The following is a 71,014-nucleotide window of genomic DNA, read 5'->3' as shown; positions in this document are numbered from 1 at the left end:
CTCTTCACGTGACTCTAAAGGTGAGACACCTGTTGCCCATCTCTTTAACTCCGTAGTTAATGGCTGTTTTTGACTGGTCTCCCCTGCTGGCGGAAACTTGGGAATTTGGGATATCCTAGGTATAAGGGAGACTGAGAGAAACATTATGGACATAACCCCGATGTTGAGAACTCCTTAACTGCCTCCCCATGTCTGCTAAAGGTGTACCTTTGCCTCTCCCATCGCGAGCCACAGGCCACCTTCTGATTGTTAAAGAGATTTCATTACATCTGCAACCCAGGGTTAGGCCCTGACCTGGACAGTAGACAGGTTGATTCTTTAGGTTTAAGCTAATCCAGTGGGAGCTGCCATGCTCGAGGTTGGTATCCTGTTGGGTGTAATTCTTGGAGTAAGTGGTCCAAAGTAAGATGAGTGACTATGAGCCATGAGGTTTTCTAGTCTTCTCAGTTGTGCATCAGACCTTCATAAGCCTTTACATAAGCAGGCTGGCAGTGGCACATAAAATGCTTCTGTGTAAATTATACAGAGACACTCCATCCTCAAGACTGTATATTCAGCTGCTGATGAGAAGTAAGAGGATGAGGTATAGATGGGCACCATCCCCAGGGGAAGCAGCTCTGTCTGCAGGCAGGTTTATAACTCAAAACCAAGCAAGGGGTCTGCATATCCTTTGTGTAGGAGGCTTCTAAAGATCCTCTCTTCTTTCAGTGCTCTCCTTTAAAAAAAAAAAAAAAAAAAAAAAAATCTGCAAGCTCTCCAAGTGATGCCTGGGGTCACCAATCAAATAGTCCCCCGTGTGGTTTCCCTAGGCATGGCTGTGTCCTAGTTTAGATCATGGAGCCACACTTCCTGGGCCTGAATCCTGGCGGCTCCCCCCAGCTGTGGCGTTTTAGGCAGTTTACTTAATGCCTCAGGTTCTTTATCTGTTAAAATGAGTTAAGGAATAAATGAAAATGTACTTAAAACACTTAGCACAGGGCCTGGTACAGAGTAAAAGCTCAAGAATGCCCAGTGGGACCGGCCTGAGTGGGTTTTAGCCTTCACAGAATGGGGGTGGGGGTGGGGGGTGGGGAGACGACTAATTCATGCTTTACCTGATCCCGGGAAGTGACGACTCCGCCCCTGATTTACTCATCCCTCAGACTGAGCAATAACCACTTGGCCTGCTGAGACTGAACTTCATGCACTGGTCACTGTGAGGCCAGTAAGGGACTGGTGTTCAATAGAAGATAACTGGTATGGATTTGCATTTTACTTCTGCCCAAGGTCACATGGCTGGCAAGATGGCCAAATAAGTGTCTTCTCTGAGGTTGTTTCAGCTATTAAATGGGTGTGCTCCCTGCTGAGGGTTAAGTGAAGCCCTGTGCAGGAAAGCTCTGAGGACCCCCAGGCTGTGGTGGCCCGGCTGCCAGCAGTAACCATGACCCTGGGTGCTGTGAGGGGGTCTGCCGGTCATGCTGCCCAGGGCTGGCCGTGGCTGCAGTGACACTTTCTCCTGCAGGTGAACGTGGGCTTCTGCATCTTAGGCATTATTGTGATGGCTACCACCAATTCTCTGATGTGGACGTTCTTTAGCCGGGGCCTCAGTTTCTCCATGTCTTCAGCCATTGCATCTGTCACAGTGACTTTTTCAAATATCCTCAGCTCGGTGAGTAGCCTGAGCGTACAGTTCCTCTGTCCCAAACCTGGGTTCTGGGAGGGTTCTGGGTGGGTTGTCCTTGGGCAACCCCTGCTTTCCACATAGGAGAAGGGCCAGGAACTGAAGCAGAGGTTGGGCTGTGTCTTGACTCCCAGTGGCTGCTCCTCTAATCTCTAACTTGGAGGAATTCTCAAGTTAGACGGGGATGAAGTCCAACTGTCAAAAGCCTACTTGCTGCTCCTCAGGGGTCTGTGAACTCAGGCAGGAGATGTGGAGGGTCGAGGTTCTTCTCTCCCAGGTGGGGCTGAGCCAGTCAGCCCTGCAGTCCAGGCAGGGAGGACTTGGTGGACCAGCTGTGTGCTGGGCCTGGCTGCCGGCCCCTGCTGGGCTTTCTTGAGCACTTTGCTGAGTCCGATGCTGTGAGGAGGTACCCTCCCCACTTCTCCAGGTGAGATATGCTGAAGGTAACAGATGGGTTTCAGGCCCAAGACTTCCAGCTCCAGACCTTTCCTCCCGCCCTAGGAGGGCACTCAGCCACAGGGGAGTCAGGTGGTGCCCACCCACCGTGGTCGCATCCTGCGGGCACGTGCCTGCCCAGCCTCACAGCTGTCTCTGTCCTGCAGGCCTTCCTGGGTTTTGTGTTGTATGGAGAGTGCCAGGAGGTTTTGTGGTGGGGAGGAGTCTTCCTCATCCTCTGCGGACTCACCCTGATCCACAGGGAGCTCCCACCACCCAGGAAGCCTCTTCCACACAAACAGCAGTAGCACCAGCGGGCTGGGCGGACCCGCTGGAAAGACAGTGATGGCGGCTCAGGCTCAGGTTGGCGTGTGGGGACTGCTTCTCAGGGCGATCTGGGTGTGCAGCCTTCTGACCCTCGACCAAAGAGAGATGCTTCCCAGGGAACCAGGCCTGTGACCAAGCAGCCTTGCTGGTGGACAGCTCCGGCTTCTGTCAGGGGAAGTACACCGCAGCAGTGTTCTGCCCGAAGCCTTCTCGGTCCGTCTGCTCGGTGCTGTTGATTCTCACGCTCCACAACCCACCCAGTGAGCCATGGCAGGTGTGGGAGACCCTGGGGTTGGTGAGCTTCCTGTATGGACTTGAAACCATGCTGTAACTGTAGTCCTGTTGCCTAACAAAGGCCAGTCATGGAATTTTGGAATCAGTGACTGGTGGGGCTTTTGACAACTTCACACTGATATGTCAGGCCGTCAGCTTCATGCTTCTGGATTATGGCAAGAGAAGGAAAATTAGATTAATAAATACTTTTTTTTGTAAGTTAAAACTGCCAGGTGTGGAATCTTAATTCTTTCCTACTTTTTTTCCTTTCCTAATTTTTTGGAGTAAGAGCAACCAGGGTGAGCTGCAATTCCTGGAGTGGGAGTTGAAACTCCTCCCCCTGCTTCCAGGCCTGGGGCTTGACTGCTGTCTGCCTGCCTGCGTGGTTCCTTCCTGACTTCACCCAGGCTGGCGCTCTTCAAATTCAGGAGCATCGTCCATTCTCTTGGTCCCAAGGAGAAAAGCTTGACCTTACTTTGGGGGCCTAGTTTTATTTTACTTATTAGGAAAGGAAACTGGCCCAGAGGTTGCTCCCACCCCCTCATGTTACCTCTTCTGCCTTTTGGTCCCGTGACTTTTTTGTATCTTACGCCACGTGAATCTAATTCCTAGTTCAAAACAGTCTGTTTGCTGCCTGCACCCTGTCCCCGTGCATAGCTTCAAGTGCGATGCTCACCTGCCCCAGTTCCCCGGGGCTCACCTGCCCCAGTTCCCCGGGGCTCCCCTGGCTGGCTGAGAGCCCTCTCAGCTCTCCTGAGCCTGACTGCTGGCCCCAGGAGGTCTACTTTCACATCCCCTGCAGGAGAGAAGGCCTTCTTAGCCACGAGGCTGGGGGAGAGAAGGGTCGTGTCCAGCTGGCCCCTTCTCCCCACGCACACAGCACCTTCATTGCTCTCCTCCATTACTCGTGGCAGTGGCCGGATGCTCTCCAGAGCTGTTCTGTGACTCCCAGTGACTTTGCTGTGGCCCAGCCCCCTCTCCAGCTGCTCCCTTGCTGCCTCCTTCCCTCCCCTACTCACCGTGCCTGAGTCACCCACACGTCTGCATCTCAGCAGTTCTCGAGGCCACCACAGCCAGTCGTGCCTCCATGCTTTTGTGCCTGCTTTTCCCTTTGCCTTGGATTCCCTCCTCCTTCCCCTGTCCCTGGAAAACTCCTCCTTCATATCCAACAGGGCACAATTCGCTGCTCTTTCTGAGCTCCCACAGGGGCCAAGGCCAAGCTGTGATTCACAGAATGGTAATTGACTAGCCCCACTTTGACACATTGAAGCCTCCCAGCCCCACTGGGAGGGAGTTTTCTTTTTTTTTTTTATTTACTTTTGGCTGCATTGGGTCTTCGTTGCTACGCGCGGGCTTTCTCTAGTTGTGGCGAGCGGGGGCTACTCTTCATTGCGGTGCGCGGGCTTCTCATTGCGATGGCTTCTCTTGTTGTAGAGCACAGACTCTAGGCGTGCGGGCTTCAGTAGTTGTGGCATGCGGGCTCAGTAGTTGTGGCACACTGGTTTAGTTGCTCCACGGCGTGTGGGATCTTCCCGGACCAGGGCTCGAACCCGTGTCCCCTGCATTGGCAGCTGGATTCTTAACCACTGCGCCATGAAGGAAGAAGCCCAAAGGAGGTACTCTTGTTACTCTCATTTTAGAGGTGAGGAAACTAAGGCTCAGAGAGGTTGGGTCATTTGCCCAAGGTCACACAGCTAATGAATGCCACATCACTGTGTGACTCCAGGGTTTGCCTCTTAATCCGTATAAACATCCTGCCTCCCACTTCAGCATGTTAAAGCCCTGGAGAGGTCCTGTGGACGAGAAGCCTGTTTTACAGTGTCTAATAGCACTCCCCAAGTCTCACCTCCTACCCCTCTGAAGGTGATGCTCCCTGGAACACTCTTCACATCTCCCTGGTCAAATCTGACCCCATTATTCTACCAGTGAGGAAGATGAAGGCCATTCAAGGCTCTGCAGGGTGTGTTCACATATGTGAGTCAGGCGCCCATCCAAGGCCAGCCGTGAAGGCTACTGAGAGCTGGTGGCCTGGCCTCCCTGAGCAGTTCATGAAAAGGGCAGGAAGAAGTCCATCTCAGAGCAGACGTTGCCACGAGGGGACCCAGCCTCCCATCAAGATGCCTGCCGGATACATAAAGATGCTTGAGGAGGAGGAGGCGGCTCCAGGAGATGGAGCAGCGAGCTGGAGCACGGAGCGTGAGTGAGAGAGCTGAGCCGCCTGCCCGCCCGCCATCGCCTCCCCTCCATAAGCAGGAGCCCGGGCTGGGCCCAGCATGCTGCCCCAGCCCCTCCCGCGTCGTCAGGCTGTGAGGGCAGCGCGCGAGCCAGGGGGAGGGGAAAGCGAGCCAGCGAGCACCAGGAGGAGGCGGCTGACGAGACCTCAGAAAAAGAACAGCAAGAAGCAATTGAACGTATTGATGAAGTACAAAATGAAATAGACTTAACGAACAAGCCAGTGAGGAGATTTTGAAAGTAGAACAGAAATATAACAAACTCCGTCAACCATTTTTTCAGAAGAGGTCGGAATTGATCGCCAAAATCCCAGATTTTGAGGTAACAACGTTTGTTAACCATCCACAAGTGTCTGCACTGCTTGGGCAGGAGGATGAAGAGGTGCTGCATTATTTGACAAGAGTCGAAGTGACAGAATTTGAAGATACTAAATCAGGTTACAGAATAGATTTTTATTTAGATGAAAACCCTTACTTCAAAAATAAAGTTCTCTCCAAAGAATTTCACCTGAATGAGAGTGGTGATCCATCTTCAAAGTCCACTGAAATCAAATGGAAATCCAGAAAGGAACTGACAAAACGTTCAAGTCAAACGCAGAATAAAGCCAGCAGGAAGAGACAGCATGAGGAACCAGAAAGCTTCTTCACCTCGTTTACTGATCATTCTGATGCAGGTGCAGATGAGTTAGGAGAGGTCATCAAAGATTATATTTGGCCAAATACATTACAGTACTACTTGGTCCCGGACATGCATGATGAGGAAGGAGAAGAAGATGATGATGATGATGAGAGGAAGAAGGATTGGAAGATATTGATGAAGAAGGGGATGAGGCTGAAGGTGAAGAAGATGAAGATGATGATGGGGAGTAAGGAGAGGAAGGTGAAGGAGAAGATAACTAGTGGAACACTGATGGATTCTGACCCTCCTTTTTAAATTTTCTCCAGTCCCTGAGAGCATGTTGCAGTCTTTTTTTTTTTTTCTCCTCCTCCTCCTCCTGTGTTCAGTCGCCCTGTTTTTGAGGTCCCTTTTCTTCTTTTTACCATGGCTCACAGCTTATTTGGGGGGAAATACCTTGAGCAGAATTCAGTGGGAAAAGAATCTCTACCCCTTTCTGTTCCAAGTTCACTTTTATCCCTTCCTGTCTCAACAAAAACTGTATGGAATCAATACCACCATGCTCTGTGGGAAAAAAGAAAAACCTTCTGCTCCCTTAGCTCTGCTGGAAGCTGGAGGGTGCTAGGCCCCTCTGTAGTAATGCATAGAATTCTAGCTTTTTTCCTCCTTTCTCTGTATATTGATTGGGCTCAGAGATTACACTGTGTCTCTATGTGAATATGGACAGTTAGCATTTACCAACATGTATCCGTCTACTTTCTCTTGTTTAAAGAAAGAAAAAAAAACTTTAAAAAATGGGGTTATAGAAGGTCAGCAAAGGGTGGGTTTGAGATGTTTGGGTGGGTTAAGTGGGCATTTTGACATCATGGTTTCTCCTTTGACATGTTTAATTGTGATGTTTAACGGACATCCTTGCAGTTTAAGATGACACTTTTAAAATAAAATTCTCTCCTAATGATGACTTGAGCCCTGCCACTCAATGGGAGAATCAGCAGAACCTGTAGGATCTTATTTGCAATTGACATTCTGTATTGTAATTTTGTTCCTGTTTATTTAAAAATTTTTTCTTTTTGTTTCACTGGAAAGAAGAGATGATGCTCAGTTTTAAACGTTAAAAGTGTACAAGTTGCTTTGTTACAATAAAACTAAATGTGTATACACACACACACACACACACAAAGCGCTTGTTGCTGACCCAGACCCTCTCACTCTCAACTCAACAGATGTGCCTGCAGGAGACTACGGGACACAATGAGATGTTTGTCTAAGAGGAAGGTTTGTCATTTTTCAAAAAGCAGAGAGATATGTGTCTCCATCTAAGAAGATGGGGAAGTGTTCACTGTGTCTCTTTACTCATTTCAGAGGTATCAAATCTTGATAAGAGAATGAACTGTGTATCTGAATTTGTCTTTCTGGTGTGCACCCTGGATGATGGGTTGGAGTTTGTTTGCTCTGGAGCTGGCAATTTGACATCCATGTTAACAGCCAATGGCCTGATAGGTCAGTGTTAGTAATTTTTTTTTCTGGTTTTAGAATTTTACTTATTTCTTTTTAATGTGTATAATTCAATAGTTTGTTATTATATTCACAAAGTTCTGAACCATCACTACTGTCTAATTCCAGAACATCTTATCACCACAAAAAGAAACCCACACTATTAGCAGTCACTCTCTATCCACCTTCCCCCCAACCCTCTGGCAATCACTAATCTGCTTTCTGTCTCTATGGATTTGCCTATTCTGGACATTTCATATAAATAAAATCACACAACATATGGCCTTTTGTGTCTGGCTTCTTTCATTTAGCATAGTATCAATATTTTAAAGGCGCATCCATGTTGTAACATGTATCCGTACTTTATTCCTTTTTATGACTGAATAATATTCCATTGTGTGGATGTACCACATTTTGTTTATCAGTATATCTTGTGATGGACATATGGATTGTTTCCACTTTGGCTGTTGGATAATTCTGTTAAGAATATTTGTGGGGACTTCCCTGGTGGCACAATGGATAAGACTCCGCGCTCCCAATGTATGGGGCCTGTGTTTGATACCTGGTCAGGGAACTAGATCCCACATGCATGCCACAACTAAGAGTTCTCATGCCACAACTAAGGAGCCTGTGTGCTGCAACTAAGGAGCTGGCGAGCCACAACTAAGAAACCCTGGAGCTGCAATTAAGGAGTCTGCCTGCCGCAATTAAGGAGCCCACCTGCTGCAACTAAGACCTGGTGCAACCAAATAAATAAATATTTTTTTAAAAAAGAATATTTGTGTATAAGTTTTTGTGTGGATTTGTGTTTTCAGTTCTGTTGGGTATATACCTCAGAGTGGAATTGCTAGGTCATATATAACTGTATTTAATTTTTTGAGAAACTGACTGCTTTCCAAAGCAGCCACGCCATTTTACATTCCAACCATCAAAATACGAGTGTTCTAATTTCTCCACCTTGTTGCTGACAATTTTTATTGTCCCTAATTTTATTGTAGTCATCTTAGTGGCACCTCATTGTGGTTTTGATTTGCGTTTCCATAATGACTAATGATGTCAAGCGTCTTTTCTGTGCTTGCTGGTCATTTGTGTATCTTCTTTAGAGAAATGTCTTTTTAGAGCCTTTGCCTATTTTAAAACTGGATTTCTTATACTTTTATTATTGAGTAGTAAAAGTTCTGTAAATAAAAGAAAAAGTTATTTAAATAGTCTAAATACAAGTGTATCTTGTCAGGTATACGATTTGCAAATATTTTCTTTCATTCTGTGGATTGTCTCTTTCACTTTCTTGATACTGTCCTTTAAAGCATGTAAGTTTTTATTTTGATGAAGTCCAGTTTATCCATTCCTTTTTTGCTTGTGCATTTGGTGTTATATCCGTTGCCACATCAGAATATGACCCCAGATAATGCAGGGCCTGTCTTAGATCATTGAAAGGACTTTGACTCTGAGTGAGTGTGCAGAAGAGAGAGCTGGTCAGCCATATATTAAAGGAGTCCCTCTCATTGAGAGCAAACTACAGAGGGCAAGGGCAGCAGCAGAAAGACCTGTCAGGAAGCTGCTGCCACTGCAGATGAGGGAGAGGAGCCTTTGGTGGCAGTGGGGGTGATAAGAAGTGATCAGACTCTAATGCACTTTGAGGGCAGAGCCAAAAGGATGTGCTGATGGGTTGGATGTGCCTATGAGAGGAAGAAGTCAGTGATGCCTCCATGGTTTGGGCCCTACTGTGTGCCAGGTGCTGGCGGCACTGAGAGATTCGTGGTGCAGAGCCTTTCCTCACACATCTCAATTAAACAGCAGCTCTGTTAGTCCAGCTCTTCTAGAGTTGATCTTGATGGTAACTGGAATGGCCAGCCACATATGGGTGAGGTCACGGGGCCTCAAGAGTCAAGCAAGACAAAATAATAATAGTTGAGATGTAAAAGAAAGTCAAGGGCCTTTAGTTCCTCCTTAAGCTTTGCAGATACTAAAACCCCCACCAGGTGGAAGAAGTTAACTGTGTGCTGACCACCAGCACGTAGCCCCCAGACCAGCTGGAGCTGAGTATTGATAATACTGACCCCGTGATACCACCTTCTTGCTTCCCCATCAACCAATCAGAGAATTGTGCACAAGCCCATTGCACACCTCACAACCCTCTCCCTCACCTTGCCCTTTTTTTGGGGGGTCGCGCCACACCACTTGCGGGATTAGTTCTTAGTTCCCAACTAGGGATTGAACTTGTGCCCTCAGCAGTGAAAGCGTGGAGTCCTAACCACTGGACCACCAGGGAATTCCCTCACCTTGCCTTTAAAAACCCTTCCCCCAAAAGCCATCGGGGGGGTTGGGTCTTTTGAGTATGAGCTGCCTATTCTCCTTGCTTGACCCAGGTTGGGCTCATTGGCAAGAAATGCTGTACTTACCTTCACCACAACCTGGGGTCAGTAGCTTGGCTTTACTGCATTTGGGCTAGTGGACCTGGTTCAGTAACATAGAGGTGGCACCTGACGGGCTACAACAGAAGTGCTGAGCTGAGCACTTAATGCCCATTTGTCTCAGCTCATCTGTGTAACCCCACAAGGTAGGTATGTTCACCCCCATCTTACAGGTGAGGAAACTGAGTCTCAGAGAGGCCCACGCCTGACTGGAAACCCAGCTCTGCCCGGCTCTACCTCACCGCAACATCAGATTCTGGAGCCAAAAAGAGACAATGGGGAAATGAACATTCTCTTTCCTTTTTCTTTCTTTCTTTTTTTTTTTTTGGCTGCGCTGTGTGGCTTGTGGGATCTTAGTTTCCTGACCAGGGATTGAACCCGGCCCCTTGGCAGTGAAAGCGCAGAGTCCTAACCACCGAACTGCCTGGAATTTCCTCTCTTTTCTTTCTTTATTCCACACGGTGTGTTGCTGACAGGTCTGAAGGTTCTCCATGCTGACTTCCTGAAAAAGGAGATGCCATTCCTCACCACACGTTGCAGTTCCAGATGTGCAAACTCTGCTCTGGTGAGGCCTGGTGTTTACCTGTGGCTGGCGCTCTGCAGGCCCTGCAGGCCTGGGACAGCACACCTGCAGCTCACCTGCGCACGGGGTTCAGGGACCGGACCATGCAGATTCTGATCCTCAAGTCTGAGCCAGGAGTGTCTTCGCCTCTCTGGCCCTCAGTTTCCCCATCTGTAAAGTGGGAATGATATGGGGTGCAATGAGGATGCAGTGGGAGATGGGAGAGACCTGGCCCGTGGTGAGTCCTCCCCCCTCAGATGCTCTTGTTCCTTGGCTAGGAGCTGGGGGATGGCTGGGGAGGGGCAGAGAAAAGAGAAGGGACTCAGCTGGGCAGCTGCTTTAGAAGGGTCTGGGATGTTTCTAGAGATGAATCATAGGACTGAGGTTTGCTGACACCATGGAAGTGTGGGCTGGAGGCAAGTGGGCAATAGTGATTAAAACACCACACCTGGGGTAATAGATAATGGAAATGGCTCAGCTGCTGGTTATGATTGGCTATATCTATGGGCATATGTGCAATTAGGGGAACAGATCTACAGATCTGGTGACAGGGAATGGGATAAGGGGGAGGGTCTTGCGTCTTTAATGCCATTTTTTAAGTTTTATAAATAGATTTAGTAGATCAGCTTTACAAGAGGGTATATGACACCACTTCCTGGGTGAGAGCTTTCATTCCTTCTCCAAGGGCAGAGGGTCTCCTCAGATGTGCTGATGGAACTTACAGTCAGAACGGTCTCCTTTCTCTTCAGTCAAGACGAGATAAGTACCTACTATGTTTTGGGCTGAGGGCCCCCTGCTCAGCATGGACGACAGGACATCACGGTCCCCAACATCAGGGAATATATAGTGCCCCCGAGTTCACGTGCATCCCTCTCACAAACATTTACCTTGTATCACTCACCCACTCACTCAGCAAATAATGTCGAGTACCTACTGTGTGCCAGGAAACATCCCAGGCTCCAGGAATCCACAAGTAAAGCAGTGCCTGGCCTCCCAGACCTGCCCGTTCTAGTGGAGGGAGTCAGACAGGAAGCCAACAAGAGCACAAGGTCATTTCAGACAGGGATACATGGGCCCAAGAAACCAAACCAAGAGGGTCAGGGCAAGGCAGGAGGGTTCTCCTGGGAGGTGGCCTCCCTGATGGGACCCACACCCCATGCAGGAGCCACCACTAAAGACCTGAGAGCAGGGTTCCCAGCAGGGGCACAGTGTGTGACCCCCAGGGAGGCCACACTGGCCATCAGCATTGTCATGAACTGTCTGTCTGAGGACCAGAGGCTGGCCATTGCAGGGAGGAGAGGGAGGGGACTGGGCGGGATGGAGAAGCTGCACGGAAACCATGTGCAGGCTATAAGGAGGGGGTGGGTTTGATCCCAAGAGCAGTAGGGAGTTCCCGGAGGTCATGACATAACCTGACCAATGTTTTCTTAAGTCCTTAAGCTGGCATGGTGGGCAGTGGCATCTGCCTCTTCCAGGTGAGAGAAACAGGGGTTAAGCTGCTGGCACTGGCTGCCCAAAGCAAATGAGCCTGTGCATCTGAGCAGAGCCCAGTGAGGGCTAAACAGGCAGGGAAAAGAAGCAGGTGGGGGACACGTATGTGGCAGAGGCACCGGAAAGTGCCACACGCAAAGACAAGAGGGAGGCCTGGGTTCCATTGTGGTGAACAGGGAGGCCGTGGAGAACAGGAGGCAGAGGAGGCTCATCCAAGTTGAGCAGAAAATGAAAACTGGACACTCGGGGCAGAGGGAGGCCTTGCGGCCCTGGCGGGCGAGGGCAGTTGGATGGGGAAAGGCTGCAGCTTGTAGAGCTGGACGCAGGGCTCCAAGAGGCAGAGGACACAAGTGAGGAGGCTCGAAGGGGGCTGGGAGCTGAGGCTTGGGCTGAGGGGGCAGCACGTGTCTTGAAGCGAGGGAACCTCTCTGGGGGCCACCATCAAGACTCTGTGCCCCTCGGGTGTTTCCAGGGCTGAATCTTGGTGTTTCCAACAACATCGTGATGGAGCTGGACCCGAGATCATCAGACAGACGTCCCTGGCAGGCAGCCATTCACAATGAGTCCAGTGTGGCGGTGAGGGCCCCCAGGCTGTTGCGTAAGTGGCTGACTGGCTTCTGGCAGGTTCCTGCCTAATCTGTGGAGCCCTTTCCTTGCCGTGCTGAATATTGACTCCCATGATGCCTTCAACACCTGAGCCCAGACCCAGTGGGCCATCTGCTTTTAGGGGGAGGCCGCCCACCCACGGTGACACCTTCACTTCCTGTCCAAGAGGCCTAAACCTCTCAGGGATGTTCTAGGACATTCAGTCAATAACGGTGCTGAAGACCAACCCCCAGCAGAGTGTAGCAGGGGCTGCGTCTCCAAACGTCTCAGCGTTTGCTCCCTCACCCTCCCCGAGGCTCTTAGCAGCTCTGACTGTGGTCAAACCTCCTACATCTCACCTCCTCCCCTTTTCATTTCAGAAGGGACAATGTTCATTGGAGTGAACAAGCAAGAAGTAAATAAAAATATCCCATCATCCCACCAATGAACAGTTGTCAATCCTTGCTTCCAGGCTTTTCTCTATGACTCTATAATGGTTAGATACAGAAGTAGAAGTGTTTTGCCTCTCACTTCATTCACGTCATGAGATACTGTGAATGCTCCTGTTCGTTCAGTGGTTCCCCTACAAGAGAACTGTTCGTGGCAGCTTCCTGCTCTGGTATGTGGGTTCGTGGTGGCCGATCGGCCCATCTCCTCTTAGGGGCTCTGAGGATTTACAGTTGTCCAGCCTTCCCAGGGTTGTCATAAACCCTCTCTCAGCCAGATCTTTGGACTAATCTGTGAATATTTCCTTAGGATAAATCCCCAGAAATTTAATTGTGAGGTTAATTCCAGGATTTTTTCTTCAGAAGCAGAATTTGCAGCTGGAAATGAGGAGGTAAGTGGGACAGCTGCTGGCCTGTGTGTTCTTCCTTCCTTGGCCTCCAGTCCAGATCCCAGACTCCCAACCCTGATTTTTGCAGCATCTGAGTGTTTTTCAGGGATTCATGAAAATCTTCCCAGGAAAAGGCCGTTGATTTAATTTTCCTTTCATTTGGAAGTCTCTGTTTTTGTAAGAAGTCTGGTGTGAAAGTTGACTTCATGGTTATGCTTGAGAGGTGGAAGTGGGGTGGGGGAGGGAGCTGCATTTCTTCATTCAACAAAGTATTATTTTAAAAAAATTTATTGCTGTACAACACATATAAAGGATGCATATCTTAAGTGTCCCTACGATGAGTTTTTACATATAAATACACCCATGGAACCACCACCCAGGTCAAGGTGAATAACATTTCCCACATCCTGGAGGGTCACCTGCACTCCTTTGTAACATCAAGGAGGGCCTACTGTGGGTGGTGATGGGGATGCAGCCGGGAAGGCAAAATTAAGGTCTGCCCTGTGGCTTAGCGGAATAGGGACACTGTCACAGCTCTGCTGGTGCCAGGACATGCCCCTCACGGAGTCCAGGCCCCGCATGGATCAGTCGTGTGGGTCAGCTGCCTGGTGGGTTGGGGGCAGGGGCTCAGCGCCTTCCTTTTGCTGCAGGTGAGGGGGTGCGGGGAGCCAGAGTGGTACAGGCGGAGTTGTGTCAGGGGAGTCCTGTCCCCACTTCACCTCCTGTGTCACCTCTCTGAGCCTGCTTCCCCACCAGCAAAATACTAACAATAGTTCATTTAATGAGCGAATAAATGTTTATCTCATAGTCCTATTGGGGCGGGGGGAGCACTATGGTCATTCCAAGTGTCTAAATGAGAAACCTGAGGCACAGAAGAGATTAAGTAACCAGCCAAGGTTCTACAGCTGGTAAGAGGGAGAGCTGGGATTGCAACCGAGAGCCCACTGCTCCTATAAGATATCTTATAAAAACAAGCATCTCACAGGTTTTGGTGGGGGGGAGATCCTGGGTCACAAACAGAACTGTTTTGTGACAACAACAAGCCACTGTGGCTATAACAACTTCTACCTATCCATCCAGTCATTATCTACCCTCAAAGGCTGGGTGAAAGCCTGGGGTACCCTGGGACCAATGCCCCTCTGGGGCTCAGGCTGCTCGTATTCCAACAACAGAGAGAGAGGGGTTTTTTTGCTGCAAAAGACAGCTGACATTTAACTTGCCCCCTGAAGTGCCAGGTGGTGGGCCAGACCCCTTAGGCCAGGCCCCTTATGTTTATATTATCTATGGAATCGTCCCAACCACCTGGGAGGCTTCCCCTCCATGCTGTAGTGAAGGGAGTAAAGGTCAAAGGGGAAAGGTGAAAACACCTGCCAGGTTTCAAACCAAGTCTGTCTAGGCCCGTTGGCAGGATTCGCAGAAGCTGCCTGCTTTGCGTGGCTGCTTTTCTGTCTCGGGCATCTGCTTTGCCAGTCCATCCTGGCCAGTCCTGGTCTCTGGGGGAGACAGACTTGCTCCAGATGGGGTGATGTGTTAGGGCTGATGGATTCTTCTGGGAGGCTTTTGTAGAGTTCAGGGTGTGGCCAAAGGGGGATATGTCCACCATGTCACGTGTCTTTGCTTAGGTCAAGGTGGTGGTCAGCAGCCCCCGCAAGCTGTCGTAGGCAAGTACCACCTGCTAGTGAAAAGTGGAAACAAACATATCTTCAAGTCTGAAGAAAACATGTTGTACCCAGGTTTCTTTTCAACCCATGGTGTGAGGGTAACGCAAAACTCAGGTCAGCTGGGGAAATGTGTCAGGTGAGACTCACGGGAGGAGGCGAGAAGCAGCGCCTACTGTATGCCTCGCGTGGTCCGTGAGCTTTGCTTACCGTCCAGGTACTTTCAAACTAGGTGAAGGGACCAGACCCAGGGACAGATCATGGGTGGCTTTGGAGCAGCCCCTCTGTGGCTGAGCTCCTTGGCCGCTTCACTTCTCCCCTGCCTGACCCCCGCCATCTGGCTTTGGCCTCCACCACTGTACGGAGGCTGCCCTTGTTGGGGGCGTCACCCCAGCTTCTTACTTGCCTTCTCCGGGGGCGGGGCCTGAATCCTGACAGGTGTTTCCTTCCTCCTGAAAACTCTCTGCTCTTTTGGGTCTCCCCTCTCCCCTCCACGTTTTCATTGGCCCAACCCCTTCCTACCTGCGGCTCCATGGGAGCCTTCGCGCAAACGCACTGGAGGGCATTCCTCCGCCACCAGCACCAGCCCTCTCTCCCGTGGCTGCTGGGCAGGGCATCTCGCCACAGCTTCACATGCGCTCGATGGTTACCAGACCTTCTCCACATGCGCTCGATGGTTACCAGACCTTCTCCACACCCGCACTGCTACAGCCACCTTGAAGTTAAAAACTCAGGTGTACAAGCTAGAAACCAGGGAGCTGGTTTTTTATTTATTTATTTAGTGTTTGGAAATGATTTCAAGCTGCAGAAAAGTAGGCAAAAATGGTATAAAGAACAACCATATGCCCTTTATCCAGATCCACTGTGAACATTTTGCCCTATTTTCTTCATCATTTTCTCTCTCTTCCTTTCTCTCCACACACACACACACACCCACACCCACACTTTATTTTTGAACCATGTGAGAGTAAGTTATACATTGTTGCTCTTTACCCAAAAATATTTCAGTGTGTACTTCCTAATAGGAAGATTCTCTTGCTACACAGCTCTTATCAACTTCAGTAATTCAGTGTTGACGTAACACTGTATCTAATCTACTTACTGGAATTCCAACTTAGTCAGTTGATGCAATCATGTTCTTTATAACATTTTTTACCCTCCAGTACAGGATCCAGTCCAGGGTCACATGCTGTGTTCAGCTGTCCTGTCTCTTTACCTCCTTTAATCTGGAACTGTTCCTCAGCCTTAGTCTTTTTTGACATGGACATTTTTGACTAATAGACCCCCTTGGCCCCCCTTTTGTTTCACTAGAACATTCCTCATTTGGGGTTTACCTGATGATTCGTGATCTTTATTTTTTTGTTTTCATTTAATTAATTTGTTTGTTTAATTAATATTTATTTTTGGCCACGCTGCACGGCTTGCAGGATCTTAGTTCCATGACCAGGGATCGAACCTGTGCCCCCTGAAGTGGAAGCGAGGAGTCCTAACCACCAGACCACCAGGGAAGTCCCGATGATTCATGATCTTTAGATTCGGGTTATGCCTCCCTGCCTGGAATATTACATAAGTGAAGCTGTGTCCTCAGGACATCACATCTGGTGGCACACAGCGTCCACCTGCCCCTCATTGGGGATGTTAAATTTGATCATTTGGTCAAAGTGTTGTGCAATTTCCCTGCTGTATAATTACTATTGTTTCCTTTGTTACTAATAAGTAGACCTTGTCTTATGGCAACACTTTCAAGCCATGCAAATATCCTGGTCCTCATGAAAATGCTCCCCCCCAGATTTACCAACCACTGACAGTTCATGCCTGAACCAACCTTCTCTATGATGGTTGCACAGTGATTTTCCAACTCCAGCTCTCCCTCCACACTTACCTGCTGGGCCCTGGTATTCTCCTGTAAGCAAAGGCCTCCCTTCACCAATCTGTCTATCATCTGTCTATCTGTCTGTCTGTCTAATCAATCATCTATCCATCTATGAAACAATCTATCTGTATGGACTCAGGGATCTCATTTGTTCCCAGTGGTTTACAATCATTCCTGTTCTTAATTATGTTTATGCTCAGACTGTCCCACGTTTGCCCAGTGGAAGTCCCGCACAGCTGGTCAGGAAGCGAGCATCTTTTTGGTACCTGTCTTAGCTCTTGCCTCCCATGTCTTACCCCCCAACACACACTGTTTCAAACCCCTCGTGTAGACTTTGCGGGACCTCCCACCCCACCTCTCCCCCAGGCCAGGCAGCTTCCTCCTGTGACAGGTCTGCCTGTGTCCAGGGCGTGGATGATAACCCCATGTGTATGTGTGCCCTTGCTTCAGAGGATGTGGTTTTCACAGCTGATGAGACAGAGTGAAATGAGAGCGTCCACCACAGCACTGGCTACCGTTACATCTGTTGTGTCAACTCTGTCAAAGAAAAGTCCTGGAACTTTGGTCGGGTGATGAATTGGTCATCCTATGGCTGGGCCAGGCCCCACCTTTTTAGTTAGGTAGTAGCCAGTAAAGGTTATGCAGAAACGTTTCTGAGCCTCCTGCCAAACCCCAACTCTATACATGTGATACTTGCCTAGAGAGGGGTAACCCCCCCCCCCCGAGAACATGCAGACAGGTGGCAGAATCAGAGCTGGGCCTAGGGCCTTTCCCATCCCCCTCTACTCTCTGCCACCCCCCACCCCCACTTCTCAGTGTATTTATCAAAGAACAAACCACCTAACAATTCACAAGGAAGCTCCATTACAAGTGAAATATTGACAAAGATAAAGAAATTCTAGAACTTTTTTTTTTTTTTGGCTACCCCTCACGGCTTGCGGGATCTTAGTTCCCTAACCAGGACTGAACTCGGGCCTGTGGCAGTGAAAGCACAAAGTCCTAACTACTGGACCAGAAGGGAATTCCAAGAACTTCTAAAACTTGAGGGAGATTTTCTAGAAGACTTTGGTCTGGAGGCCTCTGCTCAGTGGAAGAATGAATGTCTCTGTGCAGCCACGAGTCAGAGCAACAATGTGGAAGGAGGAAGGGCTCCATGGCTCTAAATGCACAAATCCAGTGGCGAGGACTTATGGCACCAGAAACTTCCAGCCTTTCATCTCACCACCTTTTGCAACAAAAAAACTTCTGGAAAATGCCATACTCTACACAACTGCTTGGCTGCCCCTCCCCTCCCTGGGTCTGGATGCCTAGGATAGGATGGAAATGGGGACAACAGGGGGGACTCCCATGAGTGAGGCCTGCTGTGTGCACTCTGCAAGGTGCTTCACAAGCATCCTCTTGTGAATCCATCCCTGGGGGGCGGTTACCATCACTACTTACAGGTGAGGGGGTGGAGGGAAACAAAATGGGAGGAAGTGGTTAGCACAGGAAGTGGGGAGCAGGTAGCGAGTTGATGGGGGAGCAGTCACCAGAGGAAGGAAACAGACAGAATGAGGGACACAGCAGGGTGGGGAAGAAGGGATCACCTGAATCCTAGGTAATTGTCCCTCTGAGAAAATCAAGGGGTAACTTTAACAACCTCAAAGAATTATGACCATGGAACTTTCCCAGACTCTTTCTGAAGAATGAAGATTATTAGCTATTCCTTTTATTTTGGTAGTTTCCCTCTCAGATTACAAAAAGTAACACAGGTATTTCAACTCTGTAAATATACTAAAACCATTGAATCATCCAGCTTAAAGGGTGGATTTTATGGGCTGTAAACTATATCTCGATAAAGTGGTTTAAAATAAATATATCAATAGAATTCAAAAGGTAACACATATGTTTATCAGAGAAGACCTAGAAGGCTTAGAAGATACAGAGACATGGAAAGAAATGAAATCATAATCTCCTCCCTCAGTGATAAATACTTCATGTTCTAGTGTGCGTCATTCTTTTTCTATTACTAATTCATGCTTACAGAGTTGAAATAATGTTATATGTGCACAACTTTGTAGTCTATTTTGTTTATCTTGATCACAAAGGGATTTTCTCCGTGGTATTAAAAACTCTGCTGGTACGTCTTTATGATGGCTGTGTAATATTCCACCCCATGGCTCTGTGGGTTTACTTAACGGCTGCCTTGGGTATAGACCGTTAAGTGGTTTCTGGTTTTCCATGCTGTGGGAGACTTCTTTGTGAGCCTGTGGGTAGAGTTCCTTGCCGGGAGATGGGTGGTCCCACAGGGTCGTTGTGAAGTGCAAATTAGGGAGCATGTGGGAACTCCCCCGTGGTCCAGTGGTTAGGACTCCACGCTTTCCCAGGGCGTGGGGTCAATCCCTGGTCAGGGAACTAAGATCCTGCAAGCCTGGCGGTGCAGCAAAAATATATATATATATATTAGGGAGTATGTGTTAAGTTTCTGACATGGAACAAACACTTGTTAATGGCCTCTTTCCTCATTTCCCAAAACAACTGCTGCATTTGTCTGTCAAGCCAGAGCCTCCTGGAGACCATGGAGCTGAAGCACCCCACTGCCAGGGTCCAGGACCCTGTGTGCTCTGGTAGGTGTGGGAGGCCTAGTCATGGCCTCCATCTCCCCTGCGTGGACGTGCCGTTCGGTGCCCTGCCCTTTCTCTCCTAAAGCCTGCTCTGGGGAAAGCAGTGGCAGGGGGGCCCCTTGATTCCTAGAGACATCCCCTCATCTTGCCCATCAAGTACACATAGGGATGGACACGACCCCTAGTTCCAGCCTCTCCTCCTCCAGGAAGATCTCTGGCTGTGAAGTCAAGGCTTGGTCACCACTGTTGGTCACACAGGTCTCAGATCAGAAGCCTCCTCTTCAGGGAGATTTTTCCTGGCTCCCCGGCCAAAGGAGCCTGCTGCTGTCACATCCACCTGCTGTCTTTTCTTCATAGCACTTGTCATTCCTGAAAGTGTTCGTGTATTCTGTGTTTACTGTCTGACCCCCAGTACCCACCCCCAGTACCACTTCCCAGACCAGAACATGAGCACCTGTTCCTGTGGGACCAGGATCCCCAGCTCTTACAGGGATCCCACTTGTTTGAACTATAGCAGCTCTGAGAGTCCTTCATAAGTTTTTTATCCAAATAATAATAAATCATAAATAATGTTACAAAGAATACATACATTGAATCCCAGTATAAAAAATTCTGATAATACAGAAGCCTGTAGAGTAATTTTGCCCCAAATTTGATGCTGTCTTATACTGTTTACCAATTGCTCAGCAGTTATTAGGTTTTTTCCCCCGGGCTGGACTGTAAGCTCTTTAAACTACACCTCAGTGCTAGGCCTGATTGACTATTCAAAGCTATCAAGAGATCTACATCTGCTGAAGTCTATTTTGAGTGCAGGTTTTCCTCAGACCTGAGTGCAGAACCCCAGCCCTGCAGCTTGGAGGCTGACCCCAAGGCTTGACCTCTCCAAGCCTCAGCTTCCGCATCTGCAAATGGTATTCACATGGAATTCACTCTTCCTGCCTGCAGGCTGGGCTCCAGTTGGGTAAGCAACTTATTCCAGTTCCTTTGGGAGGTTCCTGGGTTTAGGACTGAGAGTCCGTGTCCCAGGAAACTCCTCAGTCCTGGGCCAGCAGGATGACTGTCACCCCTGTCCACCTTGCCCAGAGCAGCTGTTCTCAGATGGTTTGGTCTCAGGTCCCTTTTACAATCTTACAAATTATTGAGACCCCAAATCACTTGTGTTTATGACTTCTTTTTTTTAAGGGAATTTTATTTTATTTTACTTTTTTTTGGCTGTGTGGGGTCTTCGTTGCTGCACCTGGGCTTTCTCTAGTTGCGGTGAGCGGAGTGGGGTACTCTTCGTTGTAGTGCACGGGCTTCTCATTGCAGTGGCTTCTTGTTGCAGAGCATGGGCTCTAGGTGCGTGGGCTTCAGTAGTTGTGGCTCATGGGCTCTAGAGCACAGGCTCAGTAGTTGTGGCGCACAGGCTTAGTTGCTCTGCAGCATGTGGGATCTTCCTGGACCAGGACTCAAACCCATGTCCCCTGCATTGGTAGGCGGATTCTTAACCACTGCGCCACCAGGGAAGTCTCACGACGTTTCTTTCTGCAAATATTTACCATTTTAGAAATTTAAACTGGGAAGTTTAAAATATATTTATTTAACTGATTCTAAAAGAATAATAATAAATTCAACACGTTAACATAAATAACACATTTTTGTGAAAAATAACTATTTTTGGAAGCCTAAAATATGTCAGGAAAGTGGCATTGTTTTACATTGTTCTAAATCTCTTTAATGTCTGGCTTAATAGAAATCAGCTGGATTTCCCTACCTGCTTCTGTATTCAGTCTGTCCAGGGGCATTGTTTTAGTTGCAGTATAGGAAGAAAATCTGACTTCCCCCAGATACGTAGATGGAAAAGGCAGACATATCTCCATAGCCTTTTCAGATGATGGTGGATAGTATTCTTTGATTCTACACCCATGTGTAACAACTGGTGGTTTTGTAAGGTTGATCACTGTGTGGAATCTGAAACCATGTCAATCAACTTTTCATCTTCGGTCCGTGTGGGAGAGAATGAGAGGGAGAAACACAAATAACGCCTGGGGTTTATCGTGCAAATCGTTTTGGTCACAGACCTCGGGACAACCCGGCAAGCAACCCGGGGACACTCTCCAAGGCCCAGAGAGAGAGACAGGAGCCATGGGGCTGCTCTTGCCACCTGGGTGGTGGGCAGCTGCGTTCATCTCTAGGTGAGTCTTAAATGCCCCCTTTGTGGGGTGGCTGTGACTGTGTACCTGACCCAGGGGGATGCCCCCTCCATGGTCGGGGCTCCCACTCCCTCCTGGCCTGCCTGGTAGTTCCAAGTAAGTGACTGGTATTGTACCCATGGGGCCCTCTCGCTGGCCCTCAGGGGCCCAGGCACAGAGTGCACGGTGCCCATGGAAGGATACGCCTGCTCCTCTCCCTTTCCCACCAGGCAGAGTTCTCCAGCCCAGGCCGGTGGGATGGAATGTGAGGAAGGACAGGAAAGGGGACTGGGCCGCCAGCAGGCGAAGCTTGTACTGGTCTTGCTCTAGTTCTCAGGGGTGCGGGTGGACTTGCACCCTCTTTCCAAGCTCTGTGACCCCGGCGAGGCTCTGAGCTTCTCTGGGTTTCTGTCGGCTCATCCTTGGGTTAACATGAGGACTCAGTAACATGTAACAAGTATGTGTTATGCCTGACACGTGTGGGCCTGTTTGTACCTATTCCCAGGTGGTTTTTTTTGTTTGTTTGTTTGTTTGTTTTTCGGTACGCAGGCCTCTCACTGTTGTGGCCTCTCCCGTCGCGGAGCACAGGCTCCGGACACGCAAGCTCAGCGGCCATGGCTCACGGACCCAGCCGCTCCGCGGCATGCAGGATCCTCCCAGACCGGGGCACGAACCTGTGTCCCCTGCATCGGCAGGCGGACTCTCAACCACTGCGCCACCAGGGAAGCCCCCCAGGTGATTCTTACGTGTTGGAGTTTGGGAAGCAGTGGGCTAAGCCACTGCTTATTTTGAGGACACCAGCCCAGAGACATGGGGCAGGCGGCCCAAGGTTGCACAGCAAGGTGGTGATTGAGTCAGCAACACTGACTCCCAGGGCAGTGCTCCCTCCCGACATCCGGGCACCTCTTTAGCCTGTGACCCAAGCTTGAGCACCCAGACCTCCCAGGTGTTGCGGCAGTCACTTCTGAGGTTAGGTTAGAAAAGATTCCATTGCATGTGAGGGAATCTCAGGACCCAAGCTGACTTTGGAGGCCTCCGCTGTAGGCCTGACAACTTTTCCCCTCCCGGGTCCCTGGTTAATATTGCTCCTTCACCCCTAGAAATATGTTGCTGTCTGTGGGCCTGCAGGAGCTACTGTGAATCTGTGGCCACAAGGCAGGGCTTCTGGTCAGGGCTGCCTGACTAGCACTCCCACCCTGAGCAGGGGAACTGGATGGGCAGTTAGCGCATTGGTTATCTGCTGCCATGTAACACGTTACCCCCAAATGTAGGGCCGTAACACAACAAATGCTTATCATCTTGCAGCGTCTGCAGGTCAGGAATCCAGGCATGGTGCTCTAGCTCAGGGTCCTTCAAAGACTGCAGGCCTCTTGGGGCTCTTGACTGGGTTGTGGGCAGGTGCTCACACTTGGCTGCTGGCAGTCTCAGGGCAGGGACATCAGTTCCTCACCATGTGGGCCCCTCCACAGGGCTGCTCACACCAGGTAGCTGACTACTGTCAGAGCCAGTGAGTGAGAGAGGGAGACCCTAGGATGGAAGCTGCAGCCTCTTTGTAACCTCATCTCAGAAGTGATGTCCCCTCACTTTGCCGTGCTCTGTTGTCTAGAAGTGAGTCACTGGGTCCAGTCCACATTCTGGGAGAGGGGCTTCTGCAGGGAGGAGGAGGGCATTACTGGGGGCCCTCTTAGAAGCTGCCTACCACATCTGGGAAGAGGAATTCACTTTGTTCCATAGGAAATATAACACCACCCATTAGGATTTTTGAAAGAATGAACATCTTTGGAGCCCAGCATCACTCCCCATCCCTCCCCGCCACCCATTGCTCTGTGGATGCGTGGGTCCAGGAGGCGATGACAGGCCGGGGCCACTAGTTGGGACAGGAGGAAAACATAAACATGTCATCTGCAGAACAACCCTAAAGGTAGGTGTTCTAATGATTACCATTTTACAGAGGAGGAAACTGAGGCACAGAGAGGTCAGCATGTGCCTCAGGTCAGCTGGGTGGTATCCTCCTTGGCCCTTTGTCCTGGTCCAACTGCACCCTCCCTATGTTCTGAGATGCTCTGTGGGGCCACACTGGGGGCTGTGTGGCCAGGCTGGGCTAGGCTGCCAACACCTTGTTCCGCTGGGGGTGGGCACTGACCATCCCCCCTCGGGAAACCAGGGGCCAAAGGGAGAAGTACCAAGGGTGGGGCTGATCACCCCTGCCTGGTGTCATCTCAGAGCTGAGAGCATTGGGCATCCCAGCACGCAGCATGACCGCCTACGATTCAGCCCATGACACTGAAAACAGCCTCACGGTAGACACCTACCTGAATGAGACAGGCGAGCCATCTCTAGCATGACTGAGATTCCATCTGACATGTCTCTGCCCGTCAGAGTGTATTCTTGTTGGGTTTGTGTCAGTCTTTCTTTAAGTAGGGCTTTTAGGCCTGGGGAGAGACAGGCAGGCCTTGCACCTCTTTTTAAAAATGTCCTCATTGAGGTTTCTGTATTATCTGACCAGCCGATTCAACTTGCTATGACCTTCAATGCTTCCCAGTGCTCCGCAAATGAAATGGCAGTTCCTCAGCCTGGGCTTCCAGCTCCTGCAGAGTCAGCCTCCAGTTCCTTTCCTGACTTTACACCCCAACTGTGCTGCTCCCTCTTCCCTTAAATGGCTTCCCCCCTCCAGACCTCTGCCTCTGCTTTCCCCATCTGCTACTTTCTTTTCTGAGGTCTCTGCTATCCACGTGCCCCTTGACCCCTGCCCCCTAATGTGTATTGTTTTGTTTGTTTGCTGTTGCTGTTTGTTTAGTAACTTTCTTGACAGAGTTCTGCAAAGTCTGTATTCTTTGTTGTAGGTGGCCACTGAAGTCTCTGCTCAGTGTGCTTAGTGGTCAGCTAATGACTGGACAGGAATTTCCATAAACGTCTTGGATTGGTAAGTCTCCTAGCTTTTGCCAAGGGGCTCTGTGTAAAGTTGGGGTACACCCCCCAGTTGGGGTCCCCTGCATCGGCAGGCGGACTCCCAACCACTGCGCCACCAGGGAAGCCCCTGAGGTGCCTTTTAACAGGTGTTCTAGCTTTGCCTGGCTGGCCTGCCTTTTAATTGGCTCTGACGGTATTTCTAGCTAATATATCTGCACTGCCAAAGGCATGGAGAAACCACAGGGTGTTGGTGGGGAGTGAGAACTGTTTCGGAAGAGCTAGATATTTGGATGAATGTTACAAATGAGGTGAAGCCTGATACATGCAAAACATGATGTAAGCCCAGGGGATCCCTGGGTGGAGGAGGGGCACCAGGCCTGAGGTGTGGGTCCGAGGAAGAGGGCTCAGCCAGGGCCAGGTGGGGGAAGTGGTTACACCAGTGTCAGGTGTTCTGGCCAGATGAGAGGTGGGGGCACTCTGAGGGAAGAACAGAGCTTAGCTTCAGTTCTGCTTCTTTCTCTGGGCTGCTCTGTGAGGCAACTTGACTGACAGGCCCCTTTTGGGACTTGGGGTCTTGTCTGTGAGGAGGTATGATATCCAAGGGTATGGAAGGGAGCCCTGGTGTGGTGGGCAGGAGCCTGTGTATTAACCCTGGAGCTTGGGAAGGGCATCTATGGGAATCCTCCCTCACAAATGTCCCTTGTTTAAAGGGCCTTTCTGGGGAAGCCTCCTTGCACCCGTCTGTCTTGCTAGATGGGGCATCTTAGAACCACAGGCTGCAGGTGGGGCTGGGTGGTGCACGACGGTCCTTAGTTTGGTGAAGAGGGATCCTGCTTAGGGCTGCAAAGAGGCCAAGATACAGGTCAGGCTTGAACTCTGGTTGGCATGGGATGACATGTCTTGAGTTCCTTAAAAGAGAGTCTGACAAAGCTCAGGATGTCAGGTTATTTATACATATACATGATTGTTGGCAACACCAGAAGCTAAAGAAAGGCATGGAACAGATTCTCCCCTAAAGCCTTCCGACACACACACACACACACACACACACACACATTTTCCTGGCTTGATATAACTCATCATTTTGGTTCTACTTCTCTGCTTTAACTTACCATGAAAATATGTACCTGACTCACACATCTTCTCCCCCTCTTCTCAACCCCGCCCCACCACATCTGCCTGATGCAGGCAGAATTGGCCAGCCACTTATCAGCACTTACATCTTCTAAAATGCCCTGCACTTCCCTTTGACAGACACCAAGTCCTCTGTGGAAAGCCTGGGCGTCTCCCCGCTGCAGACCATTGACCAAGGGTGAGTCCACTTAAGCTGTTCTTACAAACAGTGCAGAAAATCTCTCTAGGACATAGATCTTTGATCATGTGTGCAGGAATTTCTGAGATGTGAATTCACGGTAGGGGGTTACAGGGTCAAAATATAGATACATTTTGCTAATGCCAAATTGCTTTGGGAAAAGATTGCATTGATTTATTTTCCACCGACAGATCTTTTTGATTTTTGCCGATATAATGGTTGAATAATTTCGCTGTTGTTTTAATTTGCATTTCTATTTGTGAGGCTGAATATTTTTATGTTAATTGACTATCTCCTGTGAATTGCTTGTTCATATCCTTTACCTATTTTGAGTCATTAATTTGTTCGTATTGTGTGTAGTCTTTATACAGAAAAGTGTTATTGCTGCAAATCATTTCAGTCTTTTTTTAACCTCTAAATGCCTTTCACCACTAGAACTTTGCCATTTTAATGTAGCCAAATTTTTAATTCCTTCCTTTAGGGATACTGGGTTTCATGTCACCCCAAGAATATATGTTTCCTACGCTTTTTCTAAAGCTTTTGGCTTTATACTATTAGGCACCTGGAATTTAATTTTTTAGCGTGTGGAGTGATATAGATAGAGCGCCAACTTTCTCAAATAATCTATCATTTCCTAGTGTTTTGGAAGGACTTTTTTTTTTTTTTTTTGGTACGTGGGCCTCTCACTGTTGCGGCCTCTCCCATTGTGGAGCACAGGCTCCGGATGTGCAGGCTCAGCGGCCATGGCTCATGGGCCCAGCCACTCCGCGGCATGTGGGATCTTCCTGGACCGGGGCACGAACCCGTGTCCCCTGCATCGGCAGGCGGACTCTCAACCACTGCACCACCAGGGAAGCCCTTTCCTAGTGTTTTGAAATGCTACTTTCATACATCTGGGTCTCTGGACTCTTTAATTTGCTTATTTATCTTCTCCTAATGCAATGTCATACCATCTAAAGTATTGTAGTTCTATAGTACATATCGATACGTAGTAGGCAAATGCTCCTCACCACTATTTTTCTTGTCCATAGAACTTTTAAAAGCTGTTGGGATTGAGATTGGCTCTGCATTGAATTTACCAAGTTATCAGGGGGAGAATCATGCCAAGTGACTACACTGAGTCTTCCCATCTAGGCATGTGGGATATTGTTCCATTTATTCAGGTCTTCTTTGTTACATTTAGAAAAGTTTTATTGTTCATACACAATTTGCACATTCCTAGTTGGATTACTTCCAAGATGTATTTATAGCTTTTGTGACTGAAATATTTTTCATTATATTTTGTACTTGCTTGCTGGACTATATGGAAACTATTGATTTTTTTTTTTTTTTTTTTTTTTTTTTTTGTAAGCAGGCCTCTCACTGTTGTGGCCTCTCCCGTTGCGGAGCACAGCCTCCGGACGCGCAGACTCAGTGGCCATGGCTCACAGGCTCACAGCCGCTCCGTGGCATGTGGGATCTTCCCGGACTGGGGCACAAACCCATTTCCCCTGCATCAGCAGGCGGACTCTCAACCACTGCGCCACCAGGGAAGCCTGAAACTGTTGATTTTGATACGCTGATAGATCTAGCAAAGGACTTGACCAAACTCTGATGCTTTGTTCCCGAACGAAGGTTTCTGATGGTCTATTTCTTATAGGGTGTCTGAATATCCCAAGGAAAAACCAGTAAACTACTGTTTTCCTTAGACCTCAAGATACAGACAAATTAACTGGGGGAATATTGTTAAAATGTGTATTCTGATTCAGCAGGTGGGGTTGGAGGCTCAGAATCTGTGTCTCTAACAGGGCTCCCAGGTGATGCCAGTGTTGCCAGTAGTGTGGGCCTCAGAGCACATTTTAGTAGTGAGAGGCTAGAGGATACCTTTTCTGTGATCCATCATAAAACAGATGTTCCTCTTGGATTTCATATGAAACAACTGTTGCTAATACCCATGGAGCAAGAACATCTGTAAACGCGGGCAGGATTCCTAGGAGGGTTTGTGAAATGTCAGAGCTGGAAGAGCCCCTGGAAGCTGGTTTAACCACCTTGCTTTACATTGGAGAATACTGAGGCCCAAAGAGGCAGTGAAGTCATCTAAAGCATCAGAGCTGTGTCCCAGATCTGGTAAGTGCCATACCAGGGCCAGTTTATTCTAACTAGCCAGGGGACTGGCCTTCAGCAAGCCTCAGAAGCTGAACCTCAGTTTCCTCATCTATAAAATGGGGATAATAATACCTGTTCACCACACGGCACATCTGTGAAAGTCAAATGGGCCAAACAGCAAGAGGAAAATGGATAGAGAATGGCCTGAGTGCCTAAGAGGACCCAGGTCTGTCTGGCTCCAGAGGTCATGCTTGTTTCTGGCCCTTTGTCTTCCCCCAGGGTGATGGTGAGTGAAGAGGAAGCCTATAGACCCAGGGGGCACAGGCTCAAACTGGCCAGACCAGTTGGCGGTAACAATGGGGACAGTGGGGTGTCATGGACAAACAGGAACAGGGAGGACCGTGGTAAACAGGAGTGGGTGCTGCCACTCAGCTCATCTAACTGAGATTGTGTAGGAACGTGGGCCCTGCACTTCCGGATCTTCTGACCTTTCAGAATAAGCTAGAGGAGCATGTGTGTTCTTCTACAGTGTAAAGCTCCTGGGTCTTTTTAAAATGCGGCAATTAATTCAAGTTGTAAAAATCACTGTGTGGATCAGACACAGCAAGTCAGAGGTTAAACTTGTCCTTAGCTTGTCAGTTTATAAACAGTGCTGCCAACAGCTGAGATGCTACTGGCACCCCTGCCCCGCCCTGGTGCCATGTTCGAACCCTGACAGGCTGCATCTGACTCTCCAGCATGGGTTTAATCATCAGTATTCATCAAAAGCTCCCTAGGTGCTTCTCACAGCACCCAGCATGGATGCCTACTGTGCTGTGTCCAGGAATGGCCAGAACCCTTCAAGGAGGCTGAGCTGAGGTTGGGACTCCTGGTTTCTCACACAACTTACCTCCCCTCTCCTGCAGCACCCTCAGCTGAATGCATGTCTGTGTGTCTGAATTTTCCAGGACGGTGAAGCCAGGTGAGACCATTAGATTCCAAATAAAAGGCATCCCAACAATAGCTGGACTTGAGAAATTTATCGTTTAATTCCAATCAGGTGAAAGAGGTTCATGCTGAGAAGACTGTTCTCATCACAACTAGCCTTTGCCTGATGCCTTGGAAAGAGACAGCAGCTCTGACTGGCTCTAAGCCTTGGCTGAGCGTTTCAGCATTTCCTGCTTTGGGATTAGCTTTCAGATAATTAGATTTTATTACTCATTAGATTTCAGATGATTAGATTTGATTACTCATATGAGGCAGATTCAAGAGCCAGCTGGGTCAAAGTTAGCGTTCAAAGGCCAACACAAATCACAGGCAGCAGGACCCACTAGGCCAGGTCATGTGGAATCACAGGGTAGCCTGTTGACAGCTAGAAGCGCCCAGCCTGGGCCACAGAACCTCACCTCCCTGCCTTGAGTCATGGCCTCAAAGAGCAGGGCCACCACTATCTGCAGTCAGAACCAAAGGCGTCCACAGCCACAGAGTCCCTCCCTGGAGACACAGGCTATCAGAAGCTGCTGCCCACTTGCTCTGTGAGGAGGGACCACCTCTTCAGCCCCAGAGTGCATCAGCCCTGGAAGCACCAGCCAAGTAGAGTCTTCTGCCAGAACTGGGCTGGGCCTGCTGGAAATACATTCTCTCCTCACTATTGTCTGCCTGAAATCCCACCCCTCTTCCTTCCCTGAGGGGGGCCTACCTGAGGAAGAGCAGGTAGACAGGGCCTTTCCCTCGGATCTCTGCACACACTGGGCCTGGGCCTGGGCCTGGGCCTGCCTGCCAAACCAGAAGCAGGACTGAGGGCCAGGTGCTGTCTGTTCACCTTTGACTTTCGACAACTTCAGGCAACTTGAAACTATGGCACCTAAGACCCAACTTCACAGCCCCTACGCCTCCCCATGGTTGGTGAGCCTTCGAGGCACCTGTAGTGTAGTAGGCATGTCCAGTCTTCCATGCGGAAGGAGCCCCAGCCCCTTGGTGGTGGTGGATGACCCAGCGGTCCGTCCTACTTGATGACTGATGGTGCTGGTAAGTTAAAATCAGGAAACTTCAAGGAGGCCAATGCGAGGGTCGGGGGGTGAGGGAGGGAGGGAGGAAGATGGTGACCGGCCCCACCTCTCCTGGTGAGGGAGCCTGCCTACCTGCTCCCTCCATACAGCCCCTGAACCTTCTCCAAGGAAGCCACAGCCTCCTCACCTGGTCCCATCCAGACATTTCACTCTCACTCTAACACCTGAAACATCCCCCTCCTCCAGGCAGCATTGGGAGTGATCGGAGAGCACCCCTCCCCCTCATACCAGGCAGGCCCATCCCAGACCCTTACCCTGCTGAGCACTCTCAGCTCACACGTGGTGAGGACAGCCAGCCCTGTGCTCCCCGGACATGCTGCTGGACCCCAGGTCCCCTTTTCAGGAAGGCCTTCCCTTGGGAACCATCTTGGATGTGGCCCTAGATGTGGTCTGTGAATTTGCTGATCCTGTTGCTTCAGTTCCTCTCTCTCATGGCCAAGGAGGTAAGATCCATCCCTCTGTACCTCCCATTCACTCCCCCATCCCCAGGAATAAAGCTGCCTTTGTGACCCTGTGGGCCTCCACCTCGGGGTGCAGAGGGGGCAGGCCAGCCAGAGGGGTCCTGACTTGAACGAGACCCAGGAAAAGAAGGGTGTTAAACAAGGGTGCCCCTTCCTGACCTTTGGGGTAAAGAAGACATCCCAAGGGGTGCCCCACGTCTGCCTTGTTCACCACCTCATCTCACAAGTGCTGGTGGCCCCATAGGGCTGGCCTAGAAGCAGAGTTGTGGGCAGCAGCACAGGGACCCACCAGAGATGCCCTCTCTGGGGGGTGGGGGAGAGAGAGAGAGAGAGAGAGAGAGTGTGTGTGTGTGTGTGTGTGTGTGTTTCAATCTGCAGGCCTTAGCCACCACCCATCCTTTTAGAGAGACATGATGGGCACTGTCTTGGAAGAACTGGCCTAAAACATTCAGGCCAGATTTCTGGTCAGTTCTGCCCATGTGGGTGGTTAGACTCTCTCCAGGACGGACAGTTAAATGCAGTTTTCATAGGGGAGGTCAGAGTTCCAGTAGCTGTAAACAGGTTCTTCCTCCCGACCTTCCAGTAGGAATGGACCGATTTTTAGCTGCAAGGCAGGACACCTCCAGGCTGACTCAGGGATTCTAGTATCTATAGAACGGGAGCTAAGTTTGGGTGTTACTGTCATAACTCAGGATTGCTTCCAACCTGGGCATGTCCCGTGTGTGTGTGTATAGCCTCCTGTTGGAGTCCTCTCCCAAACCAAGCCTGAGCCCTGAAGGTAGCTGAGGCTGCCATGCCTTTCTTCTAGTTTAGGCAGGCACCAGGGGGAAGCCCTTTCGGGGGAGTGACCAGGATCCTTTCAGCCTTTCCAGGTCCATCTCTTCTGATGCCAGTGTCCCACCCCAGGTTCCCAAGGCCAGCCCTGCTCTGTTCTTCCATCACAACCGCACAGCCTTAGTTCTCAAAAGCCAGGAGCCTGGGCCCCAACCTTCTCAAGAGAAGACAGATATCCCAAGAAAGGACAGAGGCCAGTTCTTTTCTGCCCCCAGGCTGCCCTATTCAGAGCTTCCTTTGCTGGGTGAGGCTGCACAGGCTGTGAAGGGCGCCCAGCCTCGGAGAATGGTTCCTGACAATCCCTCATGGGCAGATGAGCTCAGAGCAAGTTTCTCGTCTTCCTCTGTCACCCCTAGTCCACCCCCATCCCCGACCTGGTCCAATGTGGGGAGAGGGAGGAGGGGTCAGAGGACGGCAAGGCCAAGGGGGTGGTGTGAAGGGAGCAGTGGGTGCAGGGGAGCAAGTGGTGCGCAGGAGCCCCGTGGCCACGGTGCCGGCACGTAGGGTGATGCGGCTGCCTGGTGCCTAGCCCTCTCCCCACAGTATCATTCATCTATCACCTCCACAGAGTCCTCGTCCTTCCTCTGCTCTGACTGCTCCTCTGTTGTTTCTGTGTTCTCAGTGTCTGACAGCGATGCCACCTGTCGCACCCAGTCACTGTCACTGAGAGGCTTTGGATGACGCGGTCCGGAGAAGGGGTTGAACCAGTTCAGGGAAAAGTCCCCACCAAAGGTCTCTTTGACTGACTTCCAGCTGCCTGTGTGTTCCCTGGGCTGGTGCTTTCGTTTGAGGCGTTCAATGCCCTGGAGGGACAATGGGATAAAGAGGGTCAGCGTGGGACAGCCGTGCGCCATCTAACACACCCCAGGTCCCGGCACAGCAGAGCACCAAGGCCCAGAGCCAGGGGCTCCCAGAGGGTGGGGAGGGGCTCGGAGCAGCACAGCAAGCAGGGCCTGTGTTTCCCACCAACTGCCCTCCTTTCCTTCCACAGGAGCAAGGGTGCCCGGCCAGCTGCTGCGCAGTGACCAGGCTGCCCAGTGGCTAAGGGCCAAGGAGTAACATCTCAGGCCTCTGCAGGCATGAGCTGGGCCACCTGTCCGGAGACCACCCAGAAAGACGACCCCTCCCCAAGTATCCTGGGCCACTCCCCCTACAGCAGGCGCAGCAAACCCAGCACGAAGGAGGATGATGGGGTTAAGGGGGAGAGCAGGAGACACACGAAACGTGAGGTGAGGAAGCAAAGCTGTGCACAGCGAGTGCCAACATGCAGCGGGCAGCTGGAGGGTGCACGGGGCCGCTGCGAGGGGGCAGAGGCTGGCGTCGAAACTGCACATGCAGTAGACATGCCCTGTGGCCTCTCCCGAGCTGCCCACTCACCTGCCTCTGGGTGTCGGCTGCGCCAGGCCACAGAAGAGGGTGTTGGGAAGGGGGAGAAGCCAAAGGAGTTAAAGGCACAACCAGGCCAGCTCTCCAGGCCCACCACACCCTCTGCAGAGGCTTTACCCCCACTGGGGCGCTGCCTCCTCCATCTCTTCTGGAAGCCAAGGAGATTTGTCGTGGGCTTCCCAGGCACAGGTACTGCTCACTGACAGCACTTTCCACCTCGGAATGACCTCTGAGTATCTAGTTCTAGGTTTTCTCTTCTTTTCCACACAAGATCCTTACATAACCAGCATAATTCTTTCTGTTGTGCAGAAGGAGAAACTGAGATACACGCACAGACTGAGATCTGGCCACACCTGGGCCAGTTCCTCTCCACCACTCTTTCTTCCCACACCATCTCAGAGGTTCAAGTTTCTTGGCTTTTGGAAAAATGGTAGGTTAAAGAACCTGATCTCAAAGTATCTCCTCATAAGATACTTCCTAATTACCGAGGGTAGAACAGTACCTTTACAGTAAGGAAACTTTGCAGATATAACTTTAACCAAATTGAAGTTAACATCACCAATAATGAAATGTATCAACATCACGTGCCCTCGGATATGGTGCCCCAAGAAGGACAGAACATCACTTCACTGGTTTTCCTGCCCAAAAGGCATAATCTCAATCTAATTATGAGAAAACATCAAACAAATGCAGATGTCAGGATATTCTACAGAATATCTTCAACAGGATAATAATCTTCAACAGGATCAAAGTCTGATGAAATTGTTTTGGAACCAGACAGAAGTGGTGGTTGTACAATATTATGAACGTACTAAATGCCACTGAACCACACACTTTAAAATGGTTGCTTTTATGTGATGTGACTTTAACCTCAACTAGAAAGAGGATCAGGTTCATGAAAGACAGAGAAAGACTGAGGAGGAACTAAATACACAGGACAAATGATGCAATGTGGCATCCTGGAACAGAGAACGATACTAGTGGGACAACTGGAGAACTCTCAATAAAGTATATAGATTAGTTAATGGTATTGTATCAGTAAATTTCCAGGTTTTTATATTTGTGTTATGGTTTTATAAAATGTTTACATTTGGAAAGACTGATTGAAAGGCATATGGGAGCTCTTTGTACTATTTTTACTATTTTGTTTTGTTAAGTCTGAAATTATTTCTCAATATAAAGCTAAGAAAAATCTGAGACACGATTTATGCAATACAGTCTTGAACACGGATTAATAATGAGAAGTTGGAAACAATCAAAATGTCCAATAATGATGGCTAAGTAAATTATTCTATAAAGCAGAACACTATGCAGTTATTAAAAGTGGCATCAACGACAAGGGCCTAATTTTCAAAATATACGAACAGCTCATACAACTCAACAACAAAAAACAAAGAACCCAATCGAAAAATTGGCAGAAGGCCTAAATAGACATTCCTCCAAAGAAGACATATAGATGGCCAGTAGGCACATGAAAAGATGCTCATCATCGCTAATTATTAGAAAAATGAAAATAAAAACTGCAGTGAGGTACCACTTCACACTGGTCAGAATGGCCATCATCAAAAAGTCTACAAATAATAAATGCTGGAGAGAGTGTGGAGAAAAGGGAATCCTCTTACACTGCTGGTGGGAATATAAATTGGTATGGAAAACGTACCAATGCCTGCTATGGAAAACAGTATGCAGGTTCCTCAAATAACTAAAAATGGAGTTGCCATATGATCCAGCAATCCCACTCCTGGGCATATACCCAGACAAAATTATAATTTGAAAAGATACATGAACCCCTATATTCAAAGAAGCACTGTTTACAATAGCCAAGACTTGGAAACAACCTAAATGTCCATCAACAGATGAATGGATAAAGAAGATGTGGTGGGGAGATATACACATACACACACACACACACACACACACATACACACAATGGAATACTACTCAGCCATATAAAAGAATGAAATAATGCCATTTGCAGCTACATGGATGGACCTAGACAAATACCATATAGTATCACTTAAATGTGGAGACTACACTATAACACAAATGAACATATCTAAGAAACAGAAACAGACTCACAGACACAGAGAACAGACTTGTGGTTGACCAGGGGGAGGGGAGGTGGGAGAGGGAAGGATTGGGAGTTTGGGATTAGTAGATGCAAACTATTATATATAGAATGGATAAACAACAAAGTCCTATTGTATAGCACAGGGAACTATATTCAATATCCTGTGATAAATCACAATGGAAAAGAATGTGAAAAAGAATATATATATATATATATGTATAACTGAATCACTTTGCTGAACAGCATAAATTAACACATCATTGTAAGTCAACTATACTTCAATAAAATTAAAAAAAAAAGTGGCATCAATACAGTTTTACATACACTGGAGAGTCCTGTCCACGTGGTGACAAGGGAAGAAAGCAAAGTTGCACCTGACATCATTGTGGAACCTGGGATTTGGGGATAGGATTTTATTTTTTTTAATTAATTAATTAATCAGCTGAGTTGGGTCTTTGTTGCTGCGCGCGGGCTTTCTCTAGTTGCAGCAAGTGGGGGCTACTCTTCATTGCAGCATGTAGGCTTCTCATTGCAGTGGCTTCTCTTGTTGCGAAGCACGGACTCTAGGCACCCAGGCTTCAATAGTTGCAGCACGTGGGCTCAGTAGTTGTGGCACATAGGCTCTAGAGCGCAGGCTCAGTAGTTATGGCACAGGGGCTTAGTTGCTCCACGGCATGTGGGATCTTCCCGGACCAGGGCTCGAACCTGTGTCCCTTGCATTGGCAGGCAGGTTCTTAACCATTGCACCACCAGGGAAGTCCTGGGGATGGGATTTTAGATTTGATTTATCTCTGTAGACTTCCCACATGTTCCAAGTTTTCACCAAGAAGCAGGTGTGACTTTTATAATCAGAACAGAAAAGCTGTTTCAGAAAATGGACCTTATTGACACAACTCTTGAGGGAACCTCACGTGGGTCTGGGGCACAGGATGCTGTGCTATTCACGGTCCGACCCCTCACCAGGCCTCCCTCCTTGGCGGGAGCAGCAATGGCCAGCTGAGTGACTGGCTTTGGGGATTCTGGGTTCCCTTCCTGGTTGATCATTCGCAGCCTGTTGAGAGAGGCGTTCTAACCATGACTGCAGGGGTGCTGGGATATGGCCACGTGGCAGACCAGGCTACAGAGGGGACACCCAGAAATGACAGACTGGCTGGGTCTGCACTGACTGAGCTCACTCAAAGCTGTGACTGTGGGTCCTTACAACCACCCTGAGAGGAGGTGGGTGTTAGTACTAACACTCGTTATAGGGGAAGACAGGGGTTCTGAGAGGCTGTGACAGCGGCTGAAGCTCATCCTGCTGGTTGTGCCTCAGAACCAGGATGAGAACTGGTGTGTTCACTCTGCCCAATGCATTTTCAATCCTACTGCAAATCCTCACTCAAAGGCAGAGAAAAGCCGCAGAGGGAAATGAAGCAAAAGAGCCCACAGGACAACACAGATGGAAAGATATATCATGTTCTTATATTGGAAGAATTAATATTGTTAAAATGACCACACTACCCAAGACAATCTACAGATTCAACGGAATCCCTATCAAAATACCAATGGCATTTTTCACAGAACTAGAACAAATAATTTTTAAATTTGTATGGAACCACTAAAGACCCAGAATAGCCAAAACAATCATGAGAAAGAAGAACAGAGCTGGAGGAATCATGCTCCCTAACTTCAGACTATACTACAAAGCTATAGTAATCAAAACAGTATGGTACTGGCACAAAAAACAAACAGATCAATGGAACAGAATAGAGAGCCCAGAAATAAACCCACACATTTTTGGAAAAATAATCCAAAACAAAGGAGGCAAGAATATACAATGGAGAAAGGATAGTCTCTTCAATAAGTGGTGCTGGTAAAACTGGACAGCCACCCATAAAAGAATGAAATTAGAACATTCGCTAACACCATATACAAAATACACTCAAAATAAATTAAAGACCTAAATGTAAGACCAGAAACCATAAAACTCCTAGAGGAAAACATAGGCAGAACACTCTGTGCCATAAATCATAGCAATAAAATTTTGGATCTGTCTCCTAGAGCAAAGGAAATAAAAGCAAAAATAAACAAGTGAGACCTAATTAACCTTAAACACTTTTGCATACCAAAGGAAACCATCGACAAAACAAAGATGATCTACAGAATGGGAGAAAATATTTTCAAATTATATGACCGATGAAGGGTTAATATTCAAAATATATAAACAGCTCATACAACTCAGTATCAACAAACAAACAAGCTGCTTAAAAAATGGTCAGAAGACCTGAATAGACAGATCTCCAAAGAGGACATGCAGATGACCAACAGGCACGTGAAAAGATGCTCAACATCACTAATCATCAGAGAAATGCAAATCAAAACTATAATATCACCTGTAAGACTGGCTATCATCAAAAACAGTACAGATAACAAATGTTAACAAGGATGTGGAGAAAAGGGAACACTTATGCACTGTTGCTGGGAATGTAAATTGGTGAAACCACTGTGGAAAACAGTATGGAGGTTTCTCAAAAAACTAAAAATATAACTACCATATGACCCAGCAATTCCACTCCTGGATATATATCTGAAAGAAACAAAAACATGGATTCAAAAAGTTACCGCAATGTTCAAAGCAGTGCTATTTACAATAGCCAAGACATGGAAGCAACCTAAATGTACGTCAACAGGTGAATGGATAAAGAAGATGTGGTATATATATACAATGGAATATTACTCAGCCATAAAGAAAAGAACTTTTGCCATTTGCAACAACATGGATGGGTATTATGCTAAGTGAAATAAGTCAGACAGAGAAAGACAAATACTGTATGATATCACCTCTATGTGGAATCTAAAAAATACAAAAAACCAGTGAATAAAACAAAAAAGAAGCAGACTCACAGATATAGAGAACAAATTAGTGGTTACCAGTCGGGAGAGGCAAAAGATGAGGGGCGATGTAGGAGTAAGTTATTAAAGGTACAAACTGTTCTGTATAAAATAAGCTACAAGGATATATTGTACAACATAGGGAATATAGCCAATATTTTATAATAATTATAAATGGAGTATAACCTTTAAAATTTTTCAATCAAATATTGTAACATATAATATTGTACATCAACCATACTTCAATAAAAAAATTTTTTTTAATTTAAAAAAAAAAGAGAGCCCACAGGATGATGATTTTCCCCTGTGGTGGCGTGTTCCCAGAAGAGCACTCTTGGTCTCTACTCAACCTCCTCAGCAAGCTCGTAAAAATGTTCCAGATGGAGCCTGGCCTGCCCACCAGATGAACCTCCTCAGCAGTTAAGTGAACATCCAGGAGTGTCAGCTCTGGGTCTGAAGAGGAGAAAATATTCCAAACGAATCTGATGCATAAGAAAGGCTGAGGGTCTGGACCCTCAGGTTCAGGAGGAGCCAGTGGGGTTTCTTTTCCCTGGTAGGACTCAATTTTGAGTTCTGTGTGGATATAAAGGCATCCTGAAGGCAGAGTTCTTAAGCTGGAGGTTTGCGGAGGCAGCAATGATACCCACTTTAGGCTCATGCAGACAAGAATGGTTGATCCCCGGTAAGTGGGCAACAGCCTAAACCAGCACCTCTTGCAGGGAGTGTGTGACTTGGGCCTTTTGGGCCTGGTCTCCCTGGGTGACACATGAGCTGTGATCTATAAGCAAACTCACGAATGCCCCAAAATGAATGTACCAGGACTACGGCTCCCCAGGAGGCAGAGACCCAGGCACATGCTCTGTAAGGACTCAGCTAAGGCCCAAGAGCAGGAGGTCCCCCTGCTCCCTGCATCTCAGACGTAGAAAGTCGGAGGTGCTGCAGCTTATGCAAATGTGTCCTCCTCAGAGATGGCCAGACAACTCTCTCCTCATCAGTGGTTTCACATCTTTTTAGTGCAGCCCACAATAGGAAATACTCTTCTGTTGCATACGAGCACGCGCACGCACACACCCCCCCCCACCGAAGTTTCATGAAACAATACATATTTTACAAGGTGTAATGCATTATTTTTTATTTCTTTAAAAAAATTCTGTTGCAAACCAATACACTGATCTCACACATCATGAACAGTTGTGCACATGGTCTGAAAGTACAGCTTCAACATAGCTAACATTCCCTAAAGCCATACAACGTGCCAGACACCATCCTAACATTTACATTCATTTCTCTCTTTGAATCGTCACACCAATTTTGTGATTTAGATTATCTCCCTGATTTTACAGACGAGAAAACTGAGGCTTAAGTAAATTACTGCCTAAGGTCACACAGGAAGGAAGTAGCTGAGCAGGGATTTGAACCAAAGACTGAGGCCAGGACCCAAGGCCCCATCACCCCATGACCTCAGCTGCAGAAATTCAGGGCATCCTTTATGTCCATGTCAGAGCACGTGTCTTCCCCCCGAAGGTTTTTGCAAACACTATTCTGCAACGCTTTTCATAGTTCCTTGGATCGGCGTCATCAGCTCCCGTGCGCGCAGATGAGGGATCCCTGGGACTCACTCTTTGAGTGAGCTTTGCTAGGGTAATCATGAGGCTCAAGTCATTAATGATTTTTTCTTGAGGAAGCGGGGTGGGGGAATGAAGTCTTTGGTTTGGGAGAGTAGACTCGTCAGTGGCTTGTTTTTGTTTCACTGTGAATCCTTTATCCTTTGTTAGGTGATTCTCAGGCAGATATGTATTTAAAAGATACAAGAAAAAGCCACATGGGTGTTGAGGTCCACAGATGGAAACCAAAGGCCAGGACATTCATGTGTGTCGTCGCTCCAGGCTCTAATCACTCACTGGCCACCGCTCCCACTGGGAGGACCCTGGCTTCACTCTGTCTCATCTCCTTTTGGAATGGTTCTTCACCCAAAGGGCCCCTCGGTCCAGAAACCAGTTGGCCAGATAAGATGTGCAGAAAGATTGCTGGACAGACTAACAGTTTGGCTCTCCTTTAAACAAATACTTTCCTTGTTTTCTCAGCATTTATTGGCTGGGGAGGCCGCTGGTTATGAGGGAAGAGGGGCTCACAGTGGGCACAGCCCACCCAGCACCACACTGAGCCCCGCAGCACACAGGATCGCTTAATCAGCAGGGCTTTGTGCAACCCCTGCAAGCCCCAAGTGGATCCTCAGACTTGAACATGTGTCACCATCAACTGGAGGGCTGTGAAAATCCAGATCACTGCCGCCCCACCCCCTCAGAGTTTCTGATTCAGCAGGTCTGGAATGGAGCCTGAGAATCTTCATCTCTAATAAGTCCCCAGGTGATGAGGATGTTGCTGGTCTATGGACCACACTTTGAGGTGCACTGCCTCAGTACATCCTCAGCAAGATTCGCAAGAGGGAACCTAGTAAAATCTTCTTCTCTTCACGTATCTTTGACAACTAAGGTCCCCTTTAAGGTTGGAACCCCTCACTTCTACTGGCTGGCTCACCCTGGAGGCTTATGCGCTACAAGTTTTGAAGTGAGAAAAACGTAAAACCCATTGGCCTAGCTGGGAGAGCCCAGCCCAGTCTGGGGTTTCTGTGTGATGCCAACCTCAAGTAAGTGTTTAATAAACATTGCTTAACCTATCTCATCAGGAAGGTGGCTTGTTTGTTTGTTTGTTAATTTATTTATGGCTGTGTTGGGTCTTCATTTCTGTGCGAGGGCTTTCTCTAGTTGCGGCGAGCGGGGGCCACTCTTCATCGTGGTGCACGGGCCTCTCACTGTCGCAGCCTCTCTTGTTGAGGAACACAGGCTCCAGATGCGCAGGCTCAGTAGTTGTGGCTCACGGGCCTAGTTGCTCCGCGGCATGTGGGATCTTCCCAGACCAGGGCTCGAACCCATGTCCCCTGCATTGGCAGGCAAACTCTCAACCACTGCGCCACCAGGGAAGCCCCCAGGAAGGTGGATTTTAAAAGCTGGTAACTCAACATGCCTCACTTTGGGTTCTTCCAAGGAAAAAGTATTACAAAGATGAAATGGTATGATTAAAAGAAGACGTAGCACATACATTTCTACCCGAATCCATTTTGTGCATGACGTCACCAAGCCCATGCAAATATGCATAGATTTGTTTGCTCCTAAGCCTTCTGCATGGTCAGTCTGGTTGCTACGAACACAAACAGGAAGTTGACAGGCAGGAAGGAGTCACCTAATCCAACTGGCCAAGTCACCTTCCTCTTTATTTTTCCTTTCCACTCCTCAGAGCCCACATTCTGAAAGACTGTGGCTACTGCTGTCTCATTTTCCCATGCACACACCATTCAGTGCTGTCAGGATTCCTGTGCCGAAGCAAAAGGCTAGGTCTGCCTTTGTGTAGAGATGTCCTCCTTCACCAGATGTCTGGGAATACTGACGAGGGCTCAGGGATGCCTGTTTCTTCCTGTCACTATGCTGCAGAGGACAGCCACATTCCTTAGTCATTGTGCTCCTGGCAAAACGTTCTCCATCTCAACAAGATGAAATAGGAAGAACACAGAGAATTTTGGGCTATTCCTATGTTCTGAGTACAGCATTTCACTCTGGCTTGAGAACTGGGGAAAATTCATCAGACAAAGGGCTCATAAAAACCCAGACAGAGTCATACAGGGCGTCAGAAGGAGGCTCTCCCTCTGGGAAAGATATACGTGGTATGCTTAGGTACAAATGATGAGTTTCTATTTTTAGGATTTGAAAAAAATTCAATACATCTTCAGCACTATCTACTGTATTCCTTAGAAATTCCATGGGAGGAAGAACCAACTTGGGTCACTTAAAAAAATGCCCTTGAAGATGGGGTATTTTGAGGCATACAAATACTTAAAAATATTCCCTGAGTCTTACTCTCCCTTCTGAAAGCACATGGGAAACAAATGCTATAAAGTAGATTTAAAAGCAGCATTAAAAAAAAAAAGCCCAGATCGAAGCCTTGACCATGGCGTAAATAGCACAGCAGAGGCAGGTCGAAGTTAACTGACTTAGGAAAGGTCACAGGGTTCCTTGGTTAAACATCCGAGGCGTGGTGAAGAGCTCCTCAAAGCGATGTCCCAGGGCGTGTGTGGAAGCTTCCAGTGATTTCCTCTGGCTTGACTTTGCCTTCTGCTGGGTGGGCAGAAGAAAATGGGTCTCTCTCCCAGGCCCAACCCTAGAAGCAAACTCCACAGACATGATGAGTTTTTCTGTAGCAACTGGGAGCCCACAAGCATAAGAGAAGGGACTCAGGAAGCAGAAAGAGCCAGAGGAGAGGCCTGGTGGGGGCACCTTGTCCAAGATGGGGCTGTAAATGTCCTTTAGTGGCGACGCAATAGAAACCTCATTCAAGAGAGAGAGCATGCATACATGTCCTTTAAAAGCAATGAAAGAAATGCCCAAACATAGCACACTCACGTTGACTGGACAATCGGCTCTCCCTGAGGGGTAACACTGTGAGGGAAGGGAGCTCAGCCAGAACAGGTTTTGGAAAAATTTTATTGCGTTTTGTTTCCATGTGGAAGCACTGACAGAATTGAAAAGAGGCAGCATGTTCCACTTACTTTTCTGAAAGATCATATAGCTAGATGAAGTCTCTCCCCACCCAGGGCTGATTTAATAAACCTCACCCCAAACCCACCCCAAGCAAAAGATAAAAAATGGTTTGTGGTGATCGCTTAAAAAAACAAATCCATGCTGAGATGGTATTCGGATTTGCGACCTCTGCATTTGATGCGTACTCCCTGTCCCCTCACCTCCCGCCACTGTCTTCAGGCCCTTCCTCCTTCAAATGAGACTCAACACACAAGTATGCAAATGGAAAAGCTACTCAGTTTCGGCGCCACAGGCTTAGGTGTGTCTGCCGATTCCAGTGGATGGATGGCCATCTCTCAACTTTAAAATGTTTGGCTGTAATGTTGCCCTTGCATCACAGTCAGCCCATGCAGGATAATGGTCTCCCAGGTTAAAATACAGACAAGACATGGGTATGTGCACATTTATGGGTCTAAAATGTCAGAAAGTAAACCCACTGCAGGGATTTACAAAATGAGGAAGAAGGGGTTGACAGTGGAGCTGAGGCTGTTTCACTTGGCAATAACACTGCTTAACCGACACCTCGCTAGGAGAGGGAGGGAGGTGGGGAGGTCAGAGAAGAAGCAAACGTTAACTAGGGAAATGTAGCTCGCCTGAAGCTGGGTCATTTTCTTCTTCTTTTGATTGTATAAGGCATTTGGAACTGGAAAAACTTCTTCACATTCTTCCAAATACTCAGAGTTGGAATATAACTGGTGATTCAGAATACAAATAAGACCCCTTTCATCTCCATCCCCCACCCCACAAGTCATTCTACACACCCAGAGCCCATAAAGTACAAGGCAGGCAATTGATTTTGTGAATTAGGAGGCGAATCGTGTTCATATGGGGGATGAGGCCACTGTGTCAAGGACCCTTTTAAGGGCTCCAGCCCTGATCCTGGCCCTCTCAGGTCACAAGGAGTAAGCATCCATCTTCGGTGAGGTTTTAACTCCCATTTGGGTGCTCGCCACTGCCTCCTGGGCAGTGGGAGGTCATGGGCCCTCCTGGTTCTCCTATGCGTCCCAAACAGGTGTCCAGGCCGGTCCATCCACGCACAAGCGTCACGACTCAGTTAGTACAAGGGGGCATGGCCTGGAGACAGCGCCCTCCACATTAGTCATGCCAGACAGACAGCAGAGAGGAAACCAGAGATCAGAGAAGTGATTTTAAAAAGGAAAAAAGAAAAGCAGCTTCGGTCACCAAAAAAATAGAAAGGATGATCTTTTAAAAATAAAACATGGGGACATTTTTTTTTTCTCTGCAATGTTCAGCCATTTTACTTGAGACATTTAAAAAAATGTTTTAGAGTAGTTGTTTTGCTTTTTCGGTTTAAACGTTCATGAGAACAGATTGGATGGTAGTGCTGGGATGTGGTTTGTGTCTGAGTGGCAATGCTGGTCAGGGGTCCTTCAGACCACATACTGGTACGGGTCTGCCTTCCCTTGGTCTGGCGTGGCAAAGGGGCTGGCCCAGCCTAGAGAAAAGGGGTGGCCAAAAACGGCTTTCATGTTCATCCATTTTGTTTTTTTAGCCCATCTTCTCTCTTCCTTTTTCAATTGTTCTATTCCCTGAAAACAAGAACAATCATACTTTCAGTCAAGCACTTTACTGCTGTGGTTTTGGGGGAGAGATATCCATTAGCTCGAGGTGAATGGAGTAAATGCTTCCTTTTTAAAGCCATGAAGCTTATCTACATAGTACATTTTTCTTCTCTTTCTCTCATAAAAAGTGCTAAAGAAAAAATTCATAATTTTTTTTGGGGGGGTGGGCATATAGGCACGCATGTGTAAGTCCCTCCAGGAAGGAAGGGACAAATGAGCAAAGTCAGCAGGCCCCTAAGCCACTGTTCCTAGTTGTGCAATCCAGTGTTTTGTTAAGTGAGTCCTTGCTGGGTCTACAGAGGCGCTTCAGGCCTGGTTCTGAGCTGTGTGTGGGGGAGCAATGTGAAGGCTGGGGCGCAGGAAGCCTCAGCTGGCAGGGAGCTTGAGATCATGATAGCCAAGGACGGCCGTTAATTTGGGATCGGTTCATGGTAAGTCTGAAGCTACTATGACCACTTTGCAGACAAAAAAAAGAACCAGGTCAAAGGACCAGCTCTGGTGCTGTTAGGCCCCCCAGCCTGAGGGGCCAAGGAGCCCCCTGCTTAGCGGGACTGGCGAGGCACAGTGGAGGAGGTGGAACAGGAGGGAGAGGTCACCACAGAGGAGGAAGGAGAGGGATTAGTATAGATTAGAAGGGCCGCACGGACAGACCGCTCAGCCTCAGCCTCAGTCCCGGCAAAGGCCTTCCTGTGCTCCTTTGGGGAGAAGTGTGACCCAAGGCCACCTCAGCAGTTGTCACAGAGCCCGCACGACCCCCTGGCCAAGTCTCGCAAGAAAAATGTGGCCTGGGGGAGCAGGCTGATCCCTCCCTTTTCCCTTCTCCTGAAGGAGGTGGTCAGCGGGTGGGGCTGGAGGACAGGGGAGAGGCAGCCTGGCAGGAGCCTGGCCAGGGGTCTGTCTGCTGTGGTCTCTGTGAGGTGGAGGAGCAGGGGTGGGGCCTGAGGGGACAGCCCAGTCTGAGTCTGGGCAGTGGGAGGTCATGGGTCCTCCTGGCTCTCCTATGCGTCCCAAACAGGTGTCTGTCGGACACCTAGGTTCACAGCCTAGGGCCCTGGGACAATACAGGCCAAGGGCAAGTTGCCCTTTCCCATGAGCTGCAGGCCCTTGGCTTCTTTCTCCTTTCCTTTCAGTGTGACTCTCTTTAGGAATACCCTTGAGGGGGAAGAGCAACTAGGACCAGGGCCATGAGAGTTTTCCCTCCAGCTCCCCCAGACCATGGCTTGCGTGGCCTGGGGGGTGTCCCAACAGCGGGTAGGGCCAGATAGTCACCTCTGGGTTCCCTGCAGGTCTTACGCAGAGAAGTCTGTCACATTTACTGCATGGATACACAGCTGGATCTACACCATTGGCTACTATTTTTGCAGACACTCTTTTACAATGATATGAATGCTTATAAAAGAGAAAAGGTGCTGAGAGGCACCCAACCTTCTAAACCATGGGGAATTGCCGCAGATCCAAATGGTGGTGCCTTGGCAGCCGGCAGCATCGTCCTTCTCCACATGCTGAATTTCCACACCCACAGGAATGGGGCCTCAGCAGCAGCAGCAACAACTGAGTCTTCCTACGAGCCTCCATCTAAGGCTGACTACCCAATCGGCCAAAGTTCCCCCAAAGAACCCTAGACGACTGTTGAGAGCTGCTACCTGAAGAGGACCTTGGGAAGCCAGGACGGACTCATGACCTCACCCCAGAGCTAAGGGCTGCCCCTTCCTCCTGGGGCCCCTTACCCAGACCCCAAACCCGAACAGGGAAGAAATGCCCACATCACAGCCACGGACTGACCACCTGGAGGCTTTTGGACACCTTAGGAAGGTTGAGAGGTAGTGGCAGTGGCACCAGGGGTATGGGCTCCAGCTTGGCTGAGCCAGCAGCTTTGAAGCTCCCAGAGAAGGAGCTGTGAGCAGGGCGTTAGGTGGGGGCAGGTAGAAGGCAGCAGACGAGGACCAGAGCCGGGCCTTGCTGCCCACTGCTCTGGGGGCCCAAGCTGGGCTGTCTCCTGACTCCACCCTCAGGACCTGTTCGTGAAGGCACCTTCTCTGGGAAGCCGACCCTGTCTGTGCCACCTGGGTGAGGGTGCCCTTTGTCCACCACCTGTCTCCAAGCCTGTGGCCACTGGATGGGAAGGGCATCCCAGTGCCTAGCAGAATGCCCGACCCAGAGCCGTGTCCAAGACAGAACCATCACGGGAAGGTGGAAGGGCTCGTAACAAAAGGGAACCCTTTGCCGAGGCTGCGGGGCCCCATTCCTGGTGTGATGTGAGTGCCAGTCCCAAGTGGGGAGGAAGAAGATCCCGAGTCACTGCAAATGGAGGAATGTGCCCTGCACACCCAGGGCCTGGCCACTGGGCTCCCAGGTCTGGCCTGCAAGCAGCCCTCCCCCGACCCCAGCTGTGGAGGTAGGCGGTGAGCAGGCTGCCCGCTTGCTTACCGTCTCATCCGTGCAGATGGAGTGCACCTGGGTCCCAAACATGACTGATGTGAAAATGAGGAAGAGCAGCCCCTCGAAGCACAGGAGGATGAGGAGGATCACTGTGGTGGGTGGCGAGAAGGAGCTGCACTCTGAAAGAGAAGGGACACGTGGGGCTCAGGGCTGCCCCTCGCCACCCCCAGGGCTCCTCTCTGGCTTCGAGGCCGTGGCAGGGGCCGTCCTCTCCCACACCTGGCCGCACCAGCTCTCCCTCAGGAAAGCCCTCCTCAGGAGGCTGGACCTTGCCGGCTTCCCCTCCCTCACACACACCACTCCCTGCTCTCCGTCCCTCTTCCCGGACAGCACGGGTGTCTGCATCCTGGTGCCAAGCACAGTACCCAGCACAGTCTGGAAGGACCAGAAAGGACGCAGAGCTGAGGCACGAAGGCCTGATGACACCACAGGGAGACCCTCTTCTCCTCAGAGAGCAAAACGCAGGTTGCACGGGTGGAGGGGCCTCAGTCCAGGCCTGGTTTGGCCGTGGGTTTTCTGGGCATTCCTGTGCCTCTATCTGCTCATGGGTGAGAGGAAAAGGCAGGTCTGGAGGATCACTCAGTGGCTGTGGGATCTAAAGCTCGGCAGGGGGCAGTCTAAGTGCTGGGGCTTGGCCTGACCCAGTAAGCCCCACGGGGAAGGCCCGCTCTCAGGAGCATCTGCGTCCCTGAGACAGTCAGTCCTGAAGCTGGGGAGCTGACACAAGAGCCACCTGGCCCAGAGCAGACACTTTCACTCCCCTGGCCCCTACTACGACCCCATCCTGACCTGGGTGTGACCCGAGGCAAGTCCTTGTCCCTCTCCAGGCCTCTACTCCCTCCACTGGAGAGCAGTGAGGTTTGACCAGATGTGTGGTTTTGTTTTAGGCAGCAGAATCCTTTGTCTGAGCAGAGTCTAAGTCAGAAACCCAGCCCACTGAAAAGCAGAGGTGCTGAGGGAGATGGTGGGGGGTGAGCAGGCAGAGGACCCCTTCTCTGGCTCTTCACCATCAAGGCAGCTTCTCAGGAGAGCCCTGGACCACCTTGGGAGACGGGGGCCCCACTTGTGGCACTGGTCCAGGCCCCTTGGTTGGCACTCACTACCCAAGGACTCCTGCCCTTGCCAACAGCTGCCGGGCCTGTCACACCCGGGCCGTGACCCATGTTTCTGGCTCTTCCAGTGCTCTGCCTGTTTTCCTGACAGAAGGGGTCTGATCCTGCAGGGCAGAGCTGGGCTTCACTGGGCTTTGGGAATTCAGGGAGTAAGTGCCCCCTCCAAGCTGCCCTGCTAGCTCCCTCACAGGAATGTTAGAAGAGGAAAAGGACATAAACCTGGAATGAGCTTAGAGACACACCAGCACTGAATGGGTGGCAGGGTAAGAGCATCTTGTCTAAATGCCTTATCTCCCCACATTCTCCTCAGAACTTAACACCTCCACATGACTCCCCTTCTTGGTTCCTTGCTGGGCAGGGTGTGGTTAGGGTGGCCCAGCAGCCTGACGGGCTGGCCCTGGGTGGCCACAGCTGGGGCAGGTACCTGCCTGGCTTCTGGGCTGCTCAGGGTGGTGGGCAGGACAAGGCAGACAGGGTGGGCATGGATCCTGTACCAACTCCTGACTATGAGCTCTCACTAACAGCCTGACCTTCCCCTCTCTAGCTTGGGCTGGAACTGTGGCAGTCACGAAAATGGGGAGACATGGTGTTATGGACTAATTGTGAACCGCCCCCTGAAATTCACATGCCGAGGCCCTAACCCCCAAAGTGATATTATTTGGAGCCAGGGCCCTTGGGAGGTAATGAGGGTTGGAAGAGGTCATGAGGGTAGGGCCCTCGTGATAGAATTAGTGATCTTATGAAAAGAGACACCAGAGAGCTTGCTTTTCTCTCTCTGCCATGTGAGGACACAAGAGGAGAGGGCCGTCCGCAAGCCAGGAAAAGGGTCCTCACCAGGAATGGAATTGGTTGGTACCGTGATCTTGGACTTTCTAGCCTCCCAGACTGTAAGGAATAAATGTTTAAGCTTCCCAGTCTATGGTGTCTTGTTATGGCAGCCTGAGGTGACTAATACCCATGGGGTTTCTCTTCCCCTAGATGAGGTCAAGCCAGGCAGAGATGGGGGCAGGACCGGGGAGATACACTAAGTCCCCTACATACGAACCTTCAAGTTGTAAACTTTCAGAGATGTGAACGTGTGTTCGCATGTCCAATTACGTTAGTTGGATTATGTTAGTTGGGTACCTAGGCTAACCTTGTTGGACTTTACGAACAAATTGGACTTATGAAAGTGCTCTCAGAATGGAACTTGTTCGTATGTAGCGGACTTACTGTAGAAGGGGGGCAGATGCAAACTACAGAGGCAGGGAAAGCCTCTTAATATCTGGTTGGGAGCTAAAGATACTGTCCTTTTCACAGCCTCACAAGTTCTGGGGGAAATAATAGCAAGAAAAAGCCTAAGAAGTCAGTGTGTGCAGGAAGAGCAAAGCTCCTAAAAAATGATGAAATGAAGAGGGGAACCAATCAATGGAAAAAGAATGAAAATACGATGTTTCTGCTCAAGATGTGTCTCACATATGTATGTGTGAAAGATGGAGCCCAGCAGGTGGTCTCTCTTAATTCCTCCAGTATCTGTAGTAGTCTTCCCCTTATCCTTGGTTTTGCTTTCTGCAGTTTCATTTACCTGTAGTCAACCTCAGTGCAAAATCTTAAATGGAAAATTCCAGAAATAAACAATCCATAGGTTTTAAAGTACAAACTGTTCTGAGTGGCGTGATGAAATCTCACGCCATCTTGCTCTGTCCACCCGGGACGTGAACCATTGCTTTGTCCGGCATGTCCATGCTGCAATATGCTACCTACTACCTCGGTTACCAAATCAACTACCGTGGTATCACAGTGCTTGTGTTCAAGTAACCCTTATTCTACTTAATAATGGCCCCAAAATGCAACAGCAGTGATGCTGGCAATTCAGATACTCTCTTACTGTGCCTAATTTATAAATTAAACTTCATCATAGGTATGTATGTATAGGAAATAACATGGTATATATAGGGTTCTGTACTATCTGAGGTTTCAGGCATTCCACTGGGAGTCTTGGAACATATCCCCTGCAGATAAGGGGGGACTACTGTATTAAAAATTGTTTTCTTATAACTTATTTTTATTCTTCTTTAAAAAAATTTAAATTTTATTTATTTTTTCAGCATCTATATTTTTCCCTCAGGATTTATGCAATCTTGTGGTTGGAGTTCCTTCCTCAGCATTTGCACATTTAAATGAGATACTTCAAAAGCAGGAAGAATTTGTCTACAATCTTAACGTAAATTGGTGATTAAGCAGTTAAAAAAAACAACCACCACAAAAAAAAAAAAATTAACAAAAACCATCCATGTCCTAGCCAGAAAGTTAAAAATGGATTTCTGCAAGGTTGGAATAAAATGACCTTCAATTAAAGCTCCTCACTTAAAGACATGGAAGCAAAAGCTCTCTCTGCAGGCACAGCTCCACTCCAGGGAATGCACCGCCCTGCTGGGGGCCTGCATTTTCCCTGGGCCCACTCAGGCTAGAGGGTCTGTCCAACTCACTACCTTACCTGTGGAACTGACTTTAAGGGGCTGCTTTTTTTCATGAAGAGATATTCGGGCCTCTGCTGTTTCTTCCCTGATAGGTCCATAGGCTTGCAGGAGATCTAATAAAATGAGGTTGGCCCCTGGCACCAGGATAGAAACAGAGAGCCCACCCTGCTTGGGTCACGCACCCCCCTGCATTAAGGAGGGAAGCCCTGGCACATACTCACTTGTCCAATCTTCTTCAAAGCAATGCAGGAAGTGGAATCCCACCATGATGAGGGCGTGCAAGGAAATGAGAGCTATGTACATCTGAAACAGGAAAGCAGTGCAGACGCCATTGTTGTGAGAACCTTCTGGCCGTGCAGGCTCCCGGGACGGGGTGCTCGGAACCTCCCATTCAGGAACACTTAGGCTGAGGACTGAGCAGGAGGGGGGCCAGAGAGGCATCTGGTGATTTCCCCACTGGTCCCCCACCCCCAGCCCTGGGTCTGAGGTGAGCGGCCATTCACTGGGAGCGTGTGGGACAAGAACAGAAACAAGCACGTGTCACCAGGTGTGACCTGGGCTGCCCTGGGGGCTCCAGGCCGGCTGCTGCTCCTCACTTGAAAGGTCAGGGCGCTGACTGCCATTGGCCCCTCCAGCCCTCAGGCTAGATACACTCTGCCTACCTGCAGCTGAGGGAGGGTTGCCGCCTTCTTTAACTACTTAGGTTGGACACTAGGCATGGAGGCCCAGAACAAGGCCCTTGCTTATAGCTAATCAACTTAGGTCAATTTTCTAGATGCTCAAGTGAAGGGCACAGGAACGGGCACTTGCTGAACCAAGGAGAGCTCTGGCAGAAAGGTGGAGGTCTGTGTGGCCAGGCACTATTCTGAACAGCAGCAAAGAACACTGTGAGTGCTGACAATTTTCGAAGGAACAGAGCTCTCCATTGCTTCACAGAGGGTGGGGCAGAATTCGGAAGCTGACTTACTGTAAACAGGACGAAGTACTTCTGGTTGTTCTCGCCAACACAGTTATTGACCCAGGGACAGTGGTGGTCCATCTTCCGAATGCACCGCTTACAAACACTGAAAGAGCCGCAAGGCAGATCTTTAGGGGGGTCCTCACGGAGGCGGGAGGGTCGAGGGGACTCAAAACCCATGCTGCTGCACCACTCCTGGCAAGGGGCCTCTAGGGCGCCACCCAATGTTTTGCTGCATGTGTGTTGCAAGGGGCTTGGAAGGCAGGGCCAGGACCTCCAGGGTCACAATCATTCCAAACACGGGACAGTTATCCACCTCCAAGGCCTCTTATCTTGTTTCACATAAAAACAGGCTGGAACTGACGTGGCTGAGAAAGAGACTGCTCTCCTGAGGTAACAGTGGGCTGAGAATTTGGTTTACTGAGAGGACAGAAAGAAGAAGCACTTTCAAAAACTTGACAGGATGAGATGGGATACAGCTGCTCCTAATTTCCCCCAAAGACCAAAAACCTGACCAGGAAACCTCCCAGGGTGTGGCTGACAGAGAGAGTACTAGAAGAGTTCAGAGTGGGGTCACGAGTGGTTCCTCACATGGCGGCAGGAAGTCCCCCTCTAAGGACCTTTCAACTCTAAGATAATATCCACTTAGCCCAAAACAGCAGAAAAGTCATTTAAGCTTAAGTGTTGATCAGAAATCCCACTAATTTGCAAATTACTAACTTGTTCTGGGATAATTTTTGGACTGAGACTGTTTGAAGCTTTGTTATTTGATAGCAAATGCCTTCCCCACCCCTTTTTGGACCATACAAGTAAGAATCTGAAACAAGAGCACAAGGTTAATGGGGCCTCAAAAGCAACTCCTCCCAAAGCTCAAGTCCAGGAAGACCCATTTGCCAATAGATGGGCTCATCAAAAATTGTTTCTTTATCAGTTCATTAAAATAGGCTCCCTAACATTTATCTTGGGGGCAGTATTTGTTCAAAACAGTTTGAAATACTATAAATACAAGCCTGGAAATAATAGAATTATATATATTTTTGACAGTGCCTTAGTTTACACCAGCTTTTCTTTCTAGTAGTTTCCATAACCAACTTTATCTCAGGTTCTTACTAAGGTGGGCTATGGTGGGTGGACCCTGGGGGAAGGGTTGGCTCAGGGGCCTGCTGAAGAGAAGGCTGCCTCGTGCTCACACACAGTGCTGGCTGAGCTCTGGCTGACCAACAGACAGGGCAGGGATGGCGCAGAAGGAGCTGTTCTGGGCATGGAGGCGAGCTGTTCCCAGACCGCAGGCCAGGAAGCACAGACCACTCTGAAGGAGGGCTCACCTGCACCCCAAGGGGGAGGTGTGGGCTTTTCTAAGCATGGCATGAGCTCTGGTGGCAAGGCAGACCTGGGTCCCCCCCTGCCCCCCACAGGACATGAGTACCGTTATAAGAGAAAGTGAGAACAGATGCTGGCTCAGACGAGTGGTGGGGTCATTCTGGTCTCCACCCTTATTCTTCCCACAGCTTCAAGGGGTCATGATAACACAGGCGTATGGGGAATGGGCACATTTCAGAGATGCTGAGCCAGCTCCAGAAATCTCCTTGGGAGCCAGAAAGGCGGGGTAAGAAAAGGACGCATAAAAGGGGCATGGAGGGCAATAAAGAGAAAGCCAGGTACCAGCAACTCCATTACTTGATCAATCAATCTCTCTCTCACTCTGTGTATGTTACCAATTTGAAAGAATAGGTAACACTTGTTCCCAGTGTACAGTCTTGAAAGTATAGACAAGTAGGCAGTAAAGCTCCCTGCGTTCTGGGCCTCAGCCAACACATTCCCACCATGGAACCACCCCTGTAGCCCATGTCTTGTATGTCCTTCCTCAGCTCTGGGGTTTCTTAATCCCCTCCCTGTCTGGGGAACTCCTGAGTGTAACCACCTCCCTGCTCTGGACTCTTGAGCAGTTTTTCTTCCACTTGTACTTCTTTGTAAAAGGGGTTTCAGGTGGGTGCTCTGAGGCAGTGTTTGCTCAGCAGCAGAGAGGTGCCAAATGGCCTGACATCCTCTGAAAGCTGTCTAAGAGATTAAGCAAATCTGTCCTCTGCTCTCCCCTCCCAGCCTCTCTGAAGAGGCCAGGTGTGAACCCTGGGAAGCTGGGTTTCACAATGGGCTGTTTCACTGCGCAGCCAAATTAGAACACTACTCATCCTTCTGGGAGCAGGCAGGAGTACAGCCCACTGAGAGCTGCAAAAGTTGTCCAGAGTGTTGGTCTCTGAGTTTCCTATTTGCAAAGACAGGAAATGCCAAGATGGCGCCTCTCCCTCCGGCTTAGAGTTGTTCAGAAGCGGGCTCTTGGGGCAGGTGGTAGTGCACGTGGGTGGTGGAGGTCCATCCACGCATGTGGCTGGAGGCGCTGTTTAGAGGCTAACTGACCCACGGCTCACAAAACACCCAGCCTGAACGGCTCTGGGGCTGGGGCCTGGAGAACACCAAGGGCAAGGCCTGGTCCCTCAGTGGGCCAAGTGAAGGATGATCCAGGCCCAGGGGGTGACTGCCCACACCTGCCTGGCTATTTCATCTCAGGCACCAGCCCTCAGGGGGAGGAAGAAAAAATGTGAGCTTTCCACAACCCCTGACACCCCACTGGGAATCAGGCACCTCAGAGTCAGTCTTCTTCCCGGTCCCCACAGCACAGTGGGCTCACTGGTGTCCCCTCCCTAGACGCAGCAGGACAGCTCAAGCACAGCAGCCAGGGAAGGCTCCCAGAGGGCCCTTTCTCCACTCTTGCCTCCTGGCGAAATCCACCTTCCCTGGGGCTCCTGCCTGCACTCCTCTCTTGCACCAACTCCAGCGTCTCCTGTGTGAGACGCTGTGGACACAGACATGTCCTAAGCATTCAATGGCAGTTGCTGAAAAGACCAAACGTCCTCAATGGAGGTATCTGGGGTGTTCCTACCTTCAGGGTTTCACAGGCCCCTCCCATTTTTGTTTGTTTGTTTGTTTTTTAATTTATTTTTGGCTGTGCGCGGGCTTTCTCTAGTTGCGGCAAGTAGGGGCTACTCTTTGCTGCGGCGTGTGGGCTTCTCACTGCGGTGGCTTCTCTTGTTGCAGAGCACGGACTCTAGGTGCGTGGGCTTCAGTAGTTGTGGCACGTGGGCTTCAGTAGTTGCGGCACGTGAGCCCTAGAGCATGCAGGCTTCAGTAGTTGTGGCACACAGGCTCAGTAGTTGTGGCTCGCGGGCTCTAGAGCACAGGGTCAGCAGTTGTGGCGCACGGGCTTAGCTGCTCCACAGCATGTGGAATCTTCCTGGACCAGGGCTTGGACCCGTGTCCCCTGCATTGGCAGGAGGATTCTTAACCACTGCGCCACCAGGGAAGTCTCCTTCCCCCCGCCCCCGCCTTTTTAAATCCTGGTTTTACAAGAGGGAGGATGCTTCTCTCCTTTTCCTCCAGGTTCCCTACCATTTTCAGTCCCCAGAGCACTTCCTTTGCAAGCTTGGAAGAGCCCAACAAGCTCACCGGATTGTGTGTATTCAGGTTCCCTGGGGCTCATGCTCCCTCTCCAGGGAGGTACAAGGGCCCTTCCTTGGCACTCAGCCCCCAAGGAGCAGGCTGAGGTCCTCTTGCCCACCCTAAGTGATGGCCCTGTGACTCTCCCTACAGCGGCACCCACCAAACTGTATCACGGCAGACAAGTGCATCTGCCCTGCCTGGGCGGGAGGCCCCTGGATCAGGGGCATGTCCCATCCACCACTACAGCCCAAAGCCAAGGCTGGGGTCCCGCTTAGCAAGGGTTGGAGGACTGAAGGCTCTGACACTATAGATGGGGAACTGGGCTCCACCACCTCAGGCTGGGATGCCACAGTAGAGGAAGAGAAAAAAACATAGCAAGGAGGTACCAAGGGGACCATGCTCCCCATATAGGTTTTCATCTCACACCTCATTCACTATGATTAAAATTATAAGCAAAAAAGGCATCTATAACATTCTGGCCCCAGCTCAGACAATGTGGGGTAAGGCAGTGCCCAAACAGGGTAAGGCCAGTGGAAAGAACACTTCTCTCAGATCACCACTTCGGGCTCTGGGCAAAGAAACTTAGCTTCTCCAAACCACCCTCTGTAGAACTAGCCCTGCTCTCTCAGGGTTAGAGATGATGTGTGTAAAATGCTTTAAAAGCAATGCTAGTGCAGTATAAATTTATCAGTAACTGATAAACAAGCTGGCAGGGGCCCTAAGCAGTCCCCAACTGTCTCATCTCAGTGTGTGTGTGTTTGTTGGGAGGTGGGGAGGGGAGTGAGGCTTTGCCAAGGTCAGAGGTCTCCACCGTCTGTGCAAGAAGAACCTAACACATAAGCCTAACACCTTGGCTGTCCCCGTTAGCATGACCCACCCACCCCAAGAATTTCCACAGGCTTCCATGATCCTCAAGGCCAGGATGAAAGGAGCCTGCTTGGAAGGAAGACCCAGCCACGTACCACCAGGCTGGAAGGAACACCTACAAGTGCAAGGTCAGGGAATATTTGTGGTACCCATCAGAGCTCAGGGAAAAGAGTTTTAAATTCCATGACACTACTGGGAGGAGAGGAAGCAAAGAGCTGGGCACAGACACATGCCCCTTCACCTGAGCAGGAAGACTGACACCAACTTTCTCTAGCAGGGCAGCAGGCCCCTTGGCTCACCCAGTCACAAACCCAGCTCTGTTTGGTGTGCTGGGGATTCTGCTTATCCAAAACTATGGGTCCCCAGATGGCCTGGGCCACCACAAGCCATCACAAAGGAGCAGGTGTCAGCATACATTTCCTGACACAGGAACAGGCGACGCACAGGCATCCTCACTCAAGTTCATCTGAATCAGTAGCTCTTGTTTTGTTCAAGCTGATTTGTTTATTAGCACTCAAGAATACCTCCCTTGGATCATCCTGGGGAGAGAGGTGAGGAGGAGGCGGTGAGGAAAATGCCAGGCGGCGGAGGTTGCCAAGGGCTCAGGGAGGAAAGAGAAAAGAACCACTGTGGTCACCCAAGTTCTTTCTATAAAGTTCACACTTCCCTGTTTCTGGTCCAGCCTATGTAAACCCAGCACATCCCCAACGCTCACACATTCCTCCACTAACAGATAGATATTCATACTTAATCCTCACAAGCTAAGAAGGAACAAACCATTTTTACAAAGGAGAAAGCTGAGGCTCTGAGAGATGTGGTGTCTGGCCCACAGTCCCCAGTGTGGCAGGGACAGCGCTGCCTTTCCAATGCTGACCTCTCCAACTTCAAGGCAGGAGCCTGCTCCACCACCCTGGAGGAATGTGCCCGGAGGAATCACATCACCCAGGGGATGAAAAGAGCTGGCTTCCCGAGCCTCGGGGTGGTAGGAAAAGGCTAGACTGATGCCTCCATCTCAGGCACAAGAAGAAAGCTTTGAATTAGTTTCTAATACAGATTTCAGATCTAATACAGATTTGACCCAGACACAGAAAACCCCACAGGAGATGGCAGTTCCCATGGTCCCTGCCCAAGCTCCTTGGCCCTCACCCTTGAGAAGTGGCAACTCGCTGGGGGGGTCTCCAGATCGCTCTCTCAGACAGACAGAAAAAGATACAGAAAAATATGCATATGGTTATATCAAGTTACACACGTCATCCCAAACTAGAGTTCTAGTGGAAAGAGCCCCAGACTCGGAGCCAGACACTCCGGGAACCAATCCTGTCTCTCGTAGTCACCGGCTGTGTGACCCTGGAGCAGCCACTTCACCGCCTTGAGCCTTAATTCCTCATCTAGGGAGGCTCACGCCTATGGCAGAGCTATCTCTGGGGGTGACCATGGGGATGACGATGATGAGACAGGGTGGGCTGAGGTGCCTGAGACACAGCAGCTATTGGGAGCTGACCATGGCATCTGGATGTTGAGATCGACTGCCCTCCCCCAAAAGGTGGGCAGTGCGACCCGCACAGAAAAGCCACCTTTCAGCCGCTCGGACCTCGCACAAAACCCAGATGCTTCCACAGCCTCAGGATAACGATACCTCCTGACATTAGGAGCCAGTTCATTCCTCCACAGCCCCTCCCCACCCTGAACACACGCTAGTGTGAAAAAGGGACTAAGCGACAGGTTCGTTATTTCTGTAATTTAGCATTTAAAGTTCTCATCATGATGAAGTGCAATATTTAGCTGGAGGTTTTTTTTTGTCGAGAAGACTCTAAACAGCAAAGAATTCTGAAAACCAAAAGGGGAAAACCACCACAGATAAAACAGGGAAATGGCTTTTTTGGCTGAACTCTACAACTGTCGGACCTCTAGAAGTTTTGTTTTAAAGAAAAGTCTTTCTTTTCTTTCAAGGACAACCCCTTCATTTCCCTATAAAATTTAAGTGAAATTGCACCTGCCCCTTAAATGTGTCAGGGGCTAGACATTCACAGAATGACTTCCGAAAGCTTTGTCTCACTTGCCCTTAATAGAGTAATAAAGCTGTGCGGTAGGAAGAGCAGGACTCCCCTCCATTTTACAGATTTGGAGACAAGGGTGGAGACAAGCAAGGGCCTGGGCAGGGCCCTCCGGCAAGTGTGGCGAAGCCAAGTGTCCTGAGCCCGAACCAAACACCCTTTCCCACCCTTGCCCTCCTGTGCAGGTGGGGATGGAGAGTCAATGTGGACACTCCGTGCCCAGAGCAGGGCACGTTCAGAAGTCCTGTTGCTGATGGCACCCGTGGAGGGAGGGCGAGGGCGGGGGCGCAGGGGGTGAGGAGGGGAGCCCAGGCGGGGCCAGTGTACCTGCAGTGGTGGGCTCGGTCAGGCTTGATGCTGCAGCATTTGGGACACTTGTACACCACCTGCCCAGGCTTCAGCTGTAAACTCTCGATGAATTCTTTAGTGGCATTTCCTTTGGGCACCGCCCCCTGTAAGAAAGAGAGGTGTCAGGGTCAGGCTAGGGGTTCCCTCAGTTCTGACATTCCACAGAGGCGATGGTCATTTGAAAGCAGCAATTCCACACACGGGGACAGGATATTTTCATCCCAACGACATGTGGGTTCTGTTCAGAGTTACGCCAATACCAATAATAAGTTATTGACAAAGAATTTTTTCCCCAAAGAAAAGTGAATGATTTTCTACACTGGACAGTTACATTGTTCCCGATGATCTTCTATTTTCATTTTACTAACATGGTTTTCATTGAATGCATCCTTTCCTATGTAAATATTACAGTGAGGATTTGACTCATCAACTACTATTTTGATTTACATTAGATTTCCCAGTGACAGTTTCGGTCTTTGTGAATTTTCATTGGTGAGCATCACATTTAATAGTCCAGTTTTCCCAGGTCATAATTCACAGCTCTGAATGTTATTGGATTCTGTTTAAACTGGAATCAAGTTTTATTTTATTTTTTACCAGTACTATTGTTATGGATTGGTAATCTGTGTTTAGTTCTTATGAATCCACAAGCAACTATGAGCCACTGCCCTAAGATATTCAAGTGCTCTCCACACCAAGATGCTGAAAACCAGACGTGACTCAGGATAATGATCACCTCTGTGGTGGTGAGGAGGCTGGGAGTGGAATGAAGTGGGGGTGGAGGGGGGTGGGGCATATAAAGAGGCTAACCTGTCTTTGCAACGTTTTTGTTTTTGTTTTGTTTTGGTTTTTTTTGTGGTACTTGGGCCTCTCACTGCTGTGGCCTCTCCTGTTGCGGAGCACAGACTCCGGACGCGCAGGCTCAGCGGCCATGGCTCATGGGCCCAGCCGCTCCGCGGCATGTGGGATCTTCCCGGACCGGGGCACGAACCCGTGTCCCCTGCATCAGCAGGCGGACTTTCAACCACTGTGCCACCAGGGAAGCCCGTAACGTTTTTTTTTAATTTACAAAGCTGGGAGGCGAACACATGAGTGGTCATCATATTATCCTTTACACCCTTTCAACTGTCTTAAGTATTTCATTAAAATTTTTTCTGAAAGTTCAAAAGAGAAGTGGAAAAAAAATACAGCATGCAAAATACAGTAAGATGCCAGAAGAACCTATCATAGACCTTTTAAAAGCAAACAAACTTTGGTAGGCAAGGACTACCCGGTACATACAATGCCACCTAGGCTATAGTTCTTGACATCAAATAGCCATAAAAGTACACAGCTATTGACATGGGAAACGTCTATGATAGACTGTTAAAGGGAAAAGTAGATTCCCAAACAGCTATGTGCCAAAGTATTAATGGTTATCTCACGTAGTAAAATCATGGGTAATTTTTTTTTTTTTTTTTTTTTTTTTTTGCGGTATGCGGGCCTCTCACTGTTGTGGCCTCTCCCGTTGCGGAGCACAGGCTCCAGATGCACAGGCTCAGCAGCCATGGCTCAAGGGCTTAGCCGCTCCACGGCATGTGGGATCTTCCCAGACCGGGGCACGAACCCGTGTCCCCTGCATTGGCAGGCGGACTCCCAACCACTGCACCACCAGGGAAGCCCCACAGGTAATTTTTAATTTATTAACTATATTTCTTAAATGTTCTAATATGAACATGTGGCTTTTGCAAAAAGGAAAAAACGCATTTAAAAAAACAAGCAAAAAAAATATACTCAGGAAGGAGCTACGCAAAGTAGGAGTATGACCAACTTTCCTGAATTTTGTAACCGAAGTGCTATGACTTGTCTCACCTTGAGACATCTGAGGGTCTCCCCTTAAGGCACCAGTGAAGGGTCAGGGTCTGAGAGTCTTCACAAAGGTAAGGCAGGGCCCAGACCGCCTAGACGAGTGGATTTTTAAAAGGGGCTTGGGAAGGGTGCTGGCCCAGGCAGAGGGGAAGGTTGCAGAAAAGCCCAGAGGGTCATACTTTAAATTCTTTTTAATGTAAAAAAGTAATTGAGTTTGGGTAACTGTGTGACCTTTTGTGGATCCTGAAGCCAACAGACCACATCTGGAAGTCACTATTGTCACGTGTACAAGAGAAATGCACTAAGGAACAGCGTTTCCCCAAGGTGATGAAGCAATAGGGCTGCTTTCCTAAATGAAGGTCGTTTTTGGTTTTTTTCAGGTCCAGTTTTTAAGGTCCCCACCACCACAATTTGCTGTAAATCTCAGGAGACCCCCCCGCCATAAAGGGCTACAAGAGCTTTACAGAACCAACAGCAATCAGAGCTCTCATTTGGTCTTCTCATTACTGCCTGTTATTCCAGACCACAATCAGAGACATCATTCAACAGCGCAGCCTTTCTAAAAGTTCCTCCTCCATGTGACTCCATTTGCACAAATCACCTGGAAGGCTCATTTCCATCCAGGCAAGACCCCACCTGCCCAGTGAGCCCATCTCGCAGAGCTAGAGACCAGCTGGGCCAGCCCCTGAGACTGAGTCCTCCTCCCTTCCTTCCTCCCTCCCTCCCTCCCTTTCTCTCTCTTTCTGTCTTTAAAAGAATAAGCTCTTCTGGGCTATCTCCACAGATTTCAGAACTTACTAGTTCATGGTAAGGGATTTTGTTCTGTATAACTCTTGATAGATGTCTGAGAGTTGGAAGGCCTGCTGAAACATTTTTGCCACTGCTGTCAGCGTGCACTAAGAAACACCCCCTACCTCCACCCCTACCCTTGTTCCTATATCTCACAGGGATGGCTTGAAGCTTCCACATTACTGCACCCCGGGAGAACAAAACATACTGATTTCTTCCTCATTTCCAAAGTAATACTTGTTCATGGTTTTTTAAAATGTATAGAGAAAATTAAAAGGGAAGAATGCACCCTCTGATTCGATCATCCAAAGATTCGTACTATTAACATTTTGGAGTATAGTTTTCCAGTCTTTTCTCCTTGTAGGCTAAAAACACTTAAAACAATCTATACATCCATAAAAATGCTCATATGCTTCTAAAACATATATTTGGTCCCGCAGTGGAATCCATTTGAATCTGGGGGCAGGAGGCGTGACATAGCTCCATCAACCATTCCCCTCAGTGGCTAGCCCAAACTTCCAGTACCTTCCTCGACCTCTGCCCACTTCCTTTTCTATGTCAGAGGAAACGGAGGCTGCCGGGGTAACCCCCTCCATACTCCTCCTCTCCCTCCTCCCATCCCTGGACCCACGGGGACCCACTGTCTGGAGGACGAGGGGCCCTCAGGGGCTCATACTTCTACCTCAGAGCTTTCCCTTCATGCTCTTAGCAGACTCCATGCTCTCCTTCCTTCACAGCTAAGCTTCTCCAAGTTGGGTACACTTGCTGTCTCTGCTCACCTCAAACTGACTCTTTTTTTTCTTTTTTTTTTTTTGCGGTACGTGGGCCTCTCCCGTTGCGGAGCACAGGCTCCAGACGCGCAGGCTCAGCGGCCATGGCTCATGGGACCAGCCGCTCCACAGCATGTGGGATCCTCCCGGACCGGGGCACAAACCCGTGTCCCCTGCATCGGCAGGTGGACTCCCAACCACTGCGCCACCAGGGAAGCCCTCACTGACTTTTTAGTTCACGGTTCTCTGGCACCTGTTGCCTCCATACCACAGAACTGCTCCCGCTAGGTCAAGAAGCAACTCCCTGTGGCCAAATCCAAAGGTCAGTTCCCAGCCCTCATCTTGCTTGGGTCTCCTCACGCCCACCACTGCCTCCTCCTGTCACTCTCTTATGACTGCTCCATGCCCTCTTGGTCTCCACCTGCCTCTAGGGCTATGCCTCTCTCACTCTCCTGCCCATCCTGGACATGGGTGATCCTTGGGGCTCCACTACTAGCCCTCTTCCCTGTTCATCCTGCATTCCCCAGACAATCTTCCTCTATCACCAGCTCCAGCTCAGACCTCTTTTGGGGATGAAGATGTTTCTACCTGGTTGTTCAAAAGGCATTAAAACAAAATAAAACAAACCCCCAAAATTCAACTTGGTAGAACTGAACCCATTACTTTCTCCACAAACTGTACTTCCTATTCTCCCCTCCCTGGCTCATGAGACATCATCTACCCGGTCACCTGGGGTGGAAACCCAGTAGTCATCTCCAGCTCTCCTAACCCTCTGCCCCACACTCCCACCCACTCCACCAACTTAATATGGCCACAAATGATGCCTTGAATCCAATGTTCTCCCCTCCATGCCACTCTCACAGCCTTAGTTGAGCCCCATCATCGTGTGCCCCAGACACTACAGTCCCCCAGGACTTCCTGCCTCCAGTCTATCCCTGTATCCTGCAGCCTCACCTCTATCCTTTCTCCCCACTATTTTCCAGAGTAAACTTTCTAAAATGTGAATCTGATCACGTTATTCCCCTTGCCTAAAAGCCTTCCCCAGCTCCCTAGAGCCTTCACATGGTACAGAGTCCAAGCTCCTGGGCAGGGCTCCGGCAAGGCCACCAAGATCCAGCCCTGAACCACCCTTCCAGTGTCACCTCCCTCCCCTGACAGTCCCACCCTGTGGACTACCTGGAGTTTCCCAGAGGCTCTGTGCTCTCCAAGTCTTCCTCTTGTGCCCTTAGGGACCCATATGAGCACCTCCCCTCCAGCCTGTCAGGCACATCCTTGTCTCCTGCACCTACAACAAACCCACTCAGGGATCACATCCTCGGCCTTCTTTCTAATGGCCTCAGGCTACACCCAAGACAGAACCCATCACTCGGTCTTTGTGCTAGATAGCTTGTGTTTGTCTTATAACACCTATCATTTAAGTATACACTGATCTCTCCTACATGATTGTAAATTCCTGGAGGACAGAGACAATGTCTTTAATTTGTAGCCCAATGAATTGCCCAGGGCCTGGCATGGAGCAAGTCTTCAATAAATCCAAGCTGAATAACAGTGATGATACAACAGACATTTATTGATTGCTTATATGCCAGGCACAGTTCCAAGGGCTTTACTGTACTTTGTCAATTAATTCCGACAATAAACCTATGAGGCAGAGACTATGATAGTCCTCATATTATAGATGTGGTAACTAAAGCAGAGAAGTTAAGCAACTTCCCAAGATCACATGACTAACAGGTGGCGGTGGCAGGATTCAGACCCAAGTGTAGAATCTATGCCTCTATCAGAAGACAACTTACATATTTTATTATTTTTTAATTTTTTAATCTTTTTGGGTGCATTGGGTCTTTGTTGCTGCATGCGGGCTTTCTCTAGCTGTGGCGAGCTGGGACTACTCTTCATTGCGGTGCACTGGCTTCTCATTGCAGTGGCTTCTCTTGTGGAGCACGGGCTCTAGGTGTACTCTAGAGCCCTACTGAAGCAGCCTTCAGTAGTAGGTGCGCAGGCTTCAGTAGTTGTGGCACATGGGCTCAGTAGTTGTGGCTTGCAGGCTCTAGAGTGCAGGCTCAATAGTTGTGGCACACAGGCTTAGTTGCTCCGTGGCATGTGGGATCTTCCCCAACCAGGGATCGATCCCATGTGCCCTGCATTGGCAGGCGGATTCTTAACCACTGTGCCACGAGGGAAGCCCCCAACTTACGTTTCTATTTCTATTAAGTGACTGAAGAGGGTTTTCTTTTTAATTGCCCTGATGCCATAATATCATTCTCCTGCGAAGAACTGTATAACTACACAAACATTAAGACTGAAATAGGCCCAAGATAACAAGGCCTGTTTCAATTAGTATCCGGGATAATATGATGATGTAAAAAGGACACACTTGGAAAGGGGTGGAGACAGGTTCCAAAGAAGCACCAATGATTCCATTTATTTCAAGCAACAAGTATGAAAACTTGCTTAAACTGTTTCAGGGGCCATGGGATCACGGCATGAGCACACCTGCTGGTCTAGGCAGAAACTCTCCCTCTCATAGCTCTGCCAGGAACAGGTGACCAGGAACAGGTGACCAGCCCCAGGCCTGTGTCAAAAGGCCACCTGTCTCCTCCACAGAAAAGTAGGGGGTTGGTAACCCCCAAATTGGTCACCCTCTCCTCTCTGGAGCTAGAAAGATGTTCCGGTCAGTGTTTATGGATTACTCAGTGGCAGGTAAGAGAAACTGCCTGGCACCAGGCAGAGTGCAGCACCCTCCTCAAATGAACCCTGAGGCAAGTCCCTGACCTGATCCAGGGAATGTGTCAACACCTTTGGGCAAAGTGTGTGAGGCCCTTCTCTGGCTGCACGCAGCACCCCGCACATTACACGGCACACTGCAGGACGACCCGGTGCTATTCGTCCTATGCTCCCACGGACCTGACATCATTCTGCCATCGTACTGGCTCGAGTAAATACTCACTGATTCTGTACACAGTTGTGCTCAATAAGGTCACGGAGAGAGACTCCAGAAGGGATTACCAACTGCATGTTGAAGTGAGTCCTGTTATTCCGGTTTGGGCAGCTGAAACTCCAATCACTGGCCTGCAGTGGTCTCAGATAGTCATGTGAGGTCTGTTTATAGCAAGGTGTTCACAGGGTGGGATTCAAAGGCAGGGAGGGGCACTGGCAGGCAGATAGATGAATTTTCTTTCCCTTAACAATGTGGTTAAATTGAATTCATTTATATTCCTCTTGTTCTCAAATCTCAGATTTGAGATAATTTACAATGAGGTTAATAAACGATTAGGTCCAAAGAAAGCAGGGGCAAAAAAAAAAAAAAAAAAAAAAGCTGATCATAGGGTTGACACAATTGCTGTGATTGTGTAGTGCTTGGTTTTGGGCTTTCAGCAGCTAGGACAAAAAGAAACAAGCTCTCAGCTTTAAGCACCTTCTGGGAGACAGGCGTTGTCCCAGATCTAAATTTTAAATGGAATCCTTCAGGATTCCTGAGGGGGTTCCCCGGATGAGGAATTAAAATGTATTTATAACTGGAAAAGGTCAGGTGGTGAATTGGGATGGGGCGGGGAGACAGAGCAGGTACCAAGGTCAGAAACAGTTCCTGAGCCCAGGTTGCCTTCAAGAGGTTGCCTCCTCCAGGCAAGCGGAGCCACTCGGCTCGTCTCAAGTGTTTCAGGAACACAGAAAGCTCCTTTGAAGACATTACACAACCTCAGAGCAGGCAAGGAGAGGGCAGCCTGAAATCAAACACCAGTCTGACTCGCGCGCCTGCCCACCCGACGCCACCTCCAGGCCAGCACACCTGCCAAGTGAGGTACGGCCCCCCTCTGTCCACCTGCCCCCTTCCCTCCTCTTACAGGCCTGTCTATCCCTTTCACCCCATTTCTCAAATGGGAGGTCCACCTCCAAGTCATTTCTTTCTTCCCTTTCCTGCTCAAGCTCTTTGTGGACCCACTTACTACTATGTTGGAGTAAATGACTGCTAAATGGTCCAGAAAGCTGTAGTGGTTGCAACTGTTCTGATGTTACATTTGGAATAAGAATTTCAAAGCTGAAAGGGCTACCAGTAACTGTCTGGGGGAGACTGCAGGAGTTTTTTGTTTGTTTTTTGTTTTTGTTTTACTAGTAATATTAACAAACCAAAATGATATACAACGCATACATTGTTATACATTGTTTATAACTTCCGGACATAAACTTTTCTGAAAAATTATACACAACATGAATTCTTGAGATACAAAACATTACAATCCTATTAGGGAACTCCTTAGAATCCTGCAGTGATGCCTTTTTAAAAACAGACTCTACCTGCAATGTTAATAAGGAACCCCTAATTGACTTGCTTTCAGTGTGAGATCTGGGCTCCCCAACTCCATCCCTTGGAAGCCCAGGGTGTCTCCGGGGTCCCTTCCTCTGCAGCCCCACCTCTCTCTGTTTTGTGTGCTGGGTTTTGTATAAGATGTCACATGTTGGCAGTGGGGAGAGGCAAGTGGCAGCATGAAGAGCCTGAGCTGGGGCAGGTCTGCAGGGCATGCTTTGAGTTGCTCCCCTTACTAATGGTAGATATTTGACAGACGCTTTATTTTTTTGCCCCATTTTCTTTCAGGCCAACAGCAAAACACACCTATGAGAAGCTGAATGGTGTTTGGGATATAGTCTGTGGCTCTCATTCGGGATTGGAAGCCGAGCAACATACAGTGAGAATCACTCTCTCCTGCATCCGACTGCAAGGGGCCAGACTGAGGAAGACCCTGGAGAGGGCACAACGTGGAGGTCAAAGAACACACGTGTGTGAGGGTAGCAGGAAGGCCAGGGCAGAAGCCTCTTCTCCCTCCCCCCGACATCCAGTTCCCTGATTCACATGCCTTCTAGAAACCAGTAAACTCCACACTCTACTCTGATCCCAACTCCCCACCAGCCCCAGACCTGGCTGGCTACTGCCCAGCTAGCACTCCTGCTTACATGTAACAGAGACACAGTTTGGCCAGAATAGAAGTCTTGATTTCTCCTCCAAAATCTGTTCTCCCCAGACTCTCCCATTCAATAGAGGGGACCAGCAAATCTCCCAACTACTCCAGCCAAGACTCTGGAAGGCACACTCTCTGATCCCTCTCCCCTTTTGTCACTCTTCTGAATGGCGGTTCTCAGACCTGGATGAATATGAGGGATACCTGGGAGCTTTAAAGCACCCCAATCCCAGGGCCCCATCCCAGACCAATTAGAGTAGAATCTCTGGGGATGGGGCCCAAGGCATCAGTACTTTTCAGAAGCTCCTCAAGGGATTCTAACATGCAGCCAGGCCTGAGCATTAGGGGCTTAAAATATATTCCAAATCCAAAAGTTTCTCTCCCCCAGCCTCACCGCTCCCACCTTGGTCTGAGCTGCCACCACGTCCTGCGTGGCCCACTGCGATAACTCTCATCTTCCTGCTTCTATTTGCCCCACCTCAGAACCCTATCGCAAGCACAAGGCAGTGTCTTTTTAAAAATCAGGTCACATCATGCCTCTCTGATGGCTTCTCACTGTACAGTAGAGACCAAGGTTCTCACGAGGCCGACAGGTCGTGCCCGGCCTGGCTTCTGCAGCCCTCCCCACCTCTTCCAGCCCCTCTCGCCTCCACTCACCATGCTCCGGTCACCCTGGTCTGAGTCCTGTTTCTCAAAGACGCCAAGAACGCTCCTATCTCTGGGCCTTTGTACCTCTCCTCTGCCTGCAAGGCACTGCCCTCTGACCTTCACCTGCCTGACCTACCCCTTCATGTTATTTAGGCCTCAGCTCAAGTGGCATCGCCTCAGGGGTCCTTCTCAGATCATCTTCATTTAAATAGTCCTCCTGGGACTTCCCTGGTGGTGCAGTGGTTAAGAATCCGCCTGCCAATGCAGGGGACACAGGTTCGAGCCCTGGCTCGGGAAGATCCCACATGCCGCGGAGCAACTAAGCCCGTGCGCCACAACTACTGAAGCCCGCGCACCTAGAGCCCGCGAGCCACAACTGCTGAAGCCCATATGCCACAACTACTGACGCCTACTCACCTAGAGCCCATGCTCTGCAACAAGAGAAGCCACCGCAATGAGAAGCTGGCGCACCCCAACAAAGAGTAGCCCCTGCTCGCCGCAACTAGAGAAAGCCTGTGCACAGCAATGAAGACCCAACGCAGCCAAAAATAAATAAATTAATTAATTAAAACAAAACAAAACCACTATGAGCTTTCAGGAGTTCCCTGGTGGCCTAGTGATTAGGATTCTGGAAAAATAAAATAAAATTAAATTAAATTAAAATTAAATTTAAATAAAATAAAAAATAAGTAAGTAAGTAAATAAATAAATAGTCCTCCTTCGCCCCAGAAAAGTCACTACCACAGCCCCTGGATCACACGGTTTTGCTGTCTTTAAAGCCCTTTTCGACTTCTGAAATTACCTTGTTCCATCACGTCTTTACTGCCTGACACCCTACGCTAGGATATGGGCAGCAGTAAGGCAGGGATTGGGGTCTGTCTTGCTCACAGCTGTATCCACTGCTCAGAAGGACCCTCTCACATAGTAGGTACTCAATAAACACGGCATTCATTTTGTCCCACTCCTCAGTGCCCCCAGGGCTCCTCCTCACTGCTGCCACGGTGATCCTTGTAAAATGACAATCTGATCTCATCACTCTTTTAAAATCCTCAGGGGCTCTCGCCGGCCCCATTTTCCAACTCCTACCCCACTTCTTTGGCACTCTGGCCACATCACCAAACCAAACCCATTCTCCTAAGTTCCTACCACTCCAAACAACCACACTCCTGCATTCCTGTGTCTCTGTTTATGCTGCTCCCTCTGCCTGGACTGCTGTGTCTTCCTGCCCTATCACCCTCCACCTTCCCTACCTATGTACACTGTTCTGACAAGAACTGGCCTGGGCATCACCTCCTCCAGGCAGCCACCCCTGCCTAGACTGGTTAATTTTTGTTCTTCCACAGCAACTTGTGCTTCCTTCTGCCACAGCCTTCATCACATGGGGCTAACCTCACCTGTTGTCTCCTCTAGACAGAGGGCACCTTGAGAGAAGGAAGAGTGCCTGGGGCTCAGCAGACACTAAATTATAAGCTGAGGCAAATAATGTCTTTCACTCTTGTATCCCCAATAGCAAGGGCACCATAAAGATTTCTGAATGAACACTTAATTTGTTTCCATTATGATCAAATTGATGCTGCTGAGGAAAACTGTTTATACCCTGTGTTTCAGGGCACTTATAACCATGTACTTCATTTCCTTCAGGTGACAGCTGTTCAACAATCCTACGAGCAGCTCTAACACTGGGCCAGCAGGCCCCTGCCTGCCAGTGTGTGCGATCTCTCCAGGCACGTGCATGAGAAGAGGCACCATATGGGCCGGTCACTGACTCGTGATTGAGCCGGGAAAGTGGCTTTCCCTAGGGACGGATTAATAATCCACCACCTGAACCAGCAGGAAATGGAGCCCTCCGAGATGGGAACTAGCTCAGAACTCAGCATATGTACTGTGCTTTCCCCGGGACTCACAGAAGCGAAATCTGTGTGGCCAGTGCATTGCCACTTGCAGTGCTTTCCCTTTCTTAATTTAAACACACTCATCCCACGTACTGAAACAATTAAGCCATAGGAAGTCTCTATCAAATAACGCTCTCTCTCACTTTTCCCATACAAGATAATGAGCAGGAACGGAGAATTTAATACTCAACAGCCACTTGCACAGCTTGGCATATTTAGCTAAGTCATCAGGCAGAAAACCATGGCTTTACCCACAGATACTCACCAAGAGGCACTTGCTAGGGCCTGAAACAGGCTTATCCAGCTTTTCAGGGAAAGATGAGCCTCGCCCAAACAAGGTAAAGGCCACTGTCGTGCAGGTTCCTGGAACTGGATAGGGCTTTAATTTCAGCTTCACCTCGCTCCAGTCCTATCTTCACTGGGAGGCCCCATCCTGATCCAACCCCCAGCATGCTTTCCACTAGGATCATCTGGCCCCAGCCTCGTGGTTTTCTCACTGTGCCTTTCTAACTAGAGGCTAAGCCTCCTCTAGATCAAACTCCTCCCATGGTAGGCTCAATTAATGCAGACACCTACGTACAGAAAGCATCATTCAACCAAGACAGGCTGTGGTACAGATGGGGTCGCCTCGGTGGGGTCTGAGTCCACTTTCCCACCCCAGCCCTGGCCCTCCTATTCTCCACATTCCCAAGGTCAGGGGGCACATGCAGGCTGCGGCCATGCCAGGGCCAGAGGAGGAGAGTGTGGGCTAGTCAAAACAAGCCCAGACATACTCACGGGGTCCGTCAACATGGCCCGGCAGTGGGAAGCCAGGGCCAAGAAGGCCAGCAGGTTGAACATAATTCCATTGATGATGCTGTACACGTAGTCTCGGGATGGAATCAGCATGACAAAGAGGACCACAAACTCCGCATAGAGGACCAGAAACCAGGTGACAACGGCACAGGCGATGCCACAGCCATCGCGGATAAACCACATGGTTCCCACAGGACTAGGGTGGGGAAGTGGGACGCACTTCTCCGGCTGGAGGTATTCTGGCTTCCGCTCAATGTCTCGGAAGTGGTGGGTGGGGATAAGCATCATAAGCTATTCTGTCCATACTGGCATCTGGAAGAGAGAAAAAAGAACCCAGAAATTTGGTGTGGTCTTATCATCAAGGAGACTTGACAAAATCACCTTTCCAAAGCGAGCCATGAGTATCTATGTGTGAACTTCTTGCAGAAAAGCTGCCTAAACCTTCTGTTCATTTCCAATGTGAGTTCTTGTCCCTACTTCTGAAAGCTAAGCTAGCCTTGGTGAAACAGGGCCACCTTGCCCAAAGCCTTCACATGACAGATAAAGAAAGGGGAGGCTTCAAAGGGCAAATGCCTCGCCTGAGGTCAGCCGGAGCAGCAGCAGCACACACAGCACACCAGCTGGGAGGCGGATTAACAGATATGTTCAAATTTTGACCTCAAAGACAAAGGGGTGGGAGGGGGAGCACCAGGCCCTCTGGGAAAACTCTCTTCATCAGTAACACTGCTGCCTCTACACTGTGGACAAAGCCAGAGACTCGTGTTGAGGCTGGTTGGGATTGAGTAGGAGGAAAGTAGTGGTAACCTAGGACTAGGGTTAAGCTGCAATCATGAAGACCTTCTAACTTACTGCACTGCATTAGCCAATAATAAAGGCAAAACACTCATTAGGATGGGGAATGTTCTTGAAACAAGCTAGGGTTTTTAGCCCTATGGCCAGAATGGTTTATTTTCCAGGAATGAGAGACTCTCTGAGTTCTGCTCTACTCATGGTGATAGGGAAAAGCGTAGGAATGTTGGACAATGAGTCCAGAGATGTTTCCACACCACCTGCTTGTGGGACTTTGTGAGTTCTGGTCTCCTGACCTAGGAAAACACCCACATTCCAGCCCCAGCCCCTCCTCACAGTTGGTGTGAGGGTCGAGGGAGGTGGAGGTGCCTGTTACTCGTGCTGTTGACCGCAAGACCCTGCACATATCACAGGCGGTGCACACGTCTTCTCCCTAGGAAAGACGTCAGTTACTTCAGAAGCAAGTGCTGGCAACGCGTCCTTTCTTCCTCACAGCTGCAGCTGAGTCTCTGGAGAGAGCAATGAAATCACTAAGACGCGATAACTGAAGTCTCTCTGTCCACGGCACATGCTGCAAGACATGGCAGTCCAGATTCCCCTGCTCCAGTTCTTTATCTTAAACTCTGGGGCCTGTCGTTTCACCAACCAGGTTTCTCAGAAACCACGATGGCTCTAGTTCTCTGCCAGATGTAGGGGCCATGGGAAAACCACCTGGAGCACAGTCTATGATGCAGGCAAGCAACATCTCAGTCTTTTGAGAACTCAAGTCACTTCACAGCAGAGGAAATCACTCAGAAGCAGCACTGGCTCTGTGTGCTTTTCTGAAGACAGCAGCTCTGAAGGGAAAGGGCAAGCTTTCAACGGTTGTACTGGGTTATCCTTACCTTTTGCCCAATTTTCTTCCTTCCTCCACTGCCCTCACCCCCAACAAAGAAAGAAGATCTGAAGTGACTACAGTAGAGTCATGAAAAGTAAGGATGTGTCCAGAAAGCTGAGAAGGCAGATCAGTAACTACTACTCAAATGACAGACATTCTGGAATCAAAACTTGCACTGACTAATAATGAAAGAATAAGGCCAAGGCCTCCCCTCCCACGGTGGCAGAGAATTAATGGCTGAAAGGCAGTTAAATGTGTACTGTGTGCTTGTCCAAAGGAACACTGACTCAACAAATACTCAGAGTGACTATCACATTCAACCAGAATTTTCCAATAGAGCAACCTTGTGCTCTTCACAAGATAGTGGCAATTAGTGTTGCCAGGGACAACCTAGAGGCATTAAAAGATGCAGGGATACCTCTGAAGCACCAAAGAGAAGGACAGCAGGAGACTGAAAACTGGGGACATCTGGGACCTGACCTATGGCAAGCAAATTCTA

General features: G+C 49.3%; 2 protein-coding genes and 1 pseudogene across 6 annotated transcripts in view; 2 read left to right on the top strand and 1 right to left on the bottom strand.

Moving 5' to 3' along the window:
- Positions 1 to 2,403, top strand: part of TMEM42 (transmembrane protein 42) — a gene marked incomplete at both ends in the record, with an annotated part of 2,966 nt that extends 563 nt beyond the window's left edge. The window contains 2 exons of the mRNA XM_079712605.1: positions 1,502 to 1,648; positions 2,263 to 2,403. Of these exons, the coding sequence (XP_079568731.1) occupies positions 1,502 to 1,648; positions 2,263 to 2,403 (288 nt within the window). The remainder of the gene's footprint in view (positions 1 to 1,501; positions 1,649 to 2,262) is intronic.
- Positions 2,404 to 4,812: 2,409 nt separating this feature from the next.
- Positions 4,813 to 5,796, top strand: LOC307058902 (protein SET-like; annotated as a pseudogene). Its single transcript has 2 exons — positions 4,813 to 4,895; positions 4,949 to 5,796. The product of its transcript is annotated as a protein SET-like (transcript).
- A 25,627-nt stretch (positions 5,797 to 31,423) lies between these two features.
- On the bottom strand, positions 31,424 to 69,137 carry ZDHHC3 (zDHHC palmitoyltransferase 3; the record flags this gene model as incomplete). 4 transcript variants are annotated; one of them, XM_079713496.1, is made up of 7 exons in its annotated part: positions 31,424 to 31,681; positions 45,848 to 45,978; positions 49,448 to 49,531; positions 49,652 to 49,733; positions 50,398 to 50,494; positions 57,132 to 57,256; positions 68,832 to 69,137. In XM_079713496.1, 7 exons carry the CDS (start codon positions 69,135 to 69,137, stop codon positions 31,424 to 31,426), a joined length of 1,083 nt encoding a protein of 360 aa, XP_079569622.1. The 4 variants fall into 4 exon arrangements, with proteins under 4 accessions (XP_079569622.1, XP_079569623.1, XP_079569624.1 ...); XM_079713498.1 differs by lacking the exons at positions 31,424 to 31,681; positions 49,448 to 49,531 and adding exons at positions 43,086 to 43,387; positions 68,320 to 68,417 and having other exon boundaries at positions 68,828 to 69,137; XM_079713497.1 differs by lacking the exon at positions 49,448 to 49,531.
- Between the last annotated feature and the right edge of the window lie 1,877 nt (positions 69,138 to 71,014).

The sequence above is a fragment of the Hyperoodon ampullatus genome (assembly GCF_949752795.1).
Source record: "Hyperoodon ampullatus genome assembly, chromosome: 10".
Lineage (NCBI taxonomy): Eukaryota > Metazoa > Chordata > Mammalia > Artiodactyla > Ziphiidae > Hyperoodon > Hyperoodon ampullatus.
This window is presented reverse-complemented; position numbering and strand designations above follow the sequence as displayed.